Here is a 72,089-nt window from a genome sequence, read left to right on the forward strand (position 1 = left end):
GGATCATTCCAACCCACTGCAAACAGAAGCGGGAGGCACCCAAACTGATCAGGATCATGTCACAGGGAGACAGGTGGTGGCATCGAACCCACTCCCTTCCCAGTACCACAACAATGAAGCCATTAGCCATGATCCCCAGGAAAGACAACAGGACATAGATAACAATGGCAAAGACCTTGAATGGTCCCACCATTTCAGTCCCTCCTCCAAGGACTGTTCTTGCTTAGGTCTCTGCTGGCCTCTGATACATGGAGCTCCTACTTTTCTTGATGAGATGGGTAGGGAGAATGCTCTACCCTTTCCCTCCAAGCCACAGTATAATAACAGAACCCTGTGAGGTTGGGGAAGAAAGGTTCATGCAGCTCTGTGTGGATGCAAATCTCCACCAACCTCAGTTACCATTGCTCTTTTCAGCTGCATGTGATTTGAATATCTTGCCTGGATCAGTGACTCAGAGCTCCTGTCATGGAAGCTGAATAGTTCTATAATAATATCATAGATCAAGAGCTAGAAGGCTATTTAGGGGGCTATCTAGTCCCATCCCCAAATTTTGTGAATGAAAAATTTGCAGTACAGTGAGAATGTGATTTGACCAAGGTCACACAGCATCAGTGGTGGGATTTGTACCCATGTCTTCTAATTTGAGAGTTAGTGCCCATATCAATGTACCAAACTACCTCCCAACCATACTCCCAGAAAACATGATTATTCCTCCATACAACCTAAGCAGACTTTGAGTAAAGGGATTGTGATGCGCTGTCATTGTAAGTAAGGCTAAGAGGAAGAAGGATTCTCTTTCTCTAAATATGTGTATAAAATGGTCTTTTTTCAAAGACAAACACTCTTCCAGGAGTGTGCTTTACAAATACTGAACCTGTCAATAATCTCAGTTCTGAAAATGAACTAGGAATTCAAGTTGACCCAGAAAGAAGAAGCATGAAAGTGCATGTCCTGGAAAGGAGGGAAAACTTCTATCAGAAGACAATTGGAGGGGGCAGCTAGATGGTACAGTAGATAAAACACCAGCCCTGGAATCAGGAGGACTTTAGTTCAAATCCAGACTCAGGCACTTGACACTAGCAGTGTGACCCTGGGAAGGTCACTTAACCCTCATTCCTGGAGACTCTTACTGAGAATAACATGGAGAAGCCACACAACCCTTCAGGGGATCCCTGGAGGATTGAACCCAGAAACAAAACCAGTCATAACACCAGCTAGTAAATTTGCTTCAGAAAACCCAGAATAGAGACTAACGTGTGAAAGCTACTTAAATATTCCAGGTGTCAGAGCCACCAAACATCTAGGAGTATGAAGTAAGTAATAACATATTAACAAAAGTTGGCCTGAAGCCTAGAAGAGGCATGGCCAGAGAGCATTTTATATAAAAAATACAGGGTGGTTGTGGTGTTAGTGGAATGCAAACTCAATATGAGTCAATAGGTGTTACAGCAACCAAAAAAGCTAGTGTGAACTTAAGGAGCAGGAATAGAAACATGGTGTCCAGAATCAGGGAAATTTATGGTGCCACCATTCTCTACCCTAATCAGAGCATATTTTAACTATTGTGATCAGTTTTGGTTGGTTGCTACATTTTAGGAAGAATGTTGAAGAGAGAAAGGCCATCAGGATGCTGAAGAGATAGGAAACCATTCCACTGGAGAGTTCCTCAAGGAACTGGGTTTTTTTAGCCTGGAAAAAAGAAAATGGAATAAGAGCAGTTCCTAAATATTGGAAGAGGAATTTAGGTTGATTGGTTTATTTGTCCCCAAAAGTCAGAATTATGAGCAATGGACAGAAACTGAAAAACGGGAAGATTTTAGATTGATATAAAGAAAAATTTCCTAAGGATTAAAGGTACCTCAAATAAAATGTACTACCTTAGGAGATCATGTATTCCCAACAATTTAAGGTCTTAACATTTATCATTTAACATTTATCAAAAGAAAAAATGTTAAATGTTAATTCATATCATTTGACAACTTATCCATTGGATAATGGGTCTTAATCTTATAAATGTATGTCATTTCCCTAAAGATTTTGCATGTCAGACATCAATAGAGATAGTTCATGCAGTCTTTTTTTCCTCTTTCCTCTTTTCTTCATATTCTAACTGTATCTGTACAAATGGTTTTGGTTTTTGTTTTTAATAATAGCAATCAGTACTATCTTTTATAATATTCTTCATGTCATGAATGGTTACAAATTCATCCTCTATTCATAGTTATGAGAATTATAGAATTTCATTCTCTTCTAAGTTTTTCATAGCAGAACTTTTCATATGTTTTATTTAAGTATTGTATTGTACATATTTGTATTGTATCATAAGTATTTCCCATTGAACTTGTTTAAGTATTTGGCATTTATTATTGTGGCACATGATAGAGATAAGATGCTGGTTTAAATTTATTTTCTGTCAAACTGCAATCTAGGTTCCTTAGCATTTTTTTTTTTTGGTGAGGCAATTGGGGTTAGGTGACTTGCCCAGGGTCACACAGCTAGTAATTGTCAAGTGTCTGAGGCTGGATTTGAACTCAGGTCCTCCTGAGTCCAGGGCCAGTGCTCTATCCACTGCGCCACCTAGCTGTCCCCAAATAACTGTGTAATCCAAATGCAGATTTAACTATACTATTTCTACTTTTGGTTTTGTAAGGCACTAAAATCCTAGCTATGATGTCTAAAATCTAATGAGTGGTTGCCCCAAATTGGAAGCTTTAGCAAGAGTTTAGATTTTTAAGCATTTATTAAAAGTGCATTAGAACCTAGTGATCAGAGAGAAAGAGGTCAAGACACCTTCATCTATCTATCTAAGAGAGGCAGCATCTCTCCTCCAGCCAAGCTAAGGTCCGGGGCTAAAAAAAGACTTCGCTCCTCCTTCCTCCTCCCAGAAGCCTCCTGTCCAACAAGAAACAGGGCTGTGTACACACACACACACACACACACACACACACACACACACACACACACACACACACCTCCAAGCTAATTGGCTGGTAACTTTGACTGACACAACTAACAGGCGGTTCTATAGATGTAAGTTCCAGACTCTGGGCAACTTCTGGATGCTAAAGTCACATGGTTTCTTTTCATGGCAGAGCTTCCCTGCAATGTCTTTCCCAGCAAGGGGTGTCATTCCAATTCTCACAGTTTTTTGTTTGTTTGTTTTCTTTTTTTTTGTTTTTTGTTTTTGTTTTTGTTTTGTTTTGTTTTGTTTTAGTTTTGGGGGCAATGAGGGTTGAGTGACTTGCCTAGGGTCACACAGCTAGTAAGTGTCAGGTGTCTGAGGCTGGATTTGAACTCAGGTCCTCCTAAATCCAGGGCCAGTGTTTTATCCACTGCGCCACCTAGCTGCCCCCCACAATTATTTCTAAACAAAGAAAGTTTTCCCCAGTTCTTTGGGTCCTTGAGCTTATTGAGGACTAGGCTGCTTGTGGCCATTTGTTTTTAAGTCTTGCTTGCCTAATCTCTTTTATATCTTTTTTTTTGGTGAGGTAATTGGGGTTAAGTGACTTTCCCAGGGTCACACAGCTAGTAAGTGTTGTGTGTCTGGGGTTGGATTTGAACTCAGGTCCTCCTGACTCTGGTGCTCTATCCACTGCACCACCTAGCTGCCCCATATCATTTTATAATTATAGATTTCTACTATAATTTGAGATTTAATGATACCATACTCCACTTATTCCTATTTTTTCACTCGCCTAGATATCCTAGATTCTTGATATCCTTAAGTTCCTACAAATGGATTCTGTTGTTATTTGTTCCACTGGTACTTTAATGATGTCAGGTGAAATGGAGGAAGTACTAGACGTCTCCTGGATACAAGGATCAGAGGATACCACCAAGAGTTCCACAGAATTTTCATTCATGGATGGGTTTTAATCTATACTAATAGAGAAAAATTCCATATTAATGAAATTTCATATCTGATTGAATATATAAAATCTTCTATTGTAAAAATTGTTTAGTATAGTCTGAAATTGGTATAATCGACTAATCTAGATAGTATTATTATTACTATTATATTGGAATGGCCTCATCACAATCACTGAGTATCACTAGACTTTTAAAAGATCTTCCTTGATTTTTCTAATAAATCTGTATTATTATTTTTCCATTCACTTATTTATGCTCTCAACGAGAATAGAAAGACAGAAACAAAACAGTTCTTGCTTTCAAAGAGTGTCCAGTCCATTCCATTCTAGTAAGACCTGCTACATTAACTACACTATATTTAATATATTTTCTTGGTTTTTAAAATGCAATTTTGCTTTCTATCCCTCCTGATTATTTTGGTATGTTTGTTTTGTAAACTAGTATTTTACCAAAGTCATTAATTGTATAATTTATTTTTGTTCATTATCTGGGGTTTTCTAAATAAACTATTATATCTGAAAAAAAAACAATTGAAGGTCTTAAAACACAGGTTGGACTGGTAAGTATATTTGGCTGAGGTTCCTGCTCAGGTATAAATTGTCATAGGCAGACACTGAGATCCCTCCAAACTCCAATTATCTATGATTCTATGAACATTTAGGACCAGAATGGGGAACACTTGTCTCAAGCTTGGATGGCACACTGGAAACTAGGGCTGGGAAATGAGGGACAGAAAAGCTAAGAAACCTAGAAGCCTTTCTAGCATAATGACTAACATTATCCTACAGCCTTGTAGCCACAGGAACTTGAATGAATTGCTGTCCTTAAGAGGCAGTTGGTAGCCCAGTAGAGTGCTGGGTCTGTAGTCAGGAAGACCTGAATTCAAATCCAGCTTTAGACACTTACTAGTTGTGTGACATGGGCAAGTCACTTAATCTCTGTTTCCTTCAGTTTCCTCAACTGTAAAAATGGGGGAAATAATAGCACATACTTTGCAAAGTTGTTCTGAGGATGAAAGGAGATATGTGTAAAAGTGCTTAGCAGGGTACCTGGCGCAGAACAGGTGCTCTATAAATTCTTATTCCCTCTTTTCTTCCCCTTTGCCTAATGTCATGTTTTCCCCAGGGTTTAGCTCTTGAGAAACCCTCATTTCTCCATAGGAGAAATAGGTTCCCCATTTCCCAGATGTATTTGGTTCATCACACCCACAAATCTAGTTTGGGCTCTAGTCTAGGATTTCCCAAAAATGGAGGGGAGAAGATATGAGGTACCCAATGCATTATGTGAACTGAGTATAAGATAGGGCAATTTATTCTGATACAAAAAGCAATGATAAGGAGACATTCACAGTATTCATTGACAGAATGATTTTAATAGGATTGGGAAATTCAATTCGTAAGGACATTACAATATGCTGGGAGTCTGGTAGTAAACCACATCAAGACAAAACATAGTCTGATAATTCTGCTACTTAGATTTTCACATTTTATTTCTATTGAACATAGTCCAACCAAATTCCAAGTGTAATCCAAGAATGTTCTTCTTTTCTGGAAGCCTCTCTGTTTCTCTCTGTCTCTCTGTCTCTGCCTCTCTCTCTCCCCCTCTTCTCTCCCCTTCTCTCTCTCTCTCTCTCCCTCTCTCTTTCTCTCTCTCATGCTAATTCTTCCCTTGATGCCAGATCACTACACCTACTGTAATTATGACCACAACCAACCACTCACTGAACTCACAGCCTCACTGGTCTCTCAGTACCTCACAACCTTCTGAAACTCTTTGGGTTGCCTGGACTTATCCATCTCAAGGTTACTGCTTAGTCACCTAGTTGGGAAAAGGAAGAACAAGGAAACTGAGGCAGCCCTATCCAAAATACAAATTTACCTAGGGAGGACATGTATGGATGAGCAAAGTAATGCTTCCAACACTCCTCCTACCCCTGATCTCACTCTCCTGGAAACAACTCCAAAAGGGCTTCTCTTCAAACCTAGAAAGAAAAAATAACATGGAGGGTCAAAGTCATCCCTTTAGCATATCCCCAAAGTTCTAAGTCCTCAACCAATTAGAGGACTCAACCAATGATGAATCACACATATCCACAAGGAGGCGGAGGATGCTCAAGTTTCCATAAGGTCACCAGGAAGGAAAAGGAAGAAAACCAACTACTCATGAATAAAATTTATGTAGAAACCAAAGAGGTTGGCCCAACTGACTCCAGAAACAAAACTTAGACAAAGAGTTTCATTCAGAATATGATGTGGAGGAAGAAAGAGGTAGGTAGAGAAGAGAGCTAAGCAATATGGAACCCTATCTGTTGCTAAATTTATATGAAAATTGTTATAAAGACCTATATAATCTGTAACATTCCCACTTTACTAATGTAATGTGGGTACTGGTCAATGAGGTTCCAGACCTTAAATCCTTAGAGAATATGCAATATACTCTGCCTCCTGACAATCTTTGTGGAACCTTTGGTGGGGATGCTTCTGGAAATGGGTTATGGAAGGGCCCTATCATAACCCATAAACATTTCAGGGCCTGCATGGGCTTGTTCAGTACTGACCAAAAAGAAAGCCTTTTGATTGGCTGGCAAGACAGAACTCTGTGTTTATGAAAAAGGCTTGAATAGACACAACCTCTTTCTCTTCCCTGGCAACTTTTACATGAGGAAGAAGACATTAATAGGCCTCCAGCTGGTGGGGAGAGAAAGGTAACCTAGATCATTGTCCCTAGCTGCCTTATCTCTCTACCTGGTAACCATGTGGCTAGGAATACATGGTGCCTCTGTTTGTTTGGGTTTTTTTTTTTGTCTCTTTGTATTTCTTCTTTCCTGATCTTATGTGATTGACCTTGTGAGCTTCAAAAGTTGTATGCTTCTCATGCATTTTCCTTTGAATCAGGTTGTCCTGGAAGGATAATAGAGATATTTTTCTTGCTTTCAACTCAATGGTTCTAGACCTTCAGATATTGCCTTTGGATCCCTATGTGGAAAAAAATGGTTCTTCCAATTATGGCACCAAATGTAACCCCAAAGAGTCATCAACTAAAGGCATCTAAATCTCACTGGGAGAAAGAGACAGACTCAGAAATAAGGGTAGCAGAAATTGTTTAAAAGCACACTTAAACCTCAGTGCAAGTCGTTCTCTCTAGGAACAAGTCCCAGTTTCTAAAGATTTGGGTCTTTCTTTTCCCTTCAAATGGGTTCTTAGCCTAAGTTCTTTTCAAATACGTGTGTTTTTTTATAATTGCATTTCAATATATGGCTTCCTTTGTTAGCATTTGTTTTATTTTCTGCATTTAAAAACCAACAGCGAATATAGATTTAACTAAATAGGCCATGGGTTCAGTGACCCAAAAAAGGCTAAGAACCTTGCTTTAGTGGGTAATTTTTAGTGCCTCTTAATTTGAAGGATTGTAAGATTGTGGGCTAATTTTCATGTTTCTGCCCAGGAGGGGCCATAGAAATATACAGTTAGAAAGGCATTCAGAAAACATCTTTTTTAACCTTCTTCAGATCCTGGGCCCCCTGGGCAGTCCAGTGTAGTCTATGGACCTGTTCTCAGAATAATGTTTTAAATGAATAAAATAAAATACATAGAAAAACAAAGGAAGTCACTTATATTGAAATAGTTATCTATATATGTATGTATGTATGTATGTATGTATGTATATACACACATGTTTTTTAAGTTCATAGAACCCCAGGTTAGGAACCCCTGACCCAGTCAAAGCCATTCACTTTTTAATTTTTTTTATAGATCCCCTGATTTTTTTTTGTTTTTATTTTTTGCTATAAGAGTACAGAAAATCATTCACTTTAAAGAAAGACTGAGACATGGAACAGTTAAGTGATTCATCCAAGGTCACATAGATGTCCACATCTGGGGAAAGATTTGAACCCAGGTCATTTGACTTCAAAACTAGTGTTCTTTCCTTGCCTCTCCCTTTCATAGAATATAGAAAGGCAGTTGGAGAAAGAAAGGGAGGATCTCATTAAACTTCAAGAATCAGTTTGGAAGCGCTGACAGAAGCTGGAGACACAGTAGGTAACTGCTGAGAGGAGAAAAATGGTTCTTGTTAAAATGAATTGCATTTCCAAAATACACACAAACTGAGAGTGGGAAGATTGCAGTGCATTAAGTGGCAGGTATTGACCAGATTGTGAAACAATCTTCACACAAGCCTGCCTTCCTTGGAAAGGAGGCCTTTCATTGTGAACCATTAACACTTTTTAATAGTTGCCAAGTAGCAGTGTTGCCTTCCAAGGACAGTCAGCCATCACTCTTGGTTTATGTCATCTGGATTCCTGCACAATCCCCCATTCTGGAAATTGAAGTCCACAGATATTGAGATGGAATTTCATCCTGCTGTTTAACTACACTGAGAAAAAGTTTTATATCCATACTAGGGACATTTCCTACTTTTTTAACAAGGTCTACATTCTTCCTTAACTTGTTTACCAGTGACTCACTATAGTCTCATTCACAATGTTTAGTCCTAAAGAAAATTTTTTTCTCCAACAGAGTGACTTTCCATGAAACTAGCTCCAAGGATTACTTTGTTTTATGGGAGAATTATCTTATTATCTCTGTGTCTTCCTAAAGAATGGAATGTAGAATTAGGACCTCTTCTCCATCCACAGGACAGAGGCCTGTGTCAGCTTAAGTGGGATGACATACTGTCCAGCTCAAGCAGGATTCTGTACCTTGATCTGGGTAACTATGAGTAGAAAGGAAGAAGCAGGGCATTCCAAGCAAGCAGACAGGGCTCCTGAAAGATTTAGTTGATTCAGGTATCAACAATATAATAGATATAGTTGTCCAAATAAGAGGCAGGTGGAAACATTAGTCCTACCACCATTTATAGGGCCTCCAGAAAAATAGAATGACTACCATTCAAATGTAAATCCAATTAAACTCCTGAGATTCCACTATGGCTTCCACACTATTCTTTTTGGTCTTCTTTATTTAGGATCAAGGTTAGGTTGTTAAGTGTTTGAAATGGCTATCTCCAGATTACTTTAAGTAATCAGTTATACCCTGAAAAAATTTACAGAAGTAAATTCTAGCACCGTAGTTGAAGGCAAAGAAGATTTTTAACCAAGTGAAGAATAGACATCTGACACATTTGGAGAACAATGGGAAGGGGAGTTAAATAAGAAAAAAGCTAGGCATCTACAGAAATGGAGGGGTTAATGGACTCAGAGCATAGGTAGAAGAGCATTTCAACTCATTCTAACTTTGTTAAAAATTAGTCAAATGCAATGTAAATCAAATAGATGAAAAGGGAAAAACAGTAATTGACCCTGTGGGATATTTACATATATTTCTTTCAAGATGAATTGTCCTTGGCTTACAATCATATATTTTCTTGTCAGTTCTACTAGGGCTCTGAATCACCAAAGAAGAACCCAGAAGGAGATCTTAGAAGAGGAGAAGATACTTCAGAAATTTGTACATATTAACATCTACCCTTAATTACTGATTGGTTGGTTGGTTGATTTCCTTTATTCTTGAAGAGAACCAAAATGACACTACCATGTTGGAGTCAAGGTACAGTGTGTCCAACTGTGGCCTATCAGATGAAAAGAGCTCTGGAAGGCTCTACTATAGGTCAGGCATAAATAGCCCACATGAACATTTGGAGTGGAGATTTCCTTAAATTTGTGCATCTCTCATTTCTTTTGAGCTACTGCAATTCTGCTTGCTTAGAGCAGAATGCCTTCTTTTATGTGGGCATAACATGCTGAACAATCCTTTGGCAGTGTCTCTCATGTCACTCAATTGATTATAAAGTTCTTCAGTGAGACTTTAAGAATGTCCTTGTAGTGCTTCTTCTGACCTCCATGTGAGCACTTTCCTTGCATGAGTTCCCTGTAAAATAGTCTTTTAGTCAAACATACATTTGGCATTCAAATAACATGGCCAGCCCATTGGAGTTGTACTCCATTATTACAGGATAGGGAAGAACTCCTTTATAAATGAAATATAAGGCAATATGGTACACTTGAAATATTGATGGACCTGAGTTTAAATTCTGGCTGTTCCATGTGTTCCATGTGTGTGGTCTGCTTCATATTCTAAGGATGATAAATGGGGAAATATGGATAATATTTACAGAGGACAAGAAAGCTTGAAGAGATTTAAATATACTTTGATGGAGGGAGGATCCATGTTGTCAAATCAACAAGCTTTTATTAAATGCTTACAATATTTCAAGCACTATGCTAAGCATTGAGAATAAAAATAAAGAAGAAAGGCAGAGCCTCCCCTCAAGCAGCTAATATTCTAGCTCATATTATAATAAAGGAACACATATAAAAGGGAGCTGAAGGTAGGGTGGGATTCTAGACAAAGTCCATGAGAATCAAGGATGCAGTCTGGGAAGATGTAGCTGTTCTGGGCCTCCTCCTTAAAACAGAAGTGCTAGAAAAGAACTAACCAATCAGAGATAAAGTCCACAGGGGCAAAAGGAATTTCCAGTGTGTAGATTCTAAGATAAAGATATTTCCAGAACACTGTAGAGAAAGTCCTGGAGAGTAAGAAGAGTAGATTAGAGACAATAAAGAATATATCACAAAGATATCAAAGTATCAGGACAATATTTTATACTTATTAGGCATATATTTCATGAGGGATGATTAAATGAGAAAATGAGGAAAGAATCTGGTAGCTTGACAACATCATGATGGAAAAAAATTCTAGTCCCTACTAGCTCCACAGATAACACAAAGAAGATGATGAAAAGAATATATAGTATCATCATCTTCCATGTCACCCCAAAACAGAGTAGTTAATAAGGTTGTTCCCTCTCTATATGTAAGGAAAGCCATGCTCTCTTTCTGCATATCTAGAGAAAAAAGAGTAGATGAAAAGGGATGAGTCCCTTAACTCTCCCTTCATTTAGAGATGCAAATGCCCATTGGATAATGTGACTATAGCTCCCTTCTCTAGTATTTATTCACCTAGCTAGCATTTACCTAATCCTTACTGGAGCTATGGACAATGGATTTCCAGAATGGGAAGCACTAAGAAATAAAAAATACTATGAATCTACTATATATGGTCCCTTTCGTGGTTGTTTATAGAGCCTGAGAGCAGAACTGATGGACACTGTCACACCTCAATGTCTGAGTCCACATTAGAGAAGGCCTATTTCTTGGACAGTCCAATTCCAGTGTTTAGCGTTCTAGTCAAAGAAGAGAGACTTTGTGAGTAGTGCCAGCTTTGGAGGTTGCTTCCTAGGCCTATGATCTTTCCTAAGAAGAGAAACTTTCTGAGCAGTGTACCTTTTAACCCAGAGAACAGGATTATATATGTACCCACCTGCCCCCAGATGGAGGAGCAATAAGGAGTTAAAGCCAAGACGTGGGAAGAAAAATAATTTTGGCTTGACTTGGACAATTGAAGTAGGTCGAATAGGAAAGGAATTATTTGTCCAAATCATGTTTCACTTCCAGGGAAATAAAAATCATGGGATAGCAATGCAACTTTGGGGGGGGGCAGTGGGGGTTAAGTGACTTGCCCAGGGTCACACAGCTACTAAGTGTCAAGTGTCTGAGGCCAGATTTGAACTCAGGTCCTCCTGAATCCAGGTCCTCCTGAATCTCCTTTATCTACTTCACCAGGTAGCTGCCCCCTAGCAATAAAACTTTGCAAGATTCTGTGGAGGACTCTTAGGGAGAGGAGTCCCCAGAATATCAAGGTGTTGCCCTGATGTTAATACCAAGTTCAGTTTACCTTGTAGGGATATCCAAACCACAGAGCAGTGCTGACTCAGGACCAAGTGGAAAAGTGGAACCCCCCAGAGAATGAAGAAAATTGTGTATATTGTTGATGAGGCATTGAGAATCCCTTTGTGATTTCTACATTTTAATTCCTTCCAGTCCCTTGAAGCTTCTGCATTTTCAGTAGGGTGAAATGTAGGCAGTCTTATACTTAAAACCACATTACTTTGAGTACTTACATAACAGCTAGTTTTACCTGCATTTATAGAAACCTAGCCATAAGCTATATACAAACTATACTTGGAAATTTTCCATAGTAAATTCTATGTAGGAATAATAGTCAATGAAATAATAACTTTGGAGTACAGCTCCCAAAATCAAACACTCTTTTTGACTGAGAGAGCAGTCACTATCCCACAGTTTATACTATAATTATGCACTTTTGAGTGCTAAGGAAGACCAATATGAGCAACCTAAGCCTCAGCCACAAGGATAATAGAAGATACAGTTAGTCTCTTGCCCTCCATTTTTGACTGGGTAAAAGAGAGTGCTGCTGTCCATACTTACCCTAATTGTACTCTAGATTTAGTTCCTTCTATAATATACCTAATATCTCAAACTCTAGTATGGTAAATAACACTCATAGTTATCACTGTTCAGCTTTATTCAATACACTTTTTAAAAATATTTTATTTTCCCCAATTACATGTAAAAACAATGTTTAAGATTCATTTTTAAACCTTTGAGTTCCAAATTCTCTAACTTCCTCCACTGCCATGGAGAAGACAAGCAATTTGATATAGGTTATACAAATGTAATCATGCCATATTAGTCATGATGTAAAAGCAAACATAAACCAAAAGACTCAAAAATAAAGGGAAAAAAATTATGTTTCAATCTGTATTCAGAAACCATAAGTTCTTTCTCTAGGAATAGATGGCATTTTTCATCCTAAGTCCTTCGGATTTCTCTTGGATCATTGTACTGCTGAGAATAGCCAAGTCATTCATAGCTGATCATCTCACAATATTGCTGTTACTTTGCACCCAGTACATTTCACTTTGCATCAATACATATGTGTTTCCAGGTTTTTCTGAGAGCATCCTGCTCATCATTTTTATAGAACTATAGTATTCCATCATAATCACATACTACAATTTGTTCAGACATTCCCCAATTGGTGGACAGCCTCTCGATTTCCAATTCTTTGTCACCAGAAAAGAACTGCTATAAATATTTTTTACATATAGGTCCTTTTCCTTTTTGTTTTTTACAACTGCTTTGTTTCCATGAAAGGAAAGAGCCATCTTTCCAATACTAATATATTATCAGTGTTACTATATGGCAATGGAACACCACTGCTTCTGAAGAACTAAAAATGGGTATAATGTATTGGGCAATGGAAAAGTACATGGTGAGTGTGAGCAAGCTTCAACATAGAGCCAATGAGGAAGTACAAAGAACTGGAGTAAAGGGTGTTATCAAGGAACTGAATGTCTGGAAAAGAAGAGAGGCTGGTCCCATGTATTGCAGACAAATCTCTAAAGCCATTATCCTCTTGGTGCAAATTCAGTCTCAAGAAAAAATGAGGCACTCCCAAGTCACTGAACATTTTAGAAAGGAAAGGGTTTTCCTTGCCCTAACAGAGAAAGAATATACAACATGAATATTACCTTCTCTGGGCCTGGTCTTCCTCCTCTCCATCTGGAAACTTTATCTGGTCAATAAGTCATGTGGGTAAGGATTCACACATAGTTGCAGGCAGCCACCCACTGGAATGGGAACTTTTCATGCCCCCATTCCAGAAAGCTATGTCAGAGAAGCTAGGACTGATCAGGTTTCCAAGAGGAAGATTGAAGTCCTGGAAGCTGAGTCATTAAAATTCCAGTCCCATCATAGCATGGCAGGAGAAAAGGCAAACATATAAATGGGGGTGTGGGGCAGAGCCAAGATGGTGGAGGAGAGGCTGTGATTCTCACAAGCTCCCAATAAACCCATCCACTCACTCCCAAATAATGGCTTAAAAAAAACCAGAGTAGCCTAACTCACATAAGAACAGAGTGAGACTATTTTCCAGCCAAAGACAGAAACTGGGATCACCTGCTGATCAAGCCGAAAGAGGGGCTCAGCTTGTAGCCCAGACCCAGTCAGGAACAGACCATGCCTCTAGCTCTTCTCTATTTGTTTACTCTAGATTTGCCTGTCCCTTACCCAGAGCAAGAGCCAAGGAAATATCTGGTTACAGGGTACTGACCCTAGCAACTTTTTAATAATTCCCCCAAAATGCATACTTCTTCCCTGCCCATGCTGTTTCCCTCTTTTAAGTCTACCTATAAAAGGGGAGAACTCACCAACAATGAAGAGGAAATTAAGACACTTGTTAGGAGCTTTTTTGCCCAATTATTTGATAATAAATTTGACAATCTAAATGAAATGAATGAATATCTACAAAAATATGAATTATCCAGACTAAGAGAAGAAATAAAATACTTAACCCCATTTGATTTTTCTTTTTTTAATAACAAACATTTTTATTTAAAGTTTTGAAAAAAAATTTTCAAATAAAGTTTTGAGTTCCAAATTCTATCCTTCCTTCCCTCTTTTCCCTCACCCCTCCCTGAGGCAGTAAGCAATCAGATATAGGCTATACATGTGCAATTATGTAAAATATTACCACATTAGACATTTTGTATAAGAAAACTCAAATAAATTTTTTAAAAATGAAAGAAAGTAAAAAATAGTATGCTTCAGTCTATATTAAGTAAATATCATTTCTTTCTTTGGAAGTGGATAGTATGCTTCATCATTAGTCCTTTGGGATTGTCTTGGATCATTGTATTGCTGAGAGTGGTTGTCATTCACAGTTCTTCACCAAACAATATTGTTGTTACTGAGCACAACATTCTCCTGGTTCTGCTCACTTCACTCTACATGAGTTCATACAAATCATCCTGCTTGTCATTTCTTATATGACAATAATATTCCATCACAATATACCACAGCTTGTTTAGCCATTCCCCAATTGATGGGCATTCCTTTGATTTCCAATTCTTAGCCAACACAAAAAGAGCTACTACAAATATTTTTATACAAATAGGTCTTTTTCTCTTTTTAAGGATGCCTTTGGGATATAAACCTAACAGTGGTATTGCTGGATCAAATGGTATGCATAGTTTGATAGCTTTTAGGGCATGGTTCCAAATTGTTCTCCATAATGGTTGGATCAGTTCACAACTCCATCAACAGTGAATTAGTATCTTCGTTTTCCCATATCCTCTCCAACATCCAATATTTTCCTTTTTTGTTCTATTTCCCACTCTGATAGATATGAAGTGATACCTCAGAGTTATTTTAATTTGCATTTCTCTGATCAATAATGATCTAGAGCATTTTTTCATATGACCATAGATAGCTTTGATTTCTTTGTCTGAAAACTGCCTGTTCATATCCTTTGACCTTTAATCAATTAAGGAATGACTTGTATTTTTTTACATTTGACACAGTTCTCTATATATTTAAGATATGTGGCCTTTATCAGAGATACTTGTTGCAAAAATTCTTTCCCAGTTTTCTGCTTTCCTTATAATCTTAGTTACATTAGTTTTGTTTGTGAAAAAAACTTTTTAATTTTATATAATCAAAATTATCTATTTTATATTTTGTATCATTCTCTATATCTTCTTTGGTCCTAGATTCTTCCTCTGTCCATAAATCTGACAGATAATCTATTCCATGTTCCCCATAATTTGCTTATGGTATCACCCTTTATGTGTAAATCATGTACCCATTTTGACCTTATTTCAGTATACAGTGTTATATGTTAACCTATACCTATGTTCTGCCATACTCTGTTCCAATTTTCTCAGAAGTTTTTGTCAAATAATGAGTTTTTTGGTCCAAAATCTTGGATCTTAGGGTTTATCATACACTGGATTACTCGTCATTTACTATAGTGTAATCTGTATGTATTCTATTCCACTGATCCGCCTCTCTATTTCTTAGCCAGTACCAAATTGTTTTGATAATTACCTTGTTATAATACAATTTGAGATCTGGTATTGCTAAACCACCTTCCATTCACCACAGTGAATTTTCTAAACATTCTCATCTCTCCTTATGCCCCCTAAATCATTCCATCCCACTACCCTCTCATTTTAGAAACTCTCTCCATATTTCACAGAAAAAATTGAGGCTATTCACTGAGAGTTTCTTTTTCTCTCCTCCTATGTCGCATCACTCAGATGTCTTCCTTCATTATCTTTTCCACCCATTTCTCATGAACAGTTGGTCCTTTTCCTTGACAAGGCATCTCTTATCTTCACATGCAGATTGCCTCTCAATCATCTCTCCCTCTATCATTTTCAATCTCTCTTCCTATCTCCTAGCTCCTACCCTGCTACCTACAAACATGCCCATATATCAACCATCCTTAACTCCCACTTAATCTGAAGACCCCAAGTAGCTGCCACTCTAGATCTATCTCCCCCTTCTTGGCCAAACTCCTTAAGAAAGTCATCTATATGAGGTGCTTCCATATCCTTTACTCTCACTCTATTCAAAACCCCCTGAAATCTGACTTCTGATTTCATCATTCAGCTGAAACTGCCCTCTCCAAAGTTGTCAGTGCTCTTTTAACTACCAAATCTAAAAGTCTTTTCTCAAGCTTCATCTATCTTGAACTCTCTGAAGCCTTTGAAATTGTCAATTGCCTTTTACTACTGGATATTTTCTCCTCTAGATTTTTGTGATACTGTTCTCTCTTGGTTCTCCTCCTGCCTATATGAAAACTCTTTCTCAGTCTTCTTTTCTACATCTCCATCTAAATCACATGTATCAACCCTGGTTGTTCCCTCAAGGCTCTATCCTCAACTTTCTTTTCTTCTCCATACATACTATATCCTTTGTAGATCTCAACAGTTTACATAGACTAAATTATCATCTCCACGCAGATTCTTCCCAGATTTATATATCCATCCATAACTTCTTTCCTGAGCTCCACTCAAACATGGCCAACTGCCTTTTGGATATCTCAAATGGAATGTCTTTTAGCACCTTAAAGTCATGATATCCCAAACAGAACCTACTCCTCTTCCCAACTTTTCTTTTACTCTGGAGTGGACCACCATTCTCCAAATCATGGGAACTCATAACCTTTGTGTCATTTTCAACTCTTCATTCACACTCACCCCACATATTCAGTATGTTGTTAATTTTGTCATTTCTTCTTTCATGTTACTTGTCTATATGCTGTTTCAGTCCACTTAGCCTGCCACCCTTGCTGAGGCTCTCATCATTTCAGGATGGGACAATATAGCAATTGCCTTCTGGCTGATCTCCCTGCCTCAAGGCTCTCCCTAGTCAATTCCATCTTCTACTCACTTGCCAAAGTGATTTTCTTAAAGTGAAGATCTCACCAGGTCACCCCATTTCTTAATAAACTCCAGTGGTTATCTATGACTCACATGATAAAATATGAAATTCTCTATTGGGCATTTTGAGCCAATCATAACCTAGTTCCTTCCTACCTTTCTTATACTTTATTCTTTTCCACACACTCTACAATCCTGCTACTCTGACCCACTTGATGTTCCTCACAAACAATATGCTATCCCCTGTCCCTGTGTCTCTGCAATAGTTATCTGCCATACTTGATATGTTCTCCCTCTCACTACTAGTTCTTGACATCCTTTAAGACTCAGCTCAAATCCCATTCTCTGCAAGAGGCTTTTCCTTGGTGTTTCCTACACACAAAACCCTGCCTAGTAAAATGACTTTCCATTTATACTGATGTACCTTGTTTGTATAAATGATTTATATGTCTGTTTTCCTCATTAGAATGTGAGCTCCTTGACGACAGGGATCATGGTTTTTTTGCCTTTCTTTGTATACCCAGTGCTAAATGACTCACTGACTCCTTTCTACTGCTGTCATACCAACCTTGTTCCATATAAATCTTACCCTAAGAGATCAACTGAAACTGTCCTTTACCTATTCCATCCCTATGTGGAAGAGAAAAAGAGAGAAGGAACGAAGGAGGGAAGGAAGGAAGGAAGGAAGGAAGGAAGGAAGGAAGGAAGGAAGGAAGGAAGGAAGGAAGGAAGGAAGGAAGGAAGGAAGGAGGGAGGGAGGGAGAGAAGGAAGGAAGGAAAGAAGGAAGGAAGGAAGGACGGAAGAGACAACCAACAACCCCCACTCCCAGCACCTGATCAGGATCTTGGTATCAGATGGTTTCCAAAGCCAAGAGTTTTCTTCTTAAAATAACTAACATGTACATATAATTTTACATAGATTATCTCATTTGTCTTGCAGAACAACCTTGTAAGAAAATTACTATGGTTATCATTGTCCCCATTTCACAGATGATTAAACTGAGACTCAGAGTCATTAAGTGATTCATTTATGGTCACTCCATGGATCATCTTCTCCTTTAATGTCAGCTCTTGAAAAAAAAAACACTATTCTTCTAACCAACTCCACTCCAATGTGCCTTGCTGTCTACTAGCTAAGAGCAAGGTGCCTGGTTATTCCTCCCTGTAACATACCTTTGTTCTCTTTTGTGTTACTAGATTTATGGGCAATAAAAGATAATCCAAATCTGATCTATTACTTGCAGAAGCCCAGGAGCTATAAACAATGAGCCATGGGTAAGATACTAAAAGCCCAGGTGGTGAGCATCCTATGCAGATTGTTCGGTATGGGCACCAAAAATAATGCTATACATGGAACTCAGTGAAATCATGAAATCAAATTTGGTCATTATATACTATAACTGCTGGGACCTGATATTATTGTAGTTTCACTCCCTAGACACCAATCAGCTCTACCAACTTCTTCCTGTTCTTATAACAACAATAATAGCTAGCATTTATATTGTGTTTTGAGGTTTGCAAATTGCTTAAAGATATTACCTTATTTTATCCTCACAACAAACTTGAGAAGTAGGTGCTATCATTATCTCATTTTATAGGAGAGGAAAATGAGGCAGATGAGATTAAATGAATTGGCCAGGTTACATAGCAAGTAAATGTCTAAGGCTGAATTTATTTTATTTCATTTTTAATTTATGGAATAAAACAAGCATTGCTGTAACATAGTTCACTTTTAAAAAAAGATGATTGCACAAGAAACTGCAAATTGATTATACACTACTTGCTATTCCTTTCAAAGGTACAACAAAAATGTCATGTAAATTTCTTTTTTTCTTTCTTCCCTTCCTCATCCCCTGCCCTAGAAATGGCTACCATTGGACACAGGTAGCTATATGTATATATACATATATATGTAAATTTATTCTATACATACTTCTATGTTATCAGTTGTTTCTCTGGATGCAGAAAGTATCTTCATATGTACTTTATATTTAATTGGGGTATTTATGAGGCAGCTAGGTGGAGCAGTGGATAGACCACCCTCCCTGGAGTCAGGAGTACCTGAATTCAAATCCAGCCTCAGACACTTAACACTTACTAGCTGTGTGACCCTGGGCAAGTCACTTACACTCAATGGCCTCACCAAAATAAATAAATAAATAAAAATAATTGTGATATTTATAATAGTCAAAATAACTTATTCAAAGTTGTTCTTAAAACAATATTGCTATGTGTGATAAAAAAACAGCATACTACCGAAGCGGCTTTTGAAGGACCGTCCTTTTGGGGAGGAGACCATGATGAACAGCCATGCGTCTGCTGCTGCCTGGAGAGCATGGCCAAGCACGCCGTACTTCCGGGACGCCAACTTAAAACAGAGGGTAGAACAGAAGTTGGCTCTCTGTCTCGCACACTCTGGCTTCTGAGTTTAGCGGTGACAGAGCGTTCTGGTGATCGGCTCTGGTTCTCAGTCTGGCAGGCAGTTTTGGGATTCGGTGAGTTTTATAAAAGAATATAGACTAAGCTTAGATCTAAGACTATTCATCTGTATTTCTACTTTACTATTTCCCTAATCAGTATCACCTGTTTGTTGTCTAAACAATAAAGGCCAATCCCTCTCTGATTAAAAGCTCAGAGGCTTCTTTTCTTACTGGTCTGGGAGATATATGAAGGGACAAGTTAAAGGGGGAGATTAATGCTCTTATAGTCAATTTTAAATCCCACATATGAGTGTATACAATGATCTCTTCATTCTGCTCATTTTGCTCTGTTATTTTGTGCAAGTCTTTCCATGTTTTGATAAAATCATTGAGCATATCAATTTTTATAGCACGGTAGTATTCCATCACAATCATATACCACAATTTGTTTAATGATTCCTCAATTAATGGCATCCTGGAAATTATCAGTTCTTTGCCACCACAAAGAAAACTGCTATAAATGTTTTAGAACATAGAAGTCCTTTTCCTTTTTTCCTAATTATCTTCAGAAATAGACCAAATAATGGTATTGCTGAGTCAAAGGGCATAGGTAGTTTAATATCTCCTTGGGTATAATTCCAGATTGCTCTACAAAATGGTTGGATCAGTTCACAATTCCACCAACAATGAATTAGTGTCCCAATTTTTCCACGTCCCTTCCAACATTTGTCACTTTCCCCTTCTCTCATTTTAGTCAATTTGATAAAGGGAAAATGATATCTGAGGTTGAATCTACAGTCTTCCTGACAACAAGTTCATCAATCTGTCTACTTGGGAGAGTTGCAAAAGAATGTCACAAGATTATCCTAGCCCTGTCCACCATAAATTCATGCCCAATTCACATGGGCCATCCATCACTGCTGCTCAGCAAAGCTATTTTTCATCCTTTGCTGATCTCTTAGAATACTTCCTACAATAACTATTCCAAAATTTCTTTGTTCATCAAGCCCTTGATTCAACCCCTTCCCTCTCAAGCAGATATGACCTCACCTGCTACTTTGGTAAGACAAGGAAAACAACCGAGCAGTGACTCCTTCAGCTTTCCCTTCCCTACTTAAGTATTTCTTCCCCTTCTAAAGATTAAAAATGTTGAAATCGGGGCAGCTAGGTGGTGTAGTGCATAAAGCACCAGTCTTGGATTCAGAAGCACTTGAGTTCTATTAATATGAATGTATGGATCACCTGGATTTGATGGAGGTGCCTTATTATCCAAGGGGAGTTTTATGAAACCCTTGATTAATAGGATTAATAGGAGTAAAAATAATGTGAATATATATTTTTTTATTTTTAATTTTATTTTATTTGGGCAATGAGGGTTAAGTGACTTGCCCAGGGTCACATAGCTGGTAAGTGTCAAGTGTCTGAGGCCAGAATGGGAACATCTTTAAGGTGACTGATCTAGTTTACATGTAGTTCCACACATATGCTAATTCCAGATTTAATAATAAACATAGGTAAACTCAGATTTCCCATTTTAAAAGAAGTCACTAGGTAGGGTCTTTTATCTGCTAGCTATCTGGGTTCAGGTTTGGAGTTCCATTGAAGGACATTTTAAAAAAGAAATTTTTTTTAAAAACTTGAAATAAAACCAATTAATTACCAATCAGGTGTTCTTAATTCAGCTGCATGTGCTTTTACTCTATATTTTTCAAGAAAATCATTCCTATAACATTTGCCCTATACAAGGACCTTACAATCACATGGTCCCCAAAACTGTGGGGAATATGTTCTATCATGATGCCTTATGAGGCAGTAAATGGAACATTCTCATTTCTAAGGCCTGATAATTTTAGCAAAACTAATCAATACATTAAAAAATTCTGAAATATGAAAAAAAAGAAAGAAAGAAACTAAGGATTCCAAGAGATAGAGGTGACAGAGAAGAAGTTGATTTGAGGGACTTCCTAGGAAAAGCCTAGTAGGTATAAGATGAATTGGTGTGTTCAGAGTATAATTAATAGGCCACAATAACTGCTTGTACATGAAAGGAGGACTATTAGGTGAACTGGGAAAAGTAGGTGGGAGCCAGATTGCAAGGGAGCTTAAATTTGTCAAACTAAGTATTTTATATTCTTCCCTGGACCAAACAGGGGGCTACTAAAGATGTTTTTTTTTTTTAAATCAGGATTATTAATACAATGGAAAGAAAATTGTATTTGGAACCAAAGTTCAAGCGCTGTCATGTACTAGCTGTGTGTCCTTAAGCAGATAATTAGAGAATCATAGATATAAAGCAAATAACAACTTCCAAGGTGATCTGGTCCACTGGGACCCCAAGAAACCTAAAGATCCCAACCCCCAAGACCAAGGGGAAAGCCTTTCTCTCTCCCACCTCAGGCATAAGGTATGGCAGGACATGACTCCAATATGCTGATAAGCAATATTAAGGTCTGCAAGAGGATATGCTGGATATGGATGGGTGCTGCATATCCTACTAATACCCCATTATCAAATATCCCCTCTTAATTTTCCAACCCCAGTCTTCGCATTTCCCTTTGCCTTATAATTCCCTTCCCTTCCTTTGTTTTGTAAAGATACAAAAGATGAGGTCTTCTCTTACTCCAGCAGGACAGTCACCATGGTGATCTGTTCCCTAGCCATTATTCCTCTCTTCTAATTTTTTTTTATTTTACAAGATTTGTGATGAGCCTCCAATTATTTGGGTGAGCTAGCCCCCCCCCCACCAAGTTGAAAGTCCCCCCCCAAATACTCAGATATTCCTGTGTGCCCCTGAACTGTGACCAGGGCCCCCAGCAATGTTCTCTTTGCAAATTCTCTTACTCCCTTCAGTTCCTCCCACAACTGCAAGCTTCAGCTCACCCTTCTGCCCTGAAACCAAAGCCAGGGACTCTGTTCTCCTTCAAGTGATCACAGGCAGCAGGGCCCCACCCCTTCTCCACCACACTCTCCAGCCTGTGCTCACTTCTGCTTGCCCACAGTCACAGCCTGGACCACCTCTGGTTAGCACACTGAGCCCTACATCCAGCACCAGTGGATGGCCTGGCAATCTTCCCCTTATCCAAACTGGGTCTACTTGAAAGTTCCTGAAGCTGAGTCTGCTGCCAATCCAACTGTCCCTCAGAGCTGGTTGTTTATTGGTTCAGTGGTATCTGCCTGGAGATACATTCACTTGAATCCAGATCACCACCCTGGGAGGTCAGGTATTACTTAACTTCCTGCCAAGTTATCTTAGGCTGGACAGCCACTTTATCCTAATTTTTAATTATTTCTGCCAGTCAAAGTTCACTTTGAGGCATTATTTTAAACATTGTTTGTGGGAGAATTGGGGAAAGCCAGATAATTTCTGGCTTTATTCCACCATCTTCCCAGAATCCAGAGTCCATGACAACATGACAACAACAAAAGAAGTTAAGAATCCCTAAGTTTAATGTTCTTGCTTTACCAATTAAGAACATGATATGGTGAAAGGTAAACTATACATAACCTGTTATAAGCAGAGTCAGAATTAAAACCCATGGCTTCTGATTTCAATACCAATTCTCTTTCCATTATATCTGTCAAAAACCAAAAATTGTTCCAACAAAACCAGAGTAAGATAGAGTTGACCTGTATCTTACAGAACTAGAGTGAAGCACAGTTCAGTAAACTGCCCACCATAGACCTAGAGGAAGAAACAGATATTTTGGGGTTTTTTTGTTTTGTTTTTTGGTTTTTGTGGAGCAATGAGGGTTAAGTGACTTGCACAGGGTCACACAGCTAGTAAGTGTCAAGTGTCTGAGGTTAGATTTTAACTCAGGTCCTCCTGAATCCAGGGCCAGTGCTTTATCCACTGCACCACCTAGCTGCCCTGAAACAGCTTTTTTTTTTTACAGAACCAGAATGAAGCATGGTTCAGTAGACTATCCCCAGTTTGGTAAATCAACCCATACAGACCCAGAGTAAGAAACAGATGTTTCTTACAGAACCAGAGTGGGAAGAATGGGACACAGTTCAGTAAGACAAATGCCTATTTATTATTATTCTGCTCAGCAAAACTGGTACCCATGCATGCATAGGAGCTTCTCAAGAGAGGGGCTTATTCTAACTTGGGGAAGGAGAGTATTTAAGAAATAGATGCACAATATTTTTTTGGAGTGATTAGTTTCTTGGCCAGTTAAGATTTGTAGCTTCATGCACAAGATGTTTATGTAGATGGGATTTGCTACTCTTGCAGAGACACTAAGGTGTCTAGTTTGGGTTTAAAGGTTTGTTGCTGTGTCAGTCAGGTCCAGCTCCTGCTTATTGGTCCAAAACAGGATGTTCTTTATTGCATTTTGCACAACAAAATCAGCCTGACAGTGTAAGCCCTGAAAGCAAGTAGTGTGATAAGTGGATGTGAAATGGGGGGGGGGGGGGCTTTGCATATAAAGATATCTTTTGGAAGGTTCATGAACCTCCAAATGGCTGAGACACTGGGGAGGTGAAACTGAAAATCTCTAGCACTGTAACAGATAAGGATATCCCTGGAAGTACTATAAATCCACAAATTACCCTGGGGAGAAGTCTCTGCAGATAAGCTGGTATGTGCTTAATTGGATTCAGGATTTTTACTATTTACACATCCTGCCAGGCCCATTTTCTGTCATCACAAAGGATTTTCCCATTTTCTATATGTCATAATGACTCACTATCTAATGAAACAATTTTTATAGAATCATAAAATGTTGTGTTGGAGCAGATCAGTGCAATTACAAGACCAAAATAAAATGCTGGTGTCATATTTAGCTAAATTTTTTTCCTAGGGGGCCTGGCCAGCAAGGAGAAAAACAAAGAAGTATTCTGTCTAGTAGCCCCCAGGTCTTAGCAGTGAGAGGAATGACCCTCACACTGAAAGTCTATAAAGATTGGGCTGTTATAATTCCTAAAAGCTTGGACTTTTTCACATCATGATTTCATCTGTGACTAAGAATTCCAAATGTTTTCAGTACAAGTGAAATATTGGTGCATTGATCTTTTATTAATTTCTTCTTTAAAAAATTAAACTAATGTCAATATTTTCCTAATAGCATAGTTTGAAAAACAAGAAAGATAACCACAGTTAGCAGCCTCAAAATTGTTATTTTTTTGTACTTAGTTCTCAAAGAGGACCATGACAGCAAGGTAATGTCATGACTTTCACTGAATTGGATTTAAGTGAGGGAGTGCTGTGCAAAGTCACCAACCTTACTCTCTCCTCCAGAGTCATCTGGGTCCAGTGGCAAAATATACATCAGGATGACTGGAGATGGACCCAGATGTTTAAGTCACTGCCCAGGGTCACAGAGCTAGTAAGTGTCTGAGGCAAGATTTGAATTCAGGTCCTCTTGATTCCAGGGCCAATGCTCTATCCACTGGATCACTTTGCCGCCCCCATAGCAATCTCAAGGTGGGGCCATATTTCGTCAACCAAAGATTAATATTGGTGGGTTCAACCAAGATCTTCCCCTTCAAAGCCTAGGTCTTTGGGGATTCATGAAACATAGGTTGTTGCTATTCTTGTTGTTGAAAGAACGTCAAAAAACAAAAAGGTTGAAACCACTGTTGTTGGGGGCGGGGCTGTTTTTTAACTCAAAAGACCTGAATTCAAGTTACCTGTGTGATTTGGAGTAATTTCATTTCTCTCGGTTTCATTTTCCTCCCACATAAACGGCTTCTAAGATCCCTTCAGTTCTAAATCAAAGAAGATTCCGTAAACTTGCTCCCTCCAAGTTAAAAACAAACAAACAAACAAAAACCTATTCCTTGAAATTTGCTTACAATGACCTCTTCTAATATTTGGCATTGTCTTTAGCAACCTGTGCTTCTTATAATCTGCTTTCCATACTTAATCCTCTATCCAAAATTTCCTCACACTGATTTTTTTTAAAGAGCTTCTATTCTATCCAGAATAAAATTTTAAAATAATATTTAAATGGAATTTTAATTTTTTTTAAACATAAAAGTAAAGTGGGGGGGCAGCTAGGTGGCGCAGTGGATAAAGCACCGGCCCTGGATTCAGGAGTACCTGAGTTCAAATCCGGCCTCAGACACTTACTAGCTGTGTGACCCTGGGCAAGTCACTTAACCCCCATTGCCCTGCAAAAAAAAAAAAAAAAAAAGTAAAGTGGTTTTATCTCATGGACATTGTGATAGAAAAGGCATCTGTGACATTCTTGAACATTTAGTTTTGGGAATGATAAAACAGAGGTGACCTTTCTGAGGGTCATTTGAAGGAAGTCACTATGTTATTTCTAAAAGAAAGAAAATATTCTTTAAAAGAAGCATATTTTTTCTTCTCTTAGGAAAATAGAACAAAATAACAAGCATGAAAGATGAGAGGAAGACAACCAGAGTATTCCACTGGTACTCTCCAAATGTCAGGAGAAAAGGAGGCCTCCAAAATACTGGCTGGAGACCCTTTGTGGTGAATTCAAGGGAGGACAAGCAGGATGGGCAAGCATAGACAGGCATCAATAAGGCATGACTAAAAGTCAGGCACTCCTAATTCTATGAGATTCACTTGAACATCTGAGTAGGGAAGTAATGAATGAGGAAAATGTTAAAATTCCATCCAGACTTCAATGGGATTGTCATGGGGTGCTCTGCACCCCAGAAGTTCTCTGGGGCACATCAAGGAACCTTCTCCTTGAGAAACTAAACCAGAAAACAGATAACACCTAGAGAGATAAACTGAACCAAATCCGATTCCTACCCTTCATTCTAGTCTCCCTTACCCTGGGGAGATAAATTTGGGTGTGGCTGCGGCCTTTGTGTTCTGAAGAGGAATCTGTAGCCACCCCTCTCCCAATTCCTCTAGTCACTATCAGTGGGAGATAGTCCTCCACTCCTCACCCAATTCCTCCAGCTACCACCAGTGGGGGATGGTCCTCTCTCACTAAAGGAACTTTTCACTGTCAGATGGTCCACCCACATCAGTCCTCTATAAAAGTACCTTCCAGTCTCCTGTTCGAGGAGATTTGGTACCTCTGAGCCATGTGCTTTGTGCTAAGAGATTAGCAAGAGAAGTCCAAGGATTTCTTTCATGGTTTCCCTCCCCCCACCCTTCCCTTCCCTTGCTCCTAAATAAACTACCCCCTTATTCTAACTACTTTTTGTGTGCAAGAGGGTGTAATTCTTTAAAGAGGAATTCCTAAGAACCCCAACCCCTACCCAAACCCATACCCTACTTCCCCCCATATCAGGATGAAAACTTTGAAGTCAAAGTATATGCTCTGCTCCAGTCCTCAGGAGTCTTTCCTTTGGTATGGAAGAGAGAGGTGCCTATGTTAGGTAGGAGATGATGTCCCCTTGTCATTCCAGAAGGTTTTAGGCAGGAGAAGAAGCTTCCTGAATTCCCCTCCTAACTGGGAATTACTAAGGATAAGGATGAAGGGATGAACAGATGGGCTCAGATAAATCAAAATTTGCCATGGCCAGAACCAGTTACCCACAAAAGCAGAACATGCAGCAACATCAATGATTAAGGACAGAAAATAAAGAGCATAAAGGACTAGAAAGGAGACCAGAGACTTTAGAGCTCTGGTGTGAGCCTGAGTACTGGGATCCTGGGTAGTGTGGGCACTCTGTTGCATTCTCCAGGTGTGTCTCCTCAGAGAGATAATCAGCAGAACTGTTGAGACTACAAACATAGAACAGGGAACAGACAAAGTAATGAGTTTCAAAGGGAGAAAGTAGTTTATTTCTAGGTTCTTAATGAAGTCATAAAAGGTTATGTTCCCAGAGAATGTCCCCTTCAAGAATCTCTGGGACAAAGCATTGTTTCCCACAAAAAACAGCATGGTGACAATGAAAAAAATTAGCAAGGAGCCTAGTAGTAACCAGGGTACTAGTCCCTGAACTCTCCACTTCAGCCAAAGGAAAATGGGGTGAGTGAAGTTTGCAATCTTGACACAGAAGAAGACACTAAGCAAAGTGCCAAACCAGAATGTGGCCGAATTCAGAAAATCCCAATAAATTCCAAAGTACTGGTGGGTCATATAATATTGTAGTTTGTCAAGAAAATAGTAAAAGTTGTGGATCATTCCAACCCACTGCAGGCAAAAGTGGGAGGCACCCAAACTAATAAGGATCATGTCACAGGGAGACAGGCGGTGGCATCGAACCCACTCCCTTCCCAGTAACACAACAATGAAGCCATTAGCCATGATACCCAGGAAACATAGATAACCAGGCCAAAGACCTTGAATGGCCGCACCATTTCAATCCCTCTTAATAGGACTGTTCTTGCTTAGGTCTCTGCTGGCCTCTGAATCATGGAGCTCCTACTTTCCTTGATGAGATGGGCAGAGAGAATGTTCTAACTTTTCTCTCCAAGCCACAGTATAATGAGAGAACCCTGTGAGATTGGGGAAGAAAGGTTCATGCAGCTCTGTGTGGATGCAAATCTCCACTAGCCTTAGTTACCACTGCCCTTTTCAACTGACTGTGATTTGCATACCTTGCCTGGATCAGTGAAAATAATTTCTCAGGGCTCCTGACATGGAAATTGAGCATTTCTAGCATAGTATTGTGTGAGACAATTATGGATTTGAGTCAGATTAAACTCTGAGGGTGGAGTATGAAAGATACCTGCCCCGCCTCCCAGAATAGCTAGACTCTCGCTTTGCCTAAAAGTTAATTGCTTGTCAAATTCTCACTGTCTCCTTTAAGTTTTATTGTTGAGATAATGGACTTGGGACAGTTCTGTAAACTTTGAGAATGGGGTCTGGGAGATATCCAGTCCCCCAGTAAGTTTTATTACTAGTCACAGTTCTACCAATTAGCACTATTTACTTTACTTCTGCTTAGTCCTCACATGCCAGCGACACCTTAGTTTATGGCCTGTAATAAAAAACTCCCCTCTCACATGTCAGAATCCCAGTCCCTGTCATGGATTAATTGCAGTCAGATTAGGGAGTGATTTCTGCCCCCCTCTTTCTTTGACATTCCTCAGACTTGTACCCCTTCCCCTTCTCCCTTTTGTTCTTGGACGACTCCATACATGGATCACGAGCTGGGTACACACCTTGGGTGAGACAGGATTGGATGTTAGACTGTGAGCTCATCCACCCTAGGTGTACGTGGGGACAGTCCTTTTCAAGATGACTATAAAAACCTAGAGGATTGGGCCTATCTTTGCAAGACTTCAATGTGTAATTGGGTTTTGCCCGTCCTCATGAGGATGTAATAAACCTGTCTCTGCTTGACTTGGTGGTCTCCTCGAGTTATTTGGGTAAACTGAGGCAGTTTGTCCCCAAAAGTTTCATAGATCAAGAGCTGGAAGGCTATTCAGGAGCCATCTAGTATCATCCTCAAATTATGCGAATGAAAAAAGTTGTAGGCCAGTGAGAATGTGATTGACCAAGGTCACACAGGTATTAAGCGTCAGAGGTGTGATTTGAACCCATGTCTTCTAATTTGAGAGTTAGTGATTCTATCACTGTACCAAACTCCCTTCCAAAAATACTCCTTGAAACCAGGACTATTCCTCCAAGCAACCTCTCAAGACATGGAGTATATGGATTGTGATGCCTTATAACTATATGTAAGTCTAAGAGAAAGAAGAATTATCTTTTCATACAAAATATGTTCAAAATGGTCTTTTTCAAAGATGAACACTGTTCTAGGAGTGACTTTACAAATGGCTAATCTGTCAATAATCTTATTTCTGAAAATAAACTAGGAATTCAAGTTGACTGAGAAAGAGGAAGCATGGAAAAGGGGTGTCCTGGAAAGAAGGGAAAACTTCTAACAGAAGACAATTGGAGTCTGCTGGAGACTCTTACAGAGAATAACATGGAAAAGTCACGCATACCTTCAGGGGACCCCTTGAGGATTTGTATGATATGATTATGGATTTGAGTCAGATTAAACTCTGAGGATGGGGTCTGGAAGGTACCCAGCCCTGCCCCAGTATAGTTTGTTTAGAAGTTTATTGCTTGTCAAATTCTCACTGTCTCCTTTAAGTTTTATTGCCAATTAACAGTATTTTTACTTCTGCTCAGTCTCCCCACTTGTCAGCTACATATTAATTTTGTCTGCAATCCATCATGTGTCAGAACCCCAGTCAGTGGGTCAGGGAGTTAGCCCACCAATTCAATACTCGGGACTCAAGAAGAAAGGACTGGGCTCGGCACAGGATGCAGCCATTGAGTTGAGACCAGATGTTAAGTGACATTGTCTCTTTTTCTCAGAGCAGAATCCCCTTGACCCTAGGGTCCCAACAATGTGTTATTCTTTTATTCTTTATTCTATTTCTTTGATTTCCCAACATAACCGAAGATAAATTTTAACCCTGTCATCCTTAACAATGCTGAAGCACCTGAGTGACTCTTCCTGTTATTCAGGTTGAATATCTTTAGAGACAGGGGCCTGGAGAGGGGAGTCAGTGGGAACTGTGAGATCTGAAACATCTGACTGTCACTCCCCTGTTTCCTCTTCCTTTGGTTTGACCTTTTTCCCCCTCCCCTTTTCCCCCTTGCTCCTGGAACACGTATTCATGTCTCCATACATTAATCACGAGCTGAACACGCACCCTGGGTGAGACAGGATTGGATGTTAGATTGTGAGCTCATCCACCCTAGGTGTATGTGGGGACAGTCCTTTTCAAGATTACTATAAAAACCTAGAGGATTGGGCATATCTTTGCAAGACTTCAATGTGTAATTGGGTTTTGCCCGTTCTCATGAGGATGTAATAAATCTGTCTCTGCTTGACTTGGTGGTCTCCTCGAGTTATTTGGGTAAACTGAGGCAGTTTGCTCCATACAGATTGAAGCCAAAAACAGAATTAACCATAACACCAGCTAGTAAATTTGCTTCAGGAAAACCAGAAGAGAGCCAAATTTGTGAAAGCTACTTAAATATTCCAGGTGTCAGAGCCACCAAGCATCCAGGAGGATGAAGAAAGTAATAACATATTAACAAAAGTTGGCCTGAACCCTAGAAGAGGCATGGCCAGAGAGCATTTTATATAAAAAATGCAGGGTGGTTGTGGTGTTAGTGGAATGCAAACTCAATATGAGTCAATAGGTGTTACAGCAACCAAAAAAGCTAGTGTGAACTTAAGGAGCAGGAATAGAAACATGGTGTCCAGAATCAGGGAAATTTATGGTTCCACCATTCTCTACCCTAATCAGAGCATATTTTAACCATTGTGATCAGTTGTGGTTGGTTGCTACATCTTAGAAAGAACACTGAAAAGAGAAAGGCCACCAGGATGCTGAAGAGATAGGAAACCATTCCACGGGAGAGTTCCTCAAGGAACTGGGTTTGTTTAGAAAAAAGAAAATGGAATAAGAGCAATTCCTAAATATTGGAAGAGGAATTGAGGTTGTTTGTTTTTTTACTTTTCCCCAAAGGTCAGAATTTTGAGCAATGGATAGAGACTGAAAACGGGGAAGATTTTGTATTGATATAAAGAAAAAATTCCTAATGATTAAAGGTACCTCATATGAAATGTACTACCTTAGAAGGTCATGTGTTCTCAACAATTGAAGGTCTTAAAACACAGGCTGGACTGATCAGTATATTTTACTGAGGTTCCTGCTCAGGTATAAATGCTCATAGGCAGACACTGAGATCCCTCCAAACTCCAATCATCTATGATTCTATGAACATTTAGGACCAGAATGGGGAACACTTGTCTCAAGCTTGGGTAGCACACTTGAAACTAAGGCTGGGAAATGAGGGACAGAAAAGCTAAGACACCTAGAAACCTGTCTAGCATAATGATTAACATTATGCTACACCCTTGAGGCCACAGGAACTTGAATGAATTGCTGTCCTTAAGAGGCAACTGGTAGCCCAGTAGAGTGCTGGGTCTGTAGTCAGGAAGACCCGAATTCAAATCCAGCTTTAGACACTAGCTGTGTGACATGGGCAAGTCACTTAATCTCTGTTTCCTTCAGTTTCCCCAACTGTATAAATGGGGAAAATAATAGCATAGACTTTGCAAAGTTGTTGTGAGGATGAAAGGAGATATTTGTAAAAGTGCTTAGCAGGGTACCTGGCGCAGAACAGGTGCTCTATAAATTCTTATTCCCTCTTTTCTTCCCCTTTGCCAAATGTCATGGTTTCTCCAGGGTTTAGCTCTTGAGAAACCCTCACTTCTCCATAGGAGAAATAGGTTCCCCATTTCCCAGATGTATTTGGTTCATCACACCCACAAATCTAGTTTGGGCTCTAGTCTAGGATTTCCCAAAAATGGAGGGGAGAAGATATGAGGTACCCAATGCATCATGTGAACTGAGTATAAGATAGGGCAATTTATTCTGATACAGGAAGCAATGATAAAGAGACACTCACAGTGTTCGTTGACAGAATGATTTTAAAAGGATTGAGAAATTCAATTTGTAAGGACATTACAATATGCTGGGAGTCTGGTAGTAAACCACATCAAGACAAAACATAGTCTGATAATTCTGCTAATTAGATTTTCACATTTTATTTTTACTGAGCACAGTCCAACCAAATGCCAAGTGCAATCGAAGAATGTTTTTCTTTTCTGGAGGCCTCTCTGTCTCTCTCTGTCTCTCTCTCTGTCTCTCTGTCTGTCTCTGTCTCTGTCTCTTCTCTCTTCTCTCTCTGTCTTCTCTCTCCTCTCCTCTCTCTCCTCTTTGTCTTCTCTCTCTTTTCTCTCCTCTCTGTCTTCTCTGTCTCTGTGTGTCTGTCTCTCTGCCTCTGTGTGTGTCTGCCTTCCTGCTTCTCTCTCTCTTTCTCTGTGTGTGTGTTTGTCTGTCTTGCTGCCTCTCTTTCTTTTTCTGTCTCTCTCTGATGCTAATTCTTCCCTTGATGCCAGATCACAACCATCCACTCACTGAACTCAGACTCACTGATCTCTCAAGACCTTCCCAAAACTATGAAAATTAATTGATATAAAGATGTGTATACTATGTAACATTTCCACTTCGCTAATGTAATGTGGGGACTAGTCAATGAGGTTCCAGTCATCAGAGAACATGCAATATACTCTGCCTCCTGACAATCCTTGTAGAACCTTTGGTGAAGTGGCTTCTGGAAATAGGTGATGGAGGAGCTCTTTCATTACCTATAAACATTTCTGGGCCTGCATGGGCTTGTTCAGGACTGACAAAAAATAAAAGCCTTTTGATTGGTTGGCAAGACAGAACTCTGTGTGCATGTAAAAGGCTTGAATGACCAAAACCTCTTTCTCTTTCCTAGAAACTTTCACATGAGGAAGAAGACATTAATAGTCCTCCAGGTGGTGGGAAAGAGAGGTAACCCAGACCATTGCACCTAGCTGCCTTATCTTTCCACCTGGTAAGCATATTACTATGAATACATAGTGCTTCTGTTTATTTGTGGTTTTTGTTTCTGTATCTCTTCTTTCCTGATCTTATGCGATTGAACTTGTGAGCTTCCAAAGCTGTATGCTTCTCCTACCTTTTCCTTTGAATTAGGCTATCCTGAAAGGATAATAAGAGATATTTTTCTTGCTTTCACTATAGACCTCAATGCTTCTAGAACTTTAGAAATTGCCTTTAGATCCCTACGTGAAAAAAAAGAAAAAAGGTTCTTTCAGTTATGGTCCCAAATGTAGCCCCAAAGAGTCATCAACTAAAGGCATCTGAATCTCACTGGGAGAAAGAGATAGTCTCAGAAATAAGGGTAGCAGAAATTGTTTAAAAGCATACTGTGTCATTTAAAATTATATGTGGTCATGGAAAACATTCCCATATTAGCTAGTTTTGAGAAAAAAAAGTAAAAAACAAAAAACAAAACTTCAGATTAAGGAATTGTCAAAGAGAAAAAGAAAAAAAAATTTTAATGTGTTTTCATCTGTTTTCAGATACTATCAGTTCTTTCTCTGCTGATAGGCTGCAATCTTCATAAATCCTTCAGTAAAAAAAAAATTATATGTGGTCACCTTATTTCTGTCCCAAGTTTGGGGAAAATTAGCTAGAGTTTATCATATATTTGTTACTTAGAAATTGGAGGCTACTGCACCACTTTGGGGGCATTAAGCATTTATTAAAGCATATTAAATATTAGTAAAGAGAGCACACATGACTCTGAAAGATAGAAAAACCTCCCTGGGATCTAGGGGAGGAGACAGAGATAATAGGGAGCCATAGTGGGCTGTGTCTGCTCTCACCAAGTTCCCTGGCCAAGAGAGTGAGCAGGCGGGATGAGAGCCTGCCCTTACACATTGTTTAAAGCCAATTGGCTAGTATCATTCAAATCTATTGGTTCATTGTACTTGAGGGTGGTCCAGAGCAGTTCGTGTTGACATCAGAGCCCAGAGAACAGACCCTCTAGCTGAAACCAGGCTTTTTCAGGTGGGTGTGGTTTTGAATGAGGTAACTTCCTGACTCTAGCCTTAAGAAAGGTCAGGCTAGGCTCTCAGGGTTAGGCCCTCCAGCAGGGTCCTCTGGGAATCCCAAAACCCCATTATTTTCTCACAACACTTACCCACAGTGCAGGTCTTTCTCCCTTGGAACAAGATCCAGTTTCTAAGGATTTGGGTCTTTTCTTTCACTTCAAATGGGTTCTTAACCTGAGTTCTTTTCAAATATATGGGATTTTTTAAATAATTGTATTTCAATATCAGTGGATTCCTTTGTTATCATGTCTTTCATCTTTTGCATTTAAAAACCAACAAGGAATATAGATTTACCCAATGGGGTCTGTGACCCAAAAAAAGGCTAAGAACCCTGCTTTAGTGGGTAATTTTTAGTGCCTCATAATTTGGAGCATTGTAAGATTGTGGGGGTAATTTTCATGTTCCTGCCCAGCTGCCATGGAGGGGTCATTGAAATATACAGTTAGAAAGGAGTTTAGAAAACATCTTTTTTAACCTTCTTTGGATCCTGGGCCCTTTGGCAGTCCAATGAAGCCTATGGACCTCTTCTCATAATAATGTTTTTGGTTTTTTGTGGGGTTTTTTTTGGTGAGGCAATTGGGGTTAAATGACTTGCCTAGGGTCACACAGCTAGTAAGTGTTAAGTGTCTGAGGTTGGATTTGAACTCAGGTCCTCCTGACTTCAGGGCTGGTGCTCTATCCACTGCTCCACCTAGCTGCCCCCATAATAATGTTTTAAATGAATAAAATAAAATGCATAGAAAATCAAAGGAAACCAAGTATATTGAAATATATATAATATATGCATGTTTTAAAGTTCACAGACCTCCCAGGTTAGGAACCCTTGACCTAGTCAAACCCATTCACTTTATTTTTTGCATAGATCCCCTGATTTTAATTTTTATTGTTTTTGGCTATAAGAGTATAGAAACCCATTCACTTTAAAGAAAGACTGAGATCTGAAAACTTAAGTGATTCATCCAAGGTCATATAGGTAATAGACATCTGGGGAAAGATTTGAACCCAGGTCATTTGACTCCAAAACTAGTGTTATTTCCTTTGCTTCTTCCTTTCATAGAATATAGAAAGGCAGTTGGAGAAAGAAAGGGGGGATGCCTCTAAACTTCAAGAATCCAATGGGAATTGCTGACAGAAGCTAGAGAGATACAGTAATTAAATTCTGGGAGAAGGAGAGAAATGGTTTTTATTAAAATGAAATTGCATTCCCAAAATACACACCCATTGAGAATGGGAAGATGGCAGTGCATCAAGTAGCATGTAGAAACCAGACCAAAAGTTTAACTGAAGCAAAAAGAAGCAGGATTGTGAAATAAGCTCCAGATAATCCTGCCCTCCCTGGAAAGGAGGTCTTTCATTGTGTGCCATTAACACTTTTTAATAGTTGACAAGTAGCAGTGTTGCTTTCCAAGGACAGGCAGCCATCCCCCTTGACTTATGTCACCTGGATTCCTGTACAATCTCCCCATTCTGGAAATTGAGGTCCATAGATAATGAGATGGGGTTCCATCCTGCTATTTAACTACACTGAGAAAAAGTCATATCCGTACTGGGGGTATTTCCTAATTCTTTAACAAAGCCTTCATTCTTCCTCACTGTGCTCACCAATGAGTCATTATAGTCACCCACAAGCTTTTTTTCCTAAAGCAATCTCTTCATCCAACTTATCCAGAGAGACTTTCCACCTAGCTCTGAGAATTGCTTTGTTTTAAGGGATAGTTATCTTATTATCTCTATGTCTTCCTAGAGAATGGTATGCAGAATTAGGATCTCTTCTCCAAGCACAAAACAGAGGCCTCTGTCATCTTAGGTGGGACATCACACTGTCCACCTGAGGCAGTATTCTTGGCTTTGACTGGGGTTAGAATAAGTAGAATGGAAGAAGCACGGCATTCCAAACAGGCAGACAATTGCTCCTGAAAAGATTCAGTTGATTCAGTTATCAACAAAATAATGGACATAGTTGTCCAAGAGGCATTTGGCATCTAGAAACATTACTCCCACTACCACTTATAGTGCTTCTAGAAATATAGGATGACTACCATTCAAATGTAAATCCAATCAAATGCCTGAAATTTCACTATGGCTTCCACACCATTTTTCTGGCCTATTTTATTTAGGACTAAGGTTAAGTTGTTAAGTGTTTGAAATGGCTATCTCCAAATTACTTTAAGTAATCAATTAAACCCTGAAAGAATTTATGGAAATAAATTCTAGGGCCATAGTTGAAGGCAAAGAAGATTTTTAACTAAGTGAGCAATAGACATCTGAATCATTTGGAGAAAAGATTGAAAAGGAGTTCAATAAGAAAAAAGCTGGGCATCTACAGAAATGGAGGAGTTAATGGATTCAGAACATAGGTAGAAGGACATTTCAGCTCATTCTGACTTTGTTAAAAATTAGTCAAATGCGATGTAAATCAAAGGGATGGAAAGGGAACAACAGTAATTGAGCCTGTGGGAGATTTGCATCTATTTCTTTCAAGATGAATTGTCCTTGGCCTACAGTCATGTATTTTCTTGTCCAGTTTTACTAGGGTTCTGAATCACCAAAGAAGAACCCTGGAGGGTTCCTAGAAGAGGAGAGGGTCCTTCAGAAATTTGTACATATCAACATCCACCCTCCATTACTGTTTGGTTGGTTGGTTGGTTGTTTTCCTTTATTTTTGAAGAGGACCAAAATGACATCACTATGTTGGAGTCAAGGTATTGTGTGTCCAACTGTGGCCTATCAGACAAATATGAGTTCTAGAAGGCTTTAGTACAGATCAGGCATAAGTAGCCCACAAGAACATTTGGAGTGGAGATTTCTCTAAATTTGTGCATCTCTCATTTCTTTTGAACTACTGCAATTCTGCTTGCTCACAGAGCAGAATGCCTTTTTTGATGTGGGCATACCATGCTGAAGAATCCTTTGGTGTTTTTTGGTTTTGGAGGGGGGGGGGGTTGGTGAGGCAATTGGGGTTAAGTGACTTGTCCAGGGTCACACAGCTAGTAAGTGTCAAGTGTCTGAGGCCGGATTTGAATTCAGGTCCTCCTGAATCCAGGGCCAGTGCTCTATCCATTGCACCACCCAGCTGCCCCCACTCAATCAATTTTTTTTTTTTTAGTGAGGCAATTGGGGTTAAGTGACTTGCCCAGGGTCACACAGCTAGTAAGTGTTAAGTGTCTGAGGCTGGATTTGAACTCAGGTACTCCTGAATCCAGGGCCGGTGCTTTATCCACTGCGCCACCTAGCCACCCCCCCACTCAATCAATTTTAAAGTTCTTGAGTGAGACTTTAAGCATTGTAGTGCTTCTTCTGACCTCCACGTGAGCACTTGCCTTGGATGAGTTCCCTGTAAAATGTTCTTTTAGTCAAACATACATTTGGAATTCAAATAACATGACCGGCCCACTGGAGTTGTACTCCATTATTATGAGATGGGGAAGAACTCCTTTATAAATGAAATATAAGGGAATATGGCACACTTGAAATGTTGATGAACCTGAATTCAAATTCCAGCTCTACCATGTGCTATCTGTGTGTGATCTGCTTCATATTCTAAGGATGATAAATGGGGAAATATGGATAAAAATTGTGCAGAACAGGAAAGTTTAAAGATATTTAAATATATCTTGGTGGAGGGAGGATCCATGTTGTCAAATCAACAAGCTTTTATTAAATGCTTACAATATTTCAACACTATGCTAAGCATTGAGGATAAAAATAAAAGAAGAAAGGCAGAGCCTCCCCTCAAGCAGCTAATATTCTAGCTTATATTATAATAGAGGAACACATATAAAAGGGAGCTGAAGGTAGGGTGGGATAATAGACAACAAGAGAATCAAGGGTGCAATCTGGAAAGATGTAGCTGTCCTGGGCCTCCTCCTTAAAATAGAAGTGCTAGTAAGAAATAAACAATCAGAGATAAAGTCCACAGGGGCAAAAGGAATTTCCAGTGTGCAGATTGTAGAATAAAGATATTTCTGGGGCATTTTAGAGAAAGTCCTAGAGAATAAGGAGAGTAGACTAGAGACAATAAAAAATCTATCACAAAGATATAAAAGTACCAGTACAATATGTTGTACTTATGAGGCACATATTTAATGTGGGTTGATTAAATGAGAAAACGAGGGAAGAATCTGGTAGCTTGACACCTTCAAAACATCATGATGGAAAAAAAAAAAAACTGGTCCCTACTAGCTCCACAGATAAGACTAAGAAGATGATGAATATATGATATCATCATCTTCACGTCACCACAAAACAGTAGTTAATAAGGTTGCTCCATCTCCATGTGTAGGTAAGGAAAATGTTCTTTATCTGCATATTTAGAGAAAGGAAAGTAGTTGAAAAGAAGGGAGTCCCTTAATCCTCCTTTGTTTGGAGATGTAAATGCCCCTTGGAAAACTTTACTATAGCTCCTTTCTCTACTCCTTATTCACCTACCTAGCATTGTACTACTGGAGCTATGGGCAGTGGATCTCCAGAATGTAGAACACTAGGAAATAAAAAATACCATGCATCTACTACACACAGTCCCTTTTGCAGTTGTTTACATGCTTAAGAGCAGAATTCATGAACAGTATCATTCCTCAACACCTGCCTCTTCCTTAGAGGAGGATTATTTCTTGGGCAGTCAAATTCCCGTGTTTAGCCTTCTAGTCAGAGAAGATAGGTTTCTTGAATAGTGCCAGCTTTGGAAGTTGTTTCCCAGGCCTATGATCTTTCCTAAGAAGAGAAACTTCCTGAACAGTGTACCTCTTAAACAGAGAACAAGATTATCCATGTGCCCACCTGCCCCCAGATGGAGGAGTAATAAGGGGCTAAAGCCAAGACATGGGAGGAAAAAAAAATTGGCTTGACTTGGACAATCTAAGTAGGTCAAATAATAAAGGGATTATCTGTCCAAACCATGTTTCACTTCAAGGGAAATAAAAATCATGGGATAGCAATACAACTTTGCAAGAGTCTGTGTAGGACTTTCAGGGAGAGGAGTCGCTAGAATGTCAAGGTGTTGCCCTAATGATAACCCCGAGTTCAGTTTACTTTGTAGGGAAACCCAAACTATAGGGCAGTGCTGAGTCAGGACCCTGTGGAAAAATGGAACCTCCTAGGGAATGAAGAGAATTGTGTATATTGTTGATGAGGCATTGAGAATTTCTTTGTGATTTCTAAATTTCAATTCCTTCCAATACCCTGCAACTTCTGCATTTTCAGTAGGGTGAAATGTAGGCAGTCTTGTACTCAAAACCACATTACTTTGAGTAGTTGCACAAGAGCTAGTTTTATACCTGCATTTATAGAAACCTAGCCATAAGCTATTTACAAATTATACTTGGAAATTTCCCATAGTAAATTATATGTGGGAATAATAGTCAATGAAATAATAACTTTGGAGGATAGGTTCCAAAATCAAACTCACTCTATTTGACTGAGAATCAGCAGCCACTGTGCCACAGTTTATACCATAATTATGTACCTTTGAGTGTTAAAGAGGGCCAATCTGAGCAACCTAAGCCCGAGGCACAAAGATAATACAAGATACAGTCAGCCTCTTCCCCATCATTTTTGACTGGGTAAAATAGAGTGCTTTTGTAGCTCCTCCCCCTAATTCTACTCTAGATTTAGTTCCATCCATATGTCCCTCATATTCCAAATGCTAGTATGGTCAGTATCACCCATCATTATCACTGTTCACCTTCATTTAACAAGCATTTTTTTAGTATTTTATTTTTCCCCAATTACATTTTTTTTTTGCAGGGTAATGAGGGTTAAGTGACTTGCCCAGGGTCACACAGCTAGTAAGTGTCAAGTGTCTGAGGCTGGATTTGAACTCAGGTACTCCTGAATCCAAGGCCGGTGCTTTATCCACTGCGCCACCTAGCTGTCCTCCCCAATTACATTTTAAAACAATTTTTAACATTCATTTTTGAAACTTTGAGTCCCGAATTCTCTCCTTTCCTCCTCCCTTTCCCCACCATTGAGAAGACAAGCAATTCGATATAGTTTATACATATGTAGCCATGCAAAACATTTCCATATTCATCACATTGTAAAAGAAAACTTACACGCAAAAAACCTCAAGAAAAATAAAGTTAAAATAAGAATTATACTTCAAACTTTATTCAGATACCACAAGTTCTTTCTCTGGGAATAAATAGCATTTTTCATCATAAATCTTTCAGCATTCTCTTGGATCATTGTATTGCTTAGAATAGCTAAGTAATTTAGAGCTGATCATCTCACAATATTGCTATTACTTTGTACACAGTACATTTCACTTTGCAATAGCACATATGAGTCTTTCCTGGTTTTTCTGAGGGCATCCTGATCATCCTTTCTTACAGCACAATAGTATTCCATCATAATCACATACCACAATTTATTCAGCCATTCCCCAAATGATGGGCAGCCTCTCAATTTCCTATTCTTTGCCACCAGAAAAGAACTGCTATAAATTGTTTGGTACATATAGGTCCTTTTCCTTTTTGTTGCTAGCTCTTTTTGGATGCAAATCTTGTAGTGGTATTGCTAACCTTTTGGGTATAATTCCAAATAGCTCTACCCAATGGTTGAATCAGTTTACAACTCCAGCAACAGTGTATTAATCAACAAGCATTTATTAAGCATTTATTTTGGGTAAGGTCCAATGCTAATTACCGATTCAAATTATTGCTAATTATTGATTCAAAATAAACTATGCTTCTCAATCACCATCATCAAGTATTTTTCTAAGTATCCACTGTGGGGAGGAAATTACACTAGGTTCAAAAGACTCAAAAGAAGCTTCTCATATGTTCTCTTCCTTTAAGGAGCCTACAGTCTCATTGGAGACAAGAACATAGACTTACAAAGATAATTAGCAATATAATGTGGAACATTTTAAGTGGCAAGTAAATGGTATAGGCATGAAGTCCTATAGGAGTTGCCAGGAGGGAGCAATCACTGAAAACTAGGCAAGTCAGGAAAGTTTTTATAGAGAAGATGGGTCTTAGAACTTGTCCTTGAAATTAATTTAGGATTTAGCTAAGTTGAAAGAATAGAAAAGGACATGCCAGGCATAAAGACAACTGGAGACAGGCCACCAAGTTCAAGGAACAAAGAGTAGGGTATCTTGACCACTATTTTAGGGAACAATATGCGGAGGGAGAGATTAGGTTGAAGAGTTTGAATGGGACCAAATTACGGAGGGCCTATAGGAAATGAAAGTCATCAGAGCTTTCAGTGGCATGGAATAAAGAAGGCTTTATTCCAGTATGCCATGCTTCTCCTTCCAACTTCCCATTCCACAAATCACCTTCAAGTCCTATACTGTCTCATGCTCCTAGGGCCACTCCCAGTCCATCTCTACCACAGTCCTGTTACCATGGCTTACCATTCCCCAGTCCTACCTTCCCTTCCAGCTTCTGCTAGGCTATGCCAGATTCTCTGGGAAACAGGCTTTCCCCTCTCCTTCAACTATTGCTTCAGTGACTGGACTGTCCTTTGAACAACTTCCTACCCTTTCTCTGTGACTGATTTTGCCCCATGGCAAGGGGGGTGGTGCAGGGGTGTGTGTGAGAGGAAGCCTACTTATGGCACTAGAAGCTATTCACTTTTTGAGACTATCTGACCCACAGATTGGAAGGAGGATACTAGGAAAACAAGAACATATTATCTAATTTTGCAGTGTGCCTGGTAGGCATAAGAATCTTGGTATAGACTATGGCTAATTCACAAAGTGTATTATTCTATAGCAATTGCTGGACTCGGTACATTTCTAGCTCTTCCTTTTTGCTTTTGAGAAACTGGAAGAAATAAATTGTGCCTACCCCAAGTATATTCATGGTAATCAGTGGAATTGGTAACTTGGAGAGGAAAAAAACAGACTTTCAGGGAAAGAAGAAAAGGACTCAAGAAAATTTTTCTTTTTTCCCTCTTCTCGTATTAGGGAAGTGGTATAGAAAGACCAGAGATTTCTATGGAAACATATTGTAGCCTGACCCAACAATAAAGACAATGGTCTATGCTATAGAACCATGGGTAAAGGGAAAGAAGGAGTAATATGCCTACATTTTCTGAGTAGATACATAGAGATTAGAGATAAAGATGGACATGGAGATGGAAGTAGAGATGGGAAAGAATATAAATATTGATACAGATAGCACAGGTATAGGTGTAGATACCAATAAAAGGATAAGGACAGGAATAGGATTAGATATAGATTCAGGTATAGGTATAATTATAGGTATAGGATAGATATAGAGGGAGGGAGAGAGGGAACAAGAAAGAGAGAGAGAAGAGAGACAGACAGACACACAAACAGAGAGTTATCTTTGGAACAAATAGTGATTCATTCTAAGATTTCTATTGTTTTCCTTCTTACCAAAAATAACAACAATAATGTAATACAATAAACTGCATGCTTGCAAGTGAATAATTGGTGTCTAGGCAATGTTGGTTACAATGTATACATTGCTCCAGGTAACCTGGGTAGGGATTGTGAGCAAGCAGAGAGAAAAATATCCAAAATATACCTGAGGTCTTACTTTAGGGGATCGTCTTTGACCAAAGGGTGACAGTCATCACCATCATCAGCATCTTTAACAAAGTATTTATTACATAAATATGGTGCCATAGTAGGCTTCCACCAGTCTCGGAAGACCATGGATCAGCGCCTTGAAGAGCCACAAGCCACAGTGTGGCTGTGCAGTCCTATATGGGAGCTGCAGCTCCTGCCCCAAAGAGGACATCAGAAAACTTCACACTCTCTGTTGCCCGTGGGTTCCTGCATCTCATTCATTTTTCTTCCTTCCAGGCTTGAAGGCCCATCTCAGCTGCGCGCAAGTTGCTCCTGAGTACTGAACTCCATCAGGTGCGGTCCTTGGCCATCTCCTCCCAGCTGCGAATGTCTATTCCCAGAGCCCTCAAGTCTCGCTTGCATACCTCTCTGTAGCGAAGCTGGGGGCATCTAGTAGGTCTTTGGCCTGAGGCTAACTCGCCATAGAGTAGGTCTTTAGGAATGCACCCGTCTTGCATGCAGTGCACATGACTGAGCCAGCGCAGCTATCTTTGTTTCAGTAGCATGTAGATGCTCGGAAGTTGCTAGAGACAAAAGATTGACTCTGTCTTCCAGTTGCTTGCAATCCAATGGGAAAATTTCCATACATGTGCAAGACAAATAAAAATAAAACAAAAGAAACAAAAAACAAATATTATTTTTCCTGGCCCCCTGCCTATATTGAGTCATTGGGCTGGCCCCCTACAAATTTAGACGAGCCTTCTTGAGTATTTCATTACTACTTCCCTACAATGAGAATTACGTAGAATATACACACCACCCCTAAAATAAGAGCTCTTTGAAAGATATATATGTGTGTAAACCTATCTATTGCATATATATGCAAAATAACTACCCCAAAATATATTTCCCTTCAAATACATTTCATCCATTTTTATCATCACTGCTCTCTTTATCCTCATCATATTCAGTGTTAACTGAAAGACAAACCATAGACCATGCTCTGCAAGCCAGACATAGAGGGAAGAAACTGTGTCTACATCAATTAACAAGTATTTATTTATTAAGTGCCATCTATGTGCCAGGCATTGTAGTAAGCTCTGAAATCAGACCAATATGATAATACAGATGATAGATAGAGATAGAGATGAAAGATAGATAATAGATGTGATAGGTAGAGATGAAACACTATTTCCATGTTAGATAAACCAGGTGTACAGAATAGACTTGTACTTAGCTCAGCATCCTGATTCAGGCCTCTCCCCCAAGCCTCTCAAGGGCCTTTTCGTACTCCTTTTTTGTACTCTTCTTTACTCCCTTCCCTTAGCTTCTGCTCCAGACCTACCACTAACTGAATTACATTAGGCAAGTCATTTAGCCCTGTAGGTCCACATTTCCCCGGGTGATAATACTAAATGATGGCTGCGTTCTTCCTGGGTTTATGACTTTATTTCTATTTTTACTATTCCAAATATTTCAATTCATTCATTCCATAGTGATAAACTGAGATTTGCCAATATCTTCTAGGTCATAAATGAGCAGTTTTTTGGAAAAAGAGAAAGGTGTTGAAAAAATCAAGAAAAAAAATCTCTTTCCTATCTCCACCTCTTATTTTTTTCAAAACTAAGGGAAGTATTTTTCCTTTTCTATAAGGCTTCTTTGTTTCCATGAAAGGAAAGAGGGGGCAGCTAGGTGGCACAGCGGATAAAGCACTGGCCCTGGATTCAGGAGGATCTGAGTTCAAATCCGGCCTCAGAGACTTGATGCTTACTAGCTGAGTGACCCTGGGCAAGTCACTTAACCCTCATTGCCCTGAAAAAAAAGAAAGAAAGAGCCACCTTTCCAATACTAATGTATTTCCAGTGTTGCTATATGGCATTGGAACACCACTGCCTCTGAAGAACTAAAAATGGGTATAATGCAGTGGGCAGTGGAAAAGTACGTGGTGAATGAGCAAGCTTCCACATAGAGCCAAAGAGGAACTGGAGAAAAGGATGTTATCAAGGAACTGAATGTCTGGAAGAGAAGATATCCTGGTCCTTTGTGGTGCAGGCATGGCTCTAAATCCAGTACACTCTTGGTTCAATCTCAGAGCAAACAAGTCACTGAACATTTTAGAAAGGAACACAGCAAGAATATACAACATGAATATGAGCTTCTCTGGACATGGTCCTCTTCTCCATCTGGAAACTTCGTCTGGTCAGTAAGTCATGTGGGTGTGGAGACTCACATAGTCACAGGCACCCATCAAGTCTGGGGAGGCTCTGATTCTACTAGAATGGGAATTATTCTATGTCAGAAAAACCAGGACTGATCAGGATTCCAAGCCCTGGAGGCTGAATAATTAAAATCCTGTTCCTATCATAGCATGGCAGAAGAAAAGAAAAACATATAAGCAGACAATATGCTTCATGGTATCTTCAAGAGGTTGGGAGAAGATGAAGAAGAAGGTCTTCCTTCATCGAATTGGGCATATCCTCTATAAAGAACTTATGAGGGGGCAGCTAGGTGGCACTGTGAATAGAGCACTGGCCCTGGAGTCAGGAGAGCCTGAGTTCAAATCTGGCCTCAGACACTTGACACTTACTAGCTGTGTGACCCTGAGCAAGTCACTTAACCCCAGTTGCCTCATCAAAATAAATAAATAAACAAATAAATGAATGAATGGATGAATGAATGAATAAATAAATGCATAAATGAATTAACAACTAGATAGATAAATAAATAAGCAGACAAATTAATTAATAGATGGAAAAATAAATAAATAAGCAAATGAATGAATGGATAGATAGATAGATAGATAGATAGATAGATAGATAGATAGATAGATAGATAGATGATAGATGGATGGATGGATGAATTAATGAATTCATGAGAGATAAAGTTGATCAATGATCTGGGCGTGCAGCTAAAACACTAGGGGGAAAAAAGAACTTATGAAAGTACATAGAAAAGATCACAGGAGATACATAGGCTTGTATAAAATGTGACCTGCAGCACTGGAGGGAACTCCCAAAAGGATAAGACCACTGACCTATTTAAGGATTTAAAAGCCATACAGATATTGTTATATTCAAGGAACAAATAAGAGTGCTACTGATAATTTAAACAGGTAAATGCTCAAAGTTATGATCATTTGATTAATATGACACTAAGTTGGACACCATGACTGGTGCCTTAGACAGTTTGGGAGTAAGGTCCTTGCTATATCTGCTATCAGTCAAGTACTTTCCCCGTATGTCATATGAGCCTTTGGCATTACTCAGGCCTTTAGGAAGCCAGCTACCACTCTCCTCTGGTCCCCACCCCTTTGTGGGTACTATCCCAGACTTATGATTTGTCAAGTGGATTATCCAATTGGATAAATAGCTTGAAGTTCTCATACTGCTAGATTCCCCTTCTCAAGGCATAGTGGCATACTGATGACTTTAATCAAACTATTAGAAATGAATTAAACAAATAAGAGTGATAGACCCAGCAAGAATGTTCCTGAGCTGCCCCACCTCCATTATATCCCCTTCCCCTAAGCCCTCACCCCAAGCTAGGCCAAAAGTCAAAAGTTCATTTCAATTGAGCTACTTCCTACCAGGAGCTGGCAAAGACATTTATCCTAGGTTTTCACTCATAGTAACACCTCTTATGTGAATCATTGTTCACTGAAATCTTCTCCTCTCTAAATGAATGGGACAGAGTTAGGAATTGTACACAAACAAATTATAACCTCCCCCCTCCCCTTGGATCTCATGTCCAGACAGCCACTGCTCTCCATGTCCCGGTTATAGGTTCCATTGAACTCAATTCATTTATGTCTTTGATTTTCTCAAACCAAGCAAATGGGAGGAGGAATTTCCTACCACAAGCTGTGTATCAAATTGCTGCCCAGACAGCTTTAGGAGGAAAATGCCATCTCTGCTAGCAGAATGCCATGTTTCTTCTTCTTCTTCTTCTTCTTCCTCTTCCTCTCTCTCTCTCTCTCTCTCTCTCTCTCTCTCTCTCTCTCTCTCTCTCTCTCTCTTTCTCTCTCTCTTCATATTCTCTCTGTGTCTCTCTCTTTATATTCTCAAGCCTGGTTCTCTGTGTTATACCACAACAATGTATGAGGTCCTTCTACCATTCTTACCCCCGAAGCTTTTTTTCTGTCAAGGAGAGAACTACAGGAATATAGAACCAGGGTAGGACATTGCCAGTGTAATTGGCATAGGTGGTTAGATCGTCTGGAATGATGTTATTATGCTTAAACTGAACAAGGATTATTTTATTTCTTCATATCTCTACAACAGCTATGTGGGACAATGGATTGAATGTTGGACCTGGATGCAGGAAAACCTGAGTTCAAATCCAGCCTCACACACCCATTATCTGTGTGACCCTGGGTCCCTCTTCCTGCATCAGTTTCTTCCTCTGTAAAATAAAAATGATAATAACAGCACCTACTTCCCAGGGTTATTGTGAGAATAAGATAAGATGAATTTGTGAATCACTCTGCAAAGTTTAAAGTCTCTATAAATGCTAGCAGTTCTTGTCACATAATAGAGGCTTACTACATGTTTAGCAATTGAAGGCAATGTTTTAAGTGACAGAGGATTGTTTTGTTTTTATTGGGGGGAGGATGGAGAAAGGAGAGTGAAAATTAGCACCTGCTCAGTCACCCATAATCTTAAAAAACTGAGAGCTTAAGTCAGTTCTCTGAGTCACACAGCCAGCACATGTCTTGGGCAAGACTTGAACACAGGTCATCCTGATAAAAAGGCTGGGTCTTTATCTGCTCTTCCATTCTTCCAGGGATGCAAAGACAGAAACTTGTGGTTTCAAGGAACTGACATTGTTCTGGGAATAGAAGGCTTGTTTCCAGCTGAGTTTTGAAAGGAATGGAAAAGCAAAATAAAATCAGGACATGACTGAAAAAGCTTCTCCAATATAATCATCTGAGGTGAATCAAATGAGAAGAGTCTAGTGTCTGTCAATGGGGAAGGGTTGTGGTCAGCTGAAGTCCATGATGCATTTCAGCTGGACTGTGAGAAGCAATTGGCAGCCACTGTAGGTTTCTGAAGAGGATGAGATGGAATAGCAAGAAATCTTGTTTCTTTATTGCATGTATATGGGAGTGTATATATATATATATATATTTGTGTGTGTATATATGTATGTGTGTATGTGCATGAACATATACATATAAACACTGCACATGATTATAAAGTATATATTGCATACACACACACACACACACACACACACACACACACTGAACTTTTTTCCCTTAGATGAAGACATCAAGGCTTAGAGAACTAAATGCCTTACCCATAGTCAATCTTGCCAGTAATTGAGGTATATCTAACTATTCTTTGTAGGACACTTTGCAGGCCAGTAAAAAGAACTGCACCATCATGTGGGCACAAGTAGTTTAAAGCCCAGGACATGGGCTATGCCTGTGGCTTTGAGTGTGAATATGAGAACAAAAAACAAGGGAAGGTAAAATATTAGTGAAGTAAACTGAGTGTTGAATTTGTAATCAGGAAAAACTGGATTCAAATTCTGTCTCACACATTTACCAATTGTTTGACCCTGGACAAGTCACTTGATCTATCATGGCCTTATTGCCCCATGTACAAAATTAGGAAATTAGCCTCCAAAATATCTTTTAATTAACTATGGAACATTACAAAGGAATAATTGGCAGGGCTTAGAGATGAATGACTAGGTAGTGGGAGAAGAGAGAATGGAGAAGATGAGAAAGTAGTGCCTAAGTGATTGTATTCATATCCACAGTGCTTATTAAAGTGCCAAAACATCATAAGTACATAATTATATATATATATATATATATATATTCCTTCCTTTCTTTTGTCCTTTCAAAGTCTTATGAATCTATGTCACAACACCAATATTGGTAATACTCAATATTGGTTACTGATATTGATCACTTCAGAGCTGAATTGCCCCTATGCAGCCTGTGGTTCATGAAGCATCTTCTTCAGAGCCCTTCTCAGTTTTGAGCTGTTCAGAATCAGGAAGGCAGGATGGATGGAGATGCCAGCATAGGTCACTACCTCCCATACCCAAAACTGAGAGCTGCAAACTGAAAGAGGTCCTGTTGCAGTGATGAGCAGAGGCAAAAGGTATGATATGTAGAGGATGAAAAAGAAGAAAATTGACCTCAGGGCTGTAATGTGGACCTGCATACTTGGATCCTGAAGACCAGCATTATGATTCTGCATGTTCCCCAAGTGTCGGTACAGGGAAGAAATGAGCAAGATGGTGGAGACCAGGAAAAAGACAAAAGGAATTAACAAAACAAAAATTTGCATAGGCAAGAAAAAATACTTCTGGAATGTATGTATTTTATCATCCAAAATGGTCTTTTCTGAGTAATTCCCAGTGACTGGCTGTTGGAAAATCTGGTATTTCCTTACAAAAAATATGATGCATATCAAAATAGATATCAATAGAGAACATAGTAGTAGCCAGGGGACCAATCTGGAAATTCTCCATTTCAGCCAGAGGAAGATTGCGTGAGTGAAGGAAGAAATTTTCACACAATAGAAAACAGCAAGCCAGGTGGTAAACCAGAATGTAGCAACATTAGTAAAAATCCAGAAAATATCAAGATATAAACATCTGTCAGTTGGAGAGAAATATGTATAGAAGTTGCTAAAAACTGCTGCCCACTGTAGAAAGAGGCGGGAGATGCCCAGACTGGCCAAGATCATGTCACCGGGGGGAAGGGTCCAACATGTCACCCATTCCCTACCCAGCACTATGATGATGAAACCATTTTCTATAATTGCTATCACAGACTCTAGGAGAAACAGGATCATGAAGAAAAGAATGAGTAGGCTGGGCATTCTTTCTCTGCTGAGCATCTTCTGAGACTCAGGTATTCCAGGACACCAGAAAGGATCCAATAGCAGGCCAGACTCTCCAAGGATTCAGCAGCTCTCTTTGCTTTATGCAGGAACCAAGGTGAAGGAAAATACGGAGGACTAGGAGGACACTATGTGTGCCTAATGTGCATTAGAAAAGAATCCTACCAACTCTATGGATGCAAATCTGAGAGATCAGTCACTGAACCCACTCTCTATTTGTTTATTCTAGATTTGCCTGTCCCTTACCCAGAGCAAGAGGCAAGGAAATATCTAGTTATAGGCTACTTATCCTAGCACCTTTTAAGAATTCTCCAAAAATGCATACTTCTTCCCTGTCCATGCTGCTTCCCTCCCTTAAGTCTACCTATAAAAGGGAAGAACTCACCACCAATGAAGGGGAAATTAAGACACTTGTTAGGAGCTATTTTGCCCAATTATTTGACAATAAATTTGAAAATCTAAATGAAATGGATGAATACCTACAAAAATATTGCCCAGATTAACAGAAGAAATAAAATATTTAAATAACTGAATTTTACTTTTTTATAATACACATTTTTATTTAAAGTTTTGAGTTCCAAATTCTCTCTCTCCTTCCCTCCTTTTCCTCACCCCTCCCTGAGGTGGTAAGCAATCAGATTTAGGTTATATATATATGCAATTATATAAAACATTAACATATTAGTCACTTGTATAAAAACTCAAATAAAATAAAAAATAAAAGAAATTGAAAAGTAGCATGGTTCAGTCAGTGTCCAATCAATACCAGTTCTTTCTTTGGAGGTGGCTAGTATGCTTCAGCATTAGTCCTTGGGATTTTCTTAGATCATTTTATTGCTGAGAATAGTTAAGCCATTCACAATTCTTCATCAAACAATATTGCTGTCACTGAGCACAACATTCTGGTTCTGCTCACTTCGCTATACATTAGCTCATACAAGTCTTTCCAGGCTTTTCTGAAATCATCCTCCTTGTCATTTCTTATAGCACAATAAGAAACTATCACTATCATATAACACAGTTTGTTTACCCATTTCCCAATTGATGGGCATTCCTTTGATTTCCAATTCTTAGCCACCACACACGCAAAAAAGAGCTGCTATAAATATTTTTGTATAAGTAGGTCTTTTTCTCTTTTGGGGGATGTCTTTGTGATATAAACCTAACAGTGGTATTGCTGGATCAAAGGATATTCACAGTTTTGTAGCCTTTGGGGCATAGTTGTAAATTGCTCTGAAAATTGGTTGGATTAATTCACAACTCCATCAACAATGGATTAGCTTCCCCATTTTCCCATATAACTTCCAACATCCAATATTTTCCATTTTTGTTATATTTGCCATTCTGATACATGCCACTGATACCTCAGTGTTGTTTTATTTTGTATTTCTCTGATCGATAGTGATCTAGAGCATTTTTTCATATGATTATAGATAGCTTTGATTTCTTTGTCTGAAAACTTCCTGTTCATGTCCTTTGATCATTTGTCAGTTGGGGAAGAGCTCATCAATTCTTATAGTACAATAGTATTATATCACAATCATATACCACAATTTGTTTAACCATTCCCCAATTGATGGAATCCCTGTAATTTCCAGTTCTTTTCCACCAAAAAGAAAACTGCTATAACTTTTTAGAACATAGAAGTTATTTTCCATTTTCCCTAATTATCTTCTGAAATAGACCAATGGCATTGCTGGGTCCAAGGGCATATATAGGTACTTTAATATCTCTTTGGGTAGAATTCCAGATTGCTCTCCAAAATGGTTGGATCAATTCACAATTCCACCAACAATGAATTAGTGTCCCAATTTTTCCACATCCCCTCCAACATTTGTAACTTTCCCTTTCTATCATTTTAGCCAATCTGATAAAGGGAAAATGATATCTAAGGCTGAATTTAAAGTCTTCCTGACAACAAGTCCATCACTCTGTCCACTTGGGAGAGGTGCAAAAGAATGAGTCACAAGATTGTTTTAGCCCTGTCCACCATAAATTCATGCCCAATTTACATGGGCCATCCATCACTACTGCTCAGCAAAGCTATTTTTTCATCCTTCGCTGATCTCTTAGAGTATTCCCCACAATGACTATTCCAAAATGTCTCTGTTATTCAAGCCCTTAATTCAACCCCTTCTCTCTCTTCTCACCTTCTACTTTGTTAAGGGAAACAACCAAGCATTGACTCCATCAGCTTTATCTTCCTTGCTTCAGTATTCCTTCTTCTTCTAAAGATTAAAAATGTTGAAACCACAAAACAAATATTATTTTTGTTATTTAAGAGGGAAGTGGAAATATCAAGGCCAATCCAAAAATAGGCAATATATTTTCAGATCTGAGATCACTTTGTTAGTTTAGGAATATAAAAATATCATGTAAAACTTGGTTTGTTAATAAATTTTCCATAATTGGTCTATTATATTTTCATGTAAGTTTAAGATAATAATTACAAAATGATTCCTTGAACTCACCTCTAGAAATTTCCATTTTATTACAAATTGCAGCTATCAGGGGCTGAACTTTAAGGAAGTCTTAGTTTCAGACTAACTTGTCTAATAAATTTGGCATTCCATCTCCCACCTCAGGGCCTGCATTCAGCCCTCATGCCTTAGGATAGCTGTAGTCTTATCTCTCTGTCATGATCCTTATCTTCCCTGCTAGTGCTAGTCTCTCCAGAAGTCACTTCTAATTTGTATTTAAATATATACAGGCTCTATGTAAGTTTCTTGAGGGCAGGGACTTCTATTTTTGTCTTTGTAAGCCTAGGGTCCCCCACTGTGGTTTACCTATAGAAAGCACTTAACAAATGTTTGTCAAACTTGGATTTAAATCTCAAAACAAAAAAAAAAGAATGGATTATCTTTTTTTGGTCTGCCTGTCTGCCACTCTAGCAGTCACAGAAGTTTGTTTTCATAAGAAACCTAAAAATATAAAAGGAGGAAAAAAGTAATAAAAACTTGGCCACATTGAACTCTAATAAATCAAATCTTAGCTGTCACTAAAAGCAGCTTCTGCTTCATCTACTAGTTAATTTTTATCTTCTTCCCAAAATTCTGAAACCTGAAGATGTGCCCAAACTGAGCATATTTTCAACCACTTTCTCTAGTCTTTCAAATGTTAGCTCATTTCTTAGTGACACCATAAGGTAGTATCAAGCTCAACAGCCTTAGAGCCAGAGGATGTGGGTTCAGATTCTGGCTCTGCTTTTCTTGTTGTTCAGTCATTTTCAGACCTGTCCAACTCTTGTGACCCCAGTTAGGATTTTCTTGGCAAAGCCACTGGAATGGTTTGCCATTTCCTTCTCCTACATCTGTTGTGTGGCCTTTGGTAAGAGCTTGTACTTTTCTTCATCTCACTTTCTTCATTTGTAAAAACAGAGGGCATCAAGTACATGATTTCTAAAGTTCCTTCCAGGTCTAAGTCCTATTAACCCAAGACCTAGGATCACTGGAAAATGAGATTCTCTGAAACACTGTTCGTTGGACAACCCTTGTTGGGTTAGGAATCTATGGAGAAGAGGGGGCAGATAATTGAGGGAAAGATGGTGAAGATATCCTTCACCCTAGGAGAAGTATACCCTAGATTATACCCTGGACAGATTTTTTTGTCTCTCTCTCTGAAGGAATTAATTCAATTCAATAACCATTTGTTAAACACTTACTTTGGGTGTGTGGATATAAATAAGGAAAAGACAGCCCTGCCTTAATAAAAAGTATTTGCAATCTTATGGAGAATTGCTGTTGTTCTTCCTTCATTCTCAAAGAGGACCAATGACATTAGGAGGCTGATGTCTTGACTTGCAAGTGAATTAGATTTAAGTGAGGCAGAGCTGTGCAAAGTCATCAGCCCCACTCTCTCCTCCACAGTCATCAGCGTCCAGTGGCAAGATGACTGGCAATGACCTGGTCCTCCATGACAATGGAGAAAAACAATATAGAAAAGGAAGCTAAAAGGGGAGGAGGGGCAAGGAGAAGGTAGCCATGCCCAGGAACATGATGTTGGTAGAGTCAAACAAAGTAGCACAAATAGAAGAAAATGAAGAGCTGCCTGGGAATTTTGAGTCTTTGTTGAATGGAGGCTTTGGGAGGAGTTGGTGCCCCACTGTCCAACCTTCTAATTAAAAGGGTAGAGTTAGGTGGTGCAGTGGATAAAGCACCATCCTTGGGTTCAGGAGGACCTCCATTCAAATCTGACCTCAGACACTTGACAATAGCCATTTTACCCTGGACAAGTCACAACCCACATTGCCCCCCCCCCCAAAAAAAAGGGTTTTGCCTTCCTTCTGAACAGTTTTCAGATGAAGAAATCAAAGCTATTTGTTGCCATTATGAAAAAATGCTATGAATCACTATTGATGAGAGAATTGCAAATTGAAACAACTCTGAAGTACAACCTCACACTTATCAGATTGGCAAATATGACAAAAAAAAGGAAAATAATAAATGTTGAAGAAGATTGGAAAAATTAGGACACTAATGCTTTCTTGGTGGAGTTGTGAACTAATCCAAACATTCTGGAGAGCAATTTGGAACTATGCCCAAAGGGTTATGTGGCTATATATACCCTTTGACTTAATAATACAGTACTAGGTCTGTATCCCAAAGAGATAATTAAAAAGAAAAAAGGACCCACCTGTACAAAAATATTTATAGCAGATCTTTTTGTAGTGGCAAAGAATTGGAAATTGAGAGGATGCCCATCAATTGGGGAATGGCTGAACAAGTTGTGGTATATTAATGTAATGGAATAGTATTGTGCTATAAAAATGATGATCAGACAGATTTCAGAATAACCTGGAAAGACTTATGTGAACTGATGCTGAGTGAAGTGAGCAGAACCCGGAGAACATTGTAAAGTAACAGTAACATTGCGTGATGATCAACTGTGATAGATTTAGCTATTCTCAACAATACAATGATCCAACACAATTCCAAAGGTCTCATGATGGAATATGAATGTATATTGTACCATATTATTTCTACTTTTGTTTTTCTTTTTTGAGGTGTTTCCCTTTTGTTCTAATTCTTCTTTCACAACATGAATAATGTGGAAATATGTTTAATGTTATTGTACATATATAATCTATATCAGATTTCTTTCTGTATTGGGGAGGAGGAGGAAAGGGGGGAAGAGAGAAATATTTGGAACTCAAAATGTTATAAAAACAAATGTTGAAAACTATATTTACATGTAACTGGGGAAAATGCTATTAAGATTGAAAAAAAGAGGGGGCGGCTAGGTGACGCAGTGGATAAAGCATCAGCCCTGGATTCAGGAGTACCTGAGTTCAAATCCGGCCTCAGACACCTGACACTTACTAGCTGTGTGACCCTGGGCAAGTCACTTAACCCCCATTGCCCCGCAAAAAAAAAAAAAAGGTTGAAAAAAAGAAGAAAGTACTAGGAAAGAGCATTACAGAAAATAAGTCCTCTGTCCCAAAGAAACTTACAGTTTAATAAAGATATCAGGTTAGATGGGGCCTGGCTAAAGTATGCTACTTCTCCCTCCCAGCTAAGAATGAAGAAGGTTCCAAATTTCATTCAATTTAAACTCAATTCAATAAGCATCCATTAAGCATTTCACTATCTCCATCTCAACCATGGGGCACATAGTGAGTCTCTGAGTAAGTTTCTTAGTTCTCCAGCACTACCTTCCTTCTTCACACACACACACACACACACACACACACCCCATTACTCAAGTTATATTTTTTGAATTATTTTTTTATCTCAGTTTTATTTGGTTCTGTGACTTCCATAAATCAGTAATTTTGCCCATTTTATCTAGTTTCAAGAGATGTAAAAAAAATACCTCAATTCAAACCTAAGAAAGTTAAAAATATAGGGAATGGGGGCGGAGCCAAGATGGCGGAGAGGAAGCAGCAAGCTGCCTGAGCTCTCCTTCTGTTCCCTCAAAAAGAACATTAAATCAAGCCTCTGGACAGATTCTGAAACTACAGAACCTGCAAAGAGACAGAAAGACATCGTCCTCCAACCAGAGATAATTTAGAAGACTTCAGGAAAAGGTCAGTCTGACTCGGGCAAAAGGGAGGCCCAGCACAGGGCAGCAACCCCGCGCCGAGGGGGTCGGGGCAAGTCAGCAGGAGCTGCAGGCCACAGCCGAACAACTGAGGCCCCTGGAACCTGGTTCAAAAATCTGGTGGCCAAGAAGGACAGTGGAAAAACCTACCTGCACCAGCCGGGAGGGCCACGAACGGGTCAGGCGGGATCAGATGCCGAGATCGGGCGCCTGGCTGGCTGAGCGCAATCAGACAGAAAGTGCAGGGCGGGGGATCTCCACACACCATAAAGGCCTCAGAGTAAAAAGCCGGTCACATAGCACCTATACCCCTGCACAAGAAGCCCAAAACAGGGACCCTGGTGCCCCCAGAGCAGACCTCAACTTAAAAAATAAATAAATAAGCTGCGATAATGAGTAAGAAGCAAAAAAGAGCCCTCTCCATTGAGAGCTTCTGTATCAGTAGGGAAGAAGCCAACACAAACTCAGATGAGGACAATAGCCTCAAATTGCCTACATCTGAAGCCTCACAAGGGAAGGTGAACTGGTCTCAAGAACAAAAAGCCTTCCTGGAAGAGCTCAAAAAGGATTTTAAAAATCAATTGAGAGAGTTAGAAGAAAAAATGAGGAGAGAAATGAAAGCAAAACAAGAAAACTATGAAAAAAGAATCAGCAGCTTGGAAAAGGAAGCACATAATTTCACTGAAGAAAACAAAGCCTTAAAAAATTCATTTGGCCAAATGGAAAAAAAAGGTGCATAATATCATTGAAGAAAAGACTGCCTTAAAAAATTCACTTGGCCAAATGAAAAAAAAAGGTGCATAATCTCACTGAAGAAAACAATACCTTAAAAAATTCATCTGGCCAAATGGAAAAAAAGATGCATAATCTCATTGAAGAAAACAATGCCTTAAAAATTAAAATGAGACAGTTGGAAGATAAGGAATCCATGAGACACTGGGAATCAGTCAAGCAAAATCAAAAAAAGGAAAAAATAGAAGAAAATGTGAAATAACTCATTGGAAAGACAACTGACCTAGAAAACAGATCCAGAAGAGACAATTTGAGAATCATTGGACTGCCTGAAAGCCATGATCAGAAAAAGAATCTAGACACCATATTCCAGGAAATTATTAAGGAGAACTTCCCTGATATTATAAAATCAGAGGATAAAATTGTCATTGAAAGAATCCACCGATCACCTCCTGAAAGAGACCCCAAAAGGAAAACTCCAAGGAATGTTGTAGCCAAATCCCAGAACTATCAGGTGAAGGAGAAAATACTCCAAGCAGCCAGAAAGAAGCAATTTAAGTATCATGGAGCCACAGTCAGGATTGCTCAGGACCTGGCAGCTTCAAAATTAAAGGACTGCAAGACTTGGAATATGATATTCTGGAAGGCAAAGGAGCTTGGATTGCAGCCAAGAATCTATTATCCAGCAAAAATGATCATTCTCTTTCAGGGGAAAAGATGGACATTCAATAACATTGGGGACTTTTAAGGTTTCCTGATGAAAAGACCAGATCGGAATAGAAAATTCAATCTTAACATACAAGACTCAAGAGAAGTTTAAAAAGGTAAACAGAGGTGAAAAAGTTACTCAGTAAGGTTAAACTGTTTATATCCCTACATGAGAAAATAATACTTATAACTCTTGAGAATGGTATATGTATTTGGGCAGACAGAAGGATTATACACAGAGGGTATAAATATAAACTGTCTTTGATATGATGATATCAAGAAAATTAAGGGCTTAAAAGGGGAGTTTATGGGAAGAAGAGGAAAGGGGAGGGGAATGTGGTGAATTACATCATATGAAGAGGTGAAAAAAAACCTCTTACAATAGAGGGAAAGAAGGGAGTGGTGAACATTTTTTCAACCCCACTCTGACGAGATTTGATTCAAAAAGGGAATAACATATATGTTCATTTGGATAAAGAAACTTATCTTATTCTTTAGGGAAGTAAAAGGGTAAAGGGAAAGGGGAGGACTGATAGAAGGGAGGACAAAAGCAAGGGAGAAAAGGGTAAAGAAGAGGAAAGGGGTGATAAAAAGAGAAAGCAGATTGGGGGAGGCAGGGGTAAGAAGCAAAACATTGGTGAGGAGGAATAGAATGAAAGAAGGGGGAAAAGTACAAAGCGGGTAAATAGAATGGAGGGGAATAGACAGTAATAATAACTGTGAATGTGAATGGGATGAACTCTGCCATAAAACAGAAGCTAATTGCAGAGTGGATTAAAAACCAGAATCCTACGATATGCTGTTTACAAGAAACACATTTTAAGCAGAGAGATACACACAGAGTAAAGGTAAAAGGCTGGAGCAAAATATATTATGCTTCAGCTAAAGTCAAAAAAAGCAGGGGTAGCAAGCCTTATCTCAGACAAAGCAAAAGCAAAATAGATCTAATTAAATGAGATAAGGAAGTAAACTACATCTTGCTAAAAGGTACTATAGATAATGAAGTAATACCAATATTAAACATGTATGTGCCAAGTGGTATAGTATCCAAATTCTTAGAGAAGTTAAAGGAGATAAAAGAGGAAATAGACAGTGACACTATACTAGTGGGGGATCTGAATCTTCCCCTCTAAGAATTAGATAAATGTAGGCACAAAATAAATAACAAAGAAGTGAAAGAGGTGAATAGAATACTAGAAAAGTTAAATATGATAGATGTCTGGAGAAAACTGAATGGGGATAGAAAGGAATATACTTTTTTCTCAGTACTACATGGCACATTTTCAAAAATTGACCATGTATTAGGGCACAAAAACATCATAGTCAAATGTAGAAAGGCAGAAATAGTAAATGCACACTTCTCAGATCATGATGCAATAAAAATTACATGTAATAAAGAGCTATGGAAAGGTAGACTGAAAATCAATTGGAAGCTAATCTCATTCTAAAGAATGAGTGGGTCAAACAACAAATCATAGAAACAATCAGTAACTTTATCCAAGAGAATGACAATAATGAGACAACATACCAAAATTTATGGGATAAAGCCAAAGCAGTGCTTAGGGGAAATTTTATAGCTCTAACTGCTTACATGAATAAAAAAGAGAAAGAGGAGAACAATGAATTTGACATGCAACTTAAAAAGCTAGAAAAAGAACAAATTAGAAATCCCCAATTAAATACTAAATTAGAAATCCTGAAAATTAAAGGAGAAATTAATAAAATTGAAAGCAATAAAACTAGAATTAATCAATAAAACTAAGAGCTGGTTTTATGAGAAAAAAAACAATAAAATAGATAAACCACTGGTTAATTTGATTATAAAAAGAAAGAAGAAAACCAAATTACCAGAATCAAAAATGAAAGGGGTGATTGTACCACCAATGAAGTGGAAATTAAAGCAATAATTAGGAACTATTTTACTCAACTTCATGACAATAAATTTGACAATCTAAATGAAAGGGATAAATATTTACAAAAATACAAATTGCCCAGGTTAACTGAAGAGGAAATAAAATCCTTAAATAAGCTCATATTAGAAAAAGAAATTGAACAAGCCATTAATGAACTCCCTAAGAAAAAATCCCCAGGGCCAGATGGGTTTACGGGTGAATTTTACCAAACATTTAAAGAACAATTAATTCCAATATTATACAAAGTATTTGGAAAAATAGGTGAAGAAGGAGTTCTGCCAAATTCCTTTTATGTCAGAAATATGGTGTTGATACCAAAACCAGGCAGAGCCAAAACAGAGAAAGGAAATTATAGACCAATTTCCCTAATGAATATTGATGCCAAAATCTTAAATAAGATATTAACAAGGAGATTACAGCAAGTGATCACCAGGATAATACACTATGACCAGGTGGGATTTATACCAGGAATGCAGGGCTGGTTCAACATTAGGAAAACCACTAACATAATCAACCACATCAATAAGAAAACTAACCAAAATCATATGATTACCTCAATAGATGCAGAGAAAGCTTTTGACAAAATAGAGCACCAATTCCTAATAAAAACAGGAGAGAGCTTAGGAATAGGTGGAGCTTTCCTTAAAATAGTAAGCATTATCTACCTAAAACCATCAGCAAGCATTATATGTAATGGACATAAGTTAGAGGCTTTCCCAATAAGAACAGGGGTGAAACAGGGATGTCCATTATCACCTCTATTATTTAATATTGTACTAGAAATGTTAGCTTTAGCAATCAGAGAAGAAGAAGGAATTAAAGGAATTAGAATAGGCAAGGAGGAAAGAAAACTATCACTCTTTGCAGATGATATGATGGTATACTTAGAGAATCCTAGAGAATCAATCAACTCAAAAATTACTTGAAACAATTAACAACTTTAGCAAAGTAGCAGGATATAAAATAAATCCACATACATCATCAGCATTCCTATACATGACCAACAAAGTCCAGCAGCAAGAGATAGAAAGAGAAATTTCATTTAAAGTAATGGTAGATAATATAAAATACTTGGGAGTCTACTTGCCAAGACAAACCCAAGAACTCTTTGAACACAATTACAAAACACTTTTCACACAAATCAAATCAGATCTAAATAACTGGAAAGATATCAATTGCTCATGGATAGGCAGAGCTAATATAGTAAAAATGACAATTCTACCTAAATTAATTTACTTATTCAGAGCCATACCAATCAGACTACCTGAAAATTATTTTATAGACCTAGAAAAAATAATAACAAAATTCATTTGGAAAAACAAAAAGTCAAAAATTATCAAGGGAAATAATGGGAAAAATGCACAGGAATGTGAGTTAGCTGTACCAAATCTGAAGCTGTACTATAAAGTGGCAGTCAACAAAATTATCTGGCACTGGCTAAGAAATAGAGTGGAGGGGGGCAGCTAGGTGGCACAGTGGATAAAGCACTGACCCTGGATTCAGGAGGATCTGAGTTCAAATCTGGCCTCAAACACTTGACACTTACTAGCTGTGTGACCTGGGCAAGTCACTTAACCCCAATTGCCTCACTAAAACAAAAAGAAAAGAAATAGAGTGGAAAATCAATGGAATAGGCTAGGCACAGGAGACACAGTAGTAAATGACATTAGTAATGTACTATTTGATAAACCCAAAGACTCCAGCTTCTGGGATAGGAATTCAGTATTTGACAAAAACTTCTGGGAAAACTATAAGATAGTATGGCAGAAATTAGGCATAGACCAACATCTTACACCTTATACTAAAATAAGGTCAAAATGGGTACGTGATTTAGACATAAGAGGTGATACCATAGGTAAATTAGGAGAAGGAATAGTTTACCTTTCAGATCTTTGAAACGAGAACAGTTTATGACCAAACAAAAGATAGAGAATATTATGAAATGCAAAATGGATGATTTTGATTATATTAAATTAAAAAGGTTTTGTATAAACAGATGCAATGCATCCAAAATTAGAAGGGAGGCAGACAGCTGGGAAACAATTTTTATGGCCAGTACTTCTGATAAAGGCCTCATTTCTAAAATATATAGGGAACTAAATCAAATTTATATGAATCTAAGTCATTCCCCAATTGAGAAATGGTCAAAGGATATGAACAGGCAGTTTTCTGATGAAGAAATCAAATCTATCTATTGCCATATGAAAAAATGTTCTAAATCACTATTGATTAGAGAGATGCAAATTAAAACAACTCTGAGGTGTGACCTGACACCTATCAAATTGGCTAATATGACAAAAAAGGAAAATAATGAATGTTGGAGAAGCTGTGGAAAAATTGGAACACTAATGCATTGTTGGTGGAGCTGTGAACTGATCCAACCATTCTGGAGAGCAATTTGGAATTATGCCCAAAGGGCTATAAAGCTGTGCATACCCTTTGACCCAGCAATACCACTTTTGGGTCTTTTTCCCAAAGAGATCATGGAAAAGGGAAAAGGACCCACATGTACAAAAATATTTATAGCTGCTCTTTTTGTGGTGACAAGGAATTGGAAATTGAGGGGATGCCCATCAATTGTGGAATGGCTGAACAAGTCGTGGTATATGAATGTAATGGAATATTATTGTGCTGTAAGAAACGATGAGCAGGAGGAGTTCAGAGAAACCTGGAAGGACTTGCATGAACTGATGATGAGTGAGATGAGCAGAACCAGGAGAACATTGTACACAGTATCATCAACATTATGTGTTGATCAACTGTGACAGACTAGATTCTTCTCACCAATCCAATGGCACAAGCAAATGCCAAAGGACTAATGATGGAAAAGGCTTTCCAAATCCATGGGGAAAAAAAGGTACTTTGGAATATAGACGCTGATTGGACCATACTATTTCTTTTGTTTTTGGTGCTGTTGTTTTTCTTTTTTGAGGTTTTTCCTTTTTGCTCTGATTCTTCTCGTATAACATGACTAATGAAGAAATATGTTTAATGCTATTATATATATATATATATAACCTATATCAGATTACCTGCTGTCTAGGGGAGGGGGGAGGGAGGGGAGGGAGGGAGAAAAATTTGAAACTGGAAATCTTATCTAAACAAATGTTGAACATTAAAATGAATAAATTATTTTTTTTTAAATGAAACTGTGTTACCAGAATACACACCCATCTAGAGTGGGAAGATGGCAGTGCATTGAGTGGCAGGTAGAAACCAGCCTAAAAATTTAACTGAACTAAAAAGAAGTAGGATTGTGAAATAAGCTTCACACAAGCCTGCCCTCCCTGGAAGGAGATCTTTCATTGTGTGCCATTAACTCTTTTTAATAGTTGCCAAGTAACAGTGTTGCCCTTCCAAGGACAGGAAGCTATTCTTCTTGGTTTTCATCACCTGGATTCCTGCACAATCCCCCATTCTGGAAATTTAGGTTCATAGATATGAGATGTGGGTCCATCCTGCTATTGAGCTACACTCAGCAAAAGTCTTATGTTCATACTAGGTGCATTTCCCACTTCTTTAAAAAGGCCTACATTCTTCCTCACTGTGCTTACCAATGAGTCACTATAGACTCATGCACAAGATTTTGGCCTAAAGCAATATCTTCATGCAACCTATCCTGAGTGATTTTCCATGCACCTAGCTGTAAGGGTTACTTTGTTTTATGGGATAGTTATTTTAATATCTCTGTGTCTTCCTAAACAATGGAGTATAGAATTAGGGCTTCTGCATCCACAAGACAGAGGCCTCTATCCTCTTAGGTGGGACCTCACACTGTCCAGCTCATGCAGGAGTCTGAACTTTGATCTGGGTTAGAATGAGTAGAAAGGAAGAAGCAGGGCATTCCAGGCAGGCAGACAAATGTTCCTGAAAGATTCAGTTAGTTTAGTTATCAAAAAAGTAATGAAAATAGATGTCCAAGTAAGAGGCATTAGTCCCACTACCACTTATACAGTCTCCAAAAATTAGGATGACCACCATTCAAATATAAATCCAATCAAACGCCTGAGATTTCACTATGGCTTCCATACCATCCTTTTTGATCTACTTTATTTAGGCCTAATATTAGGTTGTTTAGTGTTTGAAATAGGTATCTCTAGATTACTTGAAGTAAACATTTAAATGCTGAAAGAATTAATGTAAGTAAATTCTAGGGCTATAGTCGAAAGCAAGGAAGATTTTTAAGTAATTGAACAATAGGGATGTGAAGCATATGGAGAACAATGTAAAGGGGAGTTAAATGAGGAAAATTGGGGGGAAAATGGGCATCCACAGAAATAGAGAGGTTGGTGGATTCAGAACATAGGTAGAAGAGCATTTCAATTCATTGCAACTATGTTAAAAATTAGTCAAATGTAATGTAAATCAAAGAGATTCAAAGGAAACAAGAGTAATTGAGCCTGTGGGAGATTTGCATCTATTTCTTTCCAAATGAGTTGTCCTTGGCTTACAATCATGTATTTTCTTGTCAGTTCTACTAGGGCTCTGAATCACCAAAGAACTCAGAAGGACAGCCTAGAAGAGGAGAGGGGCTTCCAAAAATTTGTATATATAAATATCACACTCCATTAATAGATAGTTGGTTGGTTGGTTGGTTGGATGTTCAGTTGATTGTTTGTTTTCCTTCATTCTTGAAGAGTACCAAAATGACGGCACTATGTTGGAGTCAAGGTACACTGTGATCCATTGAGGCTTATCAGAACAATATGAACTTGGAAGGCTTTACTACAGAGCAGACACAAATAGCCCACATGAACATTTGGAGTGAACATATCTCTAAATGTGTACATCTCACATTCCTTTTAAGCTTTTGCAATTCTGTTTTGCTCATAGAGCATAACACCTTCTTTGATGTGGGCATACCATGATAAGCAGTCCTTTTCCAGTGTCATGCATGTCACAGAATTGCTTCCAAAGTTCTTCAGTGAGACTTTGAGAGTACCTTTGTATCACTTCTTCTGACCTCCATGCGAGCACTTGCCTTGTATGAGTTCTCTGTAAAATAGTCTTTTAAGAAAACATATGTTTGTGGGCAGCTAAGTGGTGCAGTGGATAAAGCACTGGCCCTGAATTCAGGAGGACCTGAGTTCAAATGTGGCCTCAGACAGTTGACACTTACTAGCTATGTGACCCTGGCAAAGTCACTTAGCCCTTGTTGCCCCACAAAAAAACAAAAAACGAAAACAAAACAGAAAAAAAAAAGAAAACATGTTTGGCATTGAAATAATGTGGCCAGGCCATGAGAGTTGCACTCCATTATAAGGAGATGGAGATGAACTCCTTTATAAATGAAATAGGGTGTGATGTGGTGCAATTGAAATGTTGGTGGATTTAGAACCAGTGACCTGAATTATGGCTCTGCCATGTGCTATCTGTGTATGATCTCCTGCATACTCTAAGGATTATGTATGAGAAAATGCAGATAAAATGTGCAGAGGAAAAGAAAGCTTGAAGAGATTTAAATATACATTGGTGGGGGGCAGCCAGGTGGCTCAGTGGATAAAGCACCAGCCCTGGATTCAGGAGGACCTGAGCTCAAATCCGGCCTCAGACACTTGACACTTACTAGCTATGCGACCTTGGGTAAGTCACTTAACCCCCATTGCCCTGCAAATATATATGTATATGTGTGTGTGTGTGTGTGTATACATATATATGTATATATATATGTATACACACACACACATTGGTGAAGGCAGGATCTACATTAAGTCAAAGCAAAGAGCTTTTATTAAAAGCTTACAATATGCATTGGGGATATAAATAAAACAGAAAGAAAAACAGATCCTCCTCTCAAGGAGCTTATATTCTGGCTTATGTTCTAATAGGGGAAGACAAATAAAAGGGAGCTAAAGCTGGGTGGAATTGCAGACAAAGTCCAAGAGATGTGGCTATCCTGAGCCTCCTCCTTAAAATTGAGGTACTAGAAGGAACTCGCCAAGCAGAGACAGAGTCGACAGAGACAGAAAATATTTCCAGTTTGTAGTCTCTAACATCAAAATGTTTCTGGGGAATTTTAGAGAAAGTCCCAGAGAGTCAGGAGTGTAGACAAGAAAAATTTAAAAGATATCATGAAGCTATTAAAATACTAGTGCCCAGAACAATATTTTGCACTTCTAGTCATATATTTAATATGAGTTGATTAAATGAGAAAATGAGGGAAGAGTCTGATAGCTTGACTTCTTGGAAACAACATGATGGGGGGAAAAATGCTCACAGATAACACAAAGATAATGAAGAGAATACATAGTTTCATCATCATCCATATTACCCTAAAACAGAGTAGTTAATATTAAGTTTCTCCCTCTCCGTATATAGATAAAGAAAACTGTGTTCTTTATCTCCATCTCTAAGGAAAGAGAGCAGGTGGAAAGAAATGTCTGTCACAACTCTCTTTTCATTTGGAAATGCAAATACCCCTTAGATAGAGTTCCTGTAGATCCCTTCTCTGGCCCTTGTTTGCCTAGCTAGCATTTGCCTAATCCTTACTGGATCTGTGGGCTTTGGACTTCCAGAATGTGGAGCACGAGAAGATAAAAAGTACTGAGTCTACTACACATAGTCCATTTTCTGGTAGCCCATATTTCAATTCCAGATAAATAAAAACCATGAGATAGTATTACAACTTTGCAGGAGTCTTTGTGGGACTCTCAGGGAGAGGACTTACTAGAATATAAGGGTGTTGCCCTGATGGTAACCCCAAGATCAGTTTACCTTGTAGAGAAATCCAAACCACAGGGTAGTGCAGAGTCAGTCTACGGGACCCTATGAAAAAGTGGAAACCCCTGGAAAATGAAGAGATTTGTGTCTATTTTGATGAGGCATTGAGGACCCCTCTGTGATTTCTTCATTTCAATTCCTTCCAATCTGTTACAGCTTCTATATTTTCAGTAGGGTGAAATATAGGCTGACTTGTACTCAAAACAATATGTTACCTTGAGTACAAGACTCAAAAGAGACTTCCCATATGTCCTATTCCTTTAAGGAGTCTACAATCTCATTGGAGACAAGAACATAGACTTACCTAAATAATTAACAATATAAGAAAGAACATTGTAAGTGCCAACTAAATGGAAAAGGCAATAAGTCCTATAGGAATTCCCAGGAAGGAGAAATAACTGAAAACTAGGGAAGTCAGGAAAGTTTTCATAGAGAAGATGGGACTTAGAGCTTGTCCTTGAAGGAAATGTAGAACTTAGATAAGTTGAAAGAAGAGAGAAGGGCATGCCAGGCAGAGGGAACAACTAGAGGCAGGTCACCATGCTCAAGGAACACATCTTGACCACTATATTAGGGAATAATTTGTGGAGGGAGAGGTAAAGTTGAAGAGGTTGAGAGGGACCAAATTATGGAGGGCCTTGAATGCTAAGCTAAGCAGTTTGAATTTTATTCTATAGGCAATGGAAAGCCATCAGAGCTTTAACTGGCATGGAATGTAAAGGTCTTTATCCCTGTATGACAACATCCAGTGGGTCTTGCTACTTCCTGAGATCAAAGTTCTTCCCCTTCACCCTCCCCATCCCACAAATTGCCTTGAAGTCCTCAGCTGTCCCATGTTGCTGCTGCCAACCCCAGGGCACCAGTAGCACTGTCCTGTTACCATGGCTCACCTTTCCCTAGGCCCACCTTCCCTCCCAACTTCTGCTAGGCTATGCCAGACTCTCTGAGAAACAGGATTCCCCTTCTCCTTGCACAACTATTACCATGACTAGCTTGTCTTCTGCACCATTTCCTACCCCTTCCCTGTGACTGTTTTTGCCCCAGGGTAAAAAAAAAGGCTATTTTTGTCAGTGGAGGCCATTAACTTTTGGAAGCTATCTGACCCACCAATCATAAAGAGGATACTATGAAAACAACAACTCATCATCAAATGTTGCAGTATGCCTGGTAGGCATAAGGATCATGGTGTAGACTATGGCTAATTCACAAAGTGTATTGTTATATAGCAATTTCTGGATTTTTTGTACACTGCTTGTTCTTCCTTTTTACTTTTGATTAACTGGAAAAAAGAGAATGTGCCTCCCCCAGGGAAATTCATGGTGACTAGTGGAATTGGTAACTTGGAGAAAGAAACAAGGACCTTCTGGAAAAGAAGACAAGGAATCAAGAGGGTTTTTCTTTTTTTTTTCCTTCTTCTTGTACTAGAAAAATGGTATAGAAAGACCAGAGAATTCTATGGAAAAGCTCTGGCATGGCCCAACAATGAGGACTATGATCTATGCTATAGAACCATGGGGAAATTGGAAGGAAGGAGTAATATACATCCTTTTTACTTATAGTGTGCTGATTAAAAAGTTTCAAGAGACATAGTTTCTGGGAAATTTAATCATTTTATTAATAAGTCCAGCATGTTATTAATAAAAACATAGGCATCTGGCTATCTCTCTTAGACTAATGACAATCATGGCAGCAGGCTCACAGTTTATATAATATTCCAAGAGTAGGTGTTCAATGAGAGTTTGAGAGTGACATCATGTAGAAAATATCTCTTTACTCAGGCCACCCTCAGTTTTGGTCTATCTAGACAAAAGGATCTGTCTCCACCCAAGGTTGAGTAGAACACAATGGGCTTCCCCACCTTAGATTAAATTGCTTCTATAGTTGGGTAGGGTCTGACCAAGATTTAGGAGAGTTCATTCAATCTCATTATCAGGAATTTCCTTCAAGAGACTGAACTTTTTAAAATCAGGAATATGGAAAAAGAGAAGGCTGAATCTTCCCAATATATTGATTATTAAGAATTTCTCTCAATAGATACATAGATTAGAGATAATGATGAACATGAAGATGCAGCTAAGGGGCAGCTAGGTGACACAGTGGATAGAGCACCAGCCCTGGAGTCAGGAGTACCTGAGTTCAAATCCGGCCTCAGACACTTGACACTTACTAGCTGTGTGACCCTGGGCAAGTCACTTAACCCCCATTGTCTCACTAAAAAAAAAAAAGATGCAGCTAAGCATGGATGCAGGTATATTTACAGGTATAAGTAGAAATAGAGGTACAGGTATGCATATATTACAGAGAGAAGGAAAGGGAAAGAGAGAGAGGGACAGGGAGAGAGAGAGAGAGACATCTCTAGAACAAATGGTAATGCATTCTAAGAATTCTGTTTTTCTTCTTACCAAATGATAATAATAATAATAATAAATAATGTAATACCTTACGCTGCATGATGGAAAATGAATATTTGCTCTCTAGGCAATGACAGTTTTAATGTGTATATTTCTCTGAGTATCCTGGGTTGGGACTGTGAGCTAGGAGAGTAAGAAAAATATCCAAAATATAACTGGGGTCTTTATGTTAGTGAATTGTCTCTGCTACAAAGGTGACAGTCATCACCATCATCAGCATGCTCAAAATATGGTGCCATAAAGACAAAAGAAAGCCTCTGACTTCTAGTTGCTTGTAACTCAAAAGGAATAGAAAATTTTCCACGTGTAAGGTAAGGGCCCTGCCTATAGTGAATCATTGGGCTGGCTCCCTACAAATTTAGACTAGCCTGTTAGAGTACATATTTACAACTTTACTACAATGAGGATTGTCTAGAATATAAATACTGAGGGCAGCTAGGTGGCACAGTGGATAAAGCAATGGCCCTGGATTCAGAAGGATCTGAGTTCAAATCCAGCATCAGACACTTGACGTTTACTAGCTGTGTGACCCTGGGCAAGTCACTTAACCATCATTGCCCCCCCCCACAAAAAATAGAATATAGATACCACCACTAAAATGAGAGCTGTTTGAAATAAATTCATGCAAATATAGATATGTGTATATGCATATACACATATGTATATATATGTATATACATATATATGTATGAATATGTGTATATATATTTACCTATGTATCATCTATCTGTTTTATATATATATGGAAAATAACTACGCAAAGATATCTTTCCCTTCAAATACATTTTATTCATTTTTATCATCACTGCTCTCTTTATCTTCATCATATTCAGTGTTAACGAAAAGACAAAACATAAGCCATACTCTGCAAACCAGATTTAGAGGCAGGGAAACTGTGTCTAAATCAATCAACAAGCATTTATTTATTAAGTACCAGCTATGTGCCAGGTACTATAATAAGCTCTGATATAGACCAATATGATAAATAGACATAGATAGAGGTGAAAGACTATTTCCATGTTATATAAGCCAGGTGTGTAGAATAGATGTGCACTTAGCAGAGCACGGAGTTTCTCTTCAGTTGTCCAAGGACCATCCCTGCTCTTGGTTCAGGCCTCTCCTCCAAGCCTCTCAAGGGCTTTTTCTTTTTTCTTTCTTTTCACATTACAACCCTTCTTGACTATTCCCCTTTTCTTCTGCTCCAGACCTACCACTAACTGAATAACTCTGTTACTTTGAGCAGGTCATTTAGCCCTGAAGGGCCACATTTCCCCAGTTGATAATACTAAATGATGGCTGGGTTCCTCTTAGGTCTATGGTTTTATTTCTTTTTTACTACTTCAAATATTTGGATTCATTCACCCCATACAGATAAGCTAAGATTTACCAATATCTCCTAGGTCATAAATGAGCAGTTTTTCAGAAAAGGAGAAAGGTGTTGAAAAAATGGAGAAAAAGAAATTTCCTTTCTAGCTCCATCTCCTATTTGTCCAAAACTTTTTCCTCTTCTATAAAGATTCTTTGTTCCCATGAAAGGAAAGAACCATCTTTTCAATACTAACACATTACCAGTGTTATTATATGACAATGGAACACCATTGCCTCTGAAGAACTAAAAATGGGTATAATACTGGGCAATAGAAAAGTACATAGTGAATATGAGCAAACTTCAACATAGAGCCAATGAGGAAGTGCAAAGAAGAACTGGAGTAAAGGATGTTATCAAGAAACTGCATGTCTGGAAGAGAAGAGAGGCTGGTCCTGTGTGTTGCAGACATAGCTCTAAAGCCAGTATCCTCTTGGTGCAAGTTCAATCTCAGGACAAAATGAGGCACTCACAAGTCACTGAACATTTTAGAAAGGAACACAGCAAGAATATACAACATGAATATGAGCTTCTCTGGACATGGTCCTCTTCTTCTCCATCTGGAAACTTCGTCTGGTCAGCAAGTCATGTGGGTGTGGAGACTCACATAGTCACAGGCACCCAGATAGTCTGGGAGGCTCTGATTCTACTGGAATGGGGACTTTTCATGCTCCAGACCAGAAAGCTATGTCAAGGAAACTAGGACTGATCAGGTTTCCAAGAGGAAGAGGCAAGTCCTAGAAAGTGAGCCAGACAGATACTTCTTCAAGTCCCAGATATTGGTTACATTGAACTCAAGTTATTTATGTCTCTGATCCTGTCAAACCAAGGAAATGTGAGGAGGAATTTCCTACCCCAAGCTGGGTATCAAAGTGTTTCCCAGACAGCTTTAGGAGGAAGATGCCATCTGTACTAGCAGGGTACCATGTTTCTTCTCTTTCTCTCCCTCTTCATATTCTCAAGGCTGGTCCACAACAATGGGTGAGGTCCTTCTACCTTCTCATTCCTGAAGTTTTTTCCTGTCAGAGAGGGAGCTACAGGAAGATAGAACCAGGGTAGGACATTGATAAAATAATTGACATAGGTGGTTAGACTGTCTGGAATGATGTTATTATGCTTAACCTGAACAAGGATGGTTTCAATTCTTTTCTTCATATTTTTTTCAACAGCTATGCAGAACAGTGGGTCGAGTGTTGTACCTGCATGCAGGAAAACCCGAGTTCAAATCCAGCCTCACACACCCATTATCTGTGTGACCCTGGCCAAGTCACTTCACCTCTACCTGCATCAGTTTCCTCTTCTGAAAAATAGGGATGATGATAACAGCACCCATCTCCTAGGGTTATTGTGAGGATAAACAAAGATGAATTTGTAAAGCACTCTGCAAGTTTTAAGGTATCTATAGATGGTAGCAGTTCTTGGCACATAATAGAGGCTTAATAAATGTTTAGTGATTGAAAGCATTGTTTTAAGTGACAGAGGATTGTTTTGTTTTTATTGGGGGTGATGGAGCAAGAAGAGTGAAGATTAGCACCTGCTCAGTATCCTATAATCTCAAAGAACTGTCTCAGGCCCTGAGAGTTTAAGTCGTCCTAACAAAGAGGCTGGGTCCTTATCTGCTCTGCAATTTTTTTAGGGGTGCAAAGACACAAACTTGTGCTTTCAAGGAAAGTTGTACTGGGTTTTTCATAGGAATGAGTGTTGTATTTTGTCAAACTCTTTCTCTGCCTCTATTGAGATAATCATATGATTTGGGTTAGTTTTCTTATTGATGTGGTTGATTATGTTGATAGTTTTCCTAATGTTGAATGAGCCTTGCATTCTTGGTATAAATCTCACCTGGTCATGGTGTATTATCCTGGTGATCACTTGCTGTAATCTCCTTGCTAATATTTTATTTAAGATTTTTGCATCAATATTCCTTAGGGAAATTGGTCTATAATTTTCTGTAATCTTCTCTGAAAGATAATATGGCAGAAACTAGGGATAGACCAATGTCTTATACATTATATGAAAATAAGGTCAAAATGGGTACAAGATTTAAACATAAGGAGTGATACCATAGATAATTTAGGAGAGGAAGGAGTAATTTACCTCTCAGATCTATGGAGAGGAAAATAATTTATGTCCATACAAAAGATAGAGAATATTATGAAATGCAAGATGGATTACTTTGTTTACACTAAATTAAAAAGGTTTTGTACAAACAGAAGCAATGTAGCCAAAATTAAAAGGGAGGCAGAAAGCTGGGAAACAACTTTTACAGCTAGTATTTCTGATAAAGGCCTTGTTTCTAAAATATATAAGGAACTAAATCAAATTTATAAGAATGTAAGTCATTCATTCCCCAATTGAGAAATGGTCAAAGGTTATAAACAGGCAGTTTTCTGATGAAGAAATCAAAGCTATCTATTGCCATATAAAAAATGCTCTAAATCACTATTGATTCAAGAAATGAAAGTTAAAACAACTCTGAGGTACCACCTGATGCCTATCAGATTGGCTAATATGACAAAAAATAATAAATGTTGGAGAACCTGTGGAAAAATTGGAACACTAATGCATTGTTGGTGGAGCTGTGAGTTGATTCAACCATTCTGGAGATCAATTTGGAATTTTGCCCAAAGGGCTATAAAGCTCTGCATACCCTTTGACCTAGTGGTACCACTGCTAGGTCTGTATCCCAAAGAGTTCATAGAAGAGGGAAAAGGACCCACATGTACAAAAATATTTATAGCAGCTCTCTTTGTGGTGCCAAGGAATTGGAAATCAAGGGAATGCCCATCAATTAGGGAATGGCTAAACAAGTTGTGGTATATGAATATAATGGAATATGATTGTGCTGTAAGAAACAATGAGCAGTTCAGAGAACCCTGCTCTCTTACATGAACTGATGATGAGTGAGATGAGCATGACCAGGAAAATACTGTACACAGTAACAGCAATATTATGTGATGAACAATGGTGATAGACCTGGCTCATCTCAGCAGTGCAATGATCCAAAACAATTTCAAAGAACTCATAATAGAAAATGTTCTCAACATCCAGAAAAAAAGAACTCTAGATTATTAATGCAGATTGAACCATACTGTTTCTACTTTGGGGCTGTTTTTTT

The 72,089-nt window shown here is 38.7% G+C and overlaps 3 protein-coding genes across 3 annotated transcripts in view; all 3 read right to left on the reverse strand.

Moving 5' to 3' along the window:
- Positions 1-193, reverse strand: part of LOC122728756 (taste receptor type 2 member 41-like) — a 942-nt gene extending 749 nt beyond the window's left edge. The window contains exon 1 of the mRNA XM_043967539.1: positions 1-193. This exon is cut by the window's left edge and continues 749 nt beyond it. Coding sequence (XP_043823474.1) covers positions 1-193 — 193 coding nt within the window.
- Positions 194-26,683: 26,490 nt separating this feature from the next.
- Positions 26,684-33,567, reverse strand: LOC122728757 (taste receptor type 2 member 41-like). The gene is made up of 3 exons (XM_043967540.1): positions 33,513-33,567; positions 29,076-29,177; positions 26,684-27,570 (listed from the first exon to the last, which is right to left on the reverse strand). The coding sequence occupies exons 1-3, from the start codon at positions 33,565-33,567 to the stop codon at positions 26,684-26,686; spliced, it is 1,044 nt and encodes a 347-aa protein (XP_043823475.1).
- Positions 33,568-48,161: 14,594 nt separating this feature from the next.
- LOC122727624 (taste receptor type 2 member 16-like) lies at positions 48,162-49,064 on the reverse strand. Its single transcript, XM_043965251.1, has one exon. The coding sequence runs from the start codon at positions 49,062-49,064 to the stop codon at positions 48,162-48,164; it is 903 nt and encodes a 300-aa protein (XP_043821186.1).
- Positions 49,065-72,089: the final 23,025 nt, after the last annotated feature.

The sequence above is a fragment of the Dromiciops gliroides genome, chromosome 5, assembly GCF_019393635.1.
Source record: "Dromiciops gliroides isolate mDroGli1 chromosome 5, mDroGli1.pri, whole genome shotgun sequence".
In the NCBI taxonomy this organism is placed as follows: domain Eukaryota; kingdom Metazoa; phylum Chordata; class Mammalia; order Microbiotheria; family Microbiotheriidae; genus Dromiciops; species Dromiciops gliroides.

Coding starts and splice junctions, on each gene's coding strand:
- LOC122727624 (XM_043965251.1), bottom strand. CDS start 49,064: ATGCCCAGCCTACTCATTCTTTTCTTCATGATCCTGTTTCTCCTAGAG.
- LOC122728757 (XM_043967540.1), bottom strand. CDS start 33,567: ATGTGTAAGGGCAGGCTCTCATCCCGCCTGCTCACTCTCTTGGCCAGG. Junction 29,178..33,512: donor TCTCTTGGCCAGGGAACTTG/GTGAGAGCAGAC, acceptor ATTCTCTGTAAG/AGTCTCCAGCAGACTCCAAT. Junction 27,571..29,075: donor CAGTCAACTTGAATTCCTAG/TTTATTTTCAGA, acceptor ATCTATGTTTCC/TGGGTATCATGGCTAATGGC.